Raw genomic sequence first — 56084 nt, 5'->3', positions numbered from 1 at the left:
GAAAATTCTTAAACCCTAAAATTTGACAAAATTGGAAAGATTGAAATGTAAAGTATTGTCTTTCCATAAGACCTGCCTTATAAAAAGCCTCAAATATCATGGCAGTGCAGTGCAACATTTAATTTTAATGTTTATTTGCAAATTTTTGTTTTCCAAAAGAGAGGCGAAAAATACCAGAGGGAAATTCAAACTCATAAATCTGGGGTTCATTGAAATGCTGAATCTAAACCTGTATGTATTTTCAATATTAAAGTCATAAGAAACCTCAAATTAAAAAAAAATCATGCATATGTTTATATAACTAAATGGATAGTTTTCATTATACAACTTATGTACATATACTTTTTTCTGAGGAAAATTCTTTAATTTATCCACATTTAGAAGAAGTTTATTTGTTTTTAATTGCTGGCTTCCAGGAAGCAATTCGCCGACATATTTTCCGTATGCAATAGTGACCTGAGCGTAACCCTCCTCGTAAAAATCCGGCGATCGCAATACGCATGGATCTGTCATTAAAATAAACAATTATCTGATTGTACATGTTAAACACGTGCTCAATACTACAATACCCATGCTTTTTGTTATTTATTTACTATAAGGTGACAATCGGTAAACTTCGGCTTTAAAACACGGCATTTAATGAGCAGCCATATTTGATAAATCATAAAAGACAGAGAGAAAAAAAATTGACGATTATACGATATATTTGCGTAACAAATGACAAAATCGTGCACAAAGTTCTAAGTTTATGATATATACATGCATTGGTTCAAGAATTGGATAAACATTATTTTTCACCACTCACTGGTTTCATATGACTTCAAATTAGATCTATAATGCCAAATTGAGGTCCAAAGGGTCCTAAATTAAACTTTTGTTTAATTTCATCAAAAATTGAATTCTTGGGTTCTTTGATATGCTAATTCTGTGAACAATGTTTGAGTGTTAAATCATATCTAATTTTAGAGAACTTAGAAATAAAGAAAATGAGAATATTTTTATTACTTTTTATTAAAAAAAAAAGATATTTTGGGAATGTACTTGTTTATTAACATAAAACGCATCAGAAATATTACAGAAATTTTAGTTAAATACAATTATTTCCAACTAAACAAGGATATTAAAGATTTATTAAATTCCATATTATTTTAAATGTTATGTAGTTAAAATGAACTTTATGAAGATTTCATTTAAACAAATAATTAAACTTTAAAAATCTTCAGAAACAATTAAGTAAATTTGAAAACTTCTCAGCTGGAAACTCTACACAGTCCGGAATGCGGTTCGATAAAATTGCTCCCCTTGTTTATTTCGCTCTCCTGTCAAATCATGTAATTTCGCTACCTCCAATGGTAGACGCTACAACGATGGGTGTCGTCAAGAAAGGTACGATTAAAGGAATCAGCTAGGAATTAGACGATCACCATTGGTATAGGTGAGTTGTTTAATAGTTGTTGCTTTGTGATAAATGCATGTTTTGGATTAATTGATAATCAGGAATAGCTGGAAAGGAAAGAAACGTGTTGCTACGTGAACCCGGAAAGGCCGGGACGAATTTTAAAAAAAAATCTAGAGACGATCGTTCTGAGTGTGCCACCTACACATTTAAACGTGTACACAAGCACAATATTCCCTATCTATGTAATGTGTTTTCATAATTATGTGATATAGAGCAAAAAAAGGTAGCAGTTTTTTGTGTCTTGTTGTTAAGCATTTCCAGGGGAGATAATGTTATTTTTCACGGTGTGTTTGATAGGTTTGTTACATTGTAACATTATTTAATACACACTCAGAAAGTGGATTAAAATAGCCTCCCACACTAAATTAACTGAATTTTAATTATTATATTTACCGTAATGCTATTATATAAACTTCGGAGGTTCATATCACTTATATTCAACGTTTGTATATCGGATTTTTTTTACTATTGATGTTGAACGGTTCATAGTAAAAAAAAAATCCGATAAAACCGTTGAATGTAAATGATATGAACCTCAGAAGTGTTATATATTGTCCTTTAATATAAGACCGGAGGTTCATATCATTAACATTCAACATTTTTTATCGAATGTTTGTTATTAACTATCAATGTTCAACGGTTCAACGGTTCAACATTGGTAGTTAAAAAAATCCGATAAAAATGAACGGTTCAACATTGATAGTAAAAAACAATCCGATAAACATGTTGGATCTTAAAGATATGAAACTCTGAAGCCTTACATTATAGGACTATCGTTTATTAGTTCTTTATCCTAACTAAATGTTTTTTTTTTTGTGGTGTATATTAAAAAAAGGGGGAGGGGCTTTTAAAACACCAAAATACCTTACAAATTTCAGGATTCGACACTAACGCACAGAATGAGAATTGAATTCCGATCCGTTTGTACGGGGAACATGTGGTTGCAACCCCCTCTTTAATTGCCTGTTCGATTTTTTTTTTTTGCAGTGTCGAAAAGGGAGATAGACAGCAGTTTGTTTTATCAAGAAGTTATGTACGTTCTGCTATACATTTGACAGTCAGTAATTATTCTGAAGTACACATGTCGACCAGAGGCATGGAACAGAGAGTAGAGGTTTTAAAGTACCAGATGCTTATCTGAGATTCCAATTTGAACTAAAGAAAGCAATATATAAAGATATGTAGGAGAAATAATCTATATGAATAAAGTTATGTCACAAAAGGAACTTGTTTTTTTTTTTTTTATACAGAATTTGTCAAACGTCTCCATAACAGAAGAGATGTGAATGCATCCTTCATAGTCTTGTAATACTAATGATAATAATTTATATAATTTCTGAGATGATATAGCAGTGCTATTGGTTTCCCCTTTCTCCTTCTTCAAAGAACTTGATCATCTTAACTCTTTCTTTTTTTTTTAAATTGGAGCCCTGTTCAAGAACAGTTAAAAGAGCATATGCTTAATTTTCATTATCTTTTAGAATCATTTTTTTAAAAAAATAAAACAGGTTGTACATTCTACATAAAATATGCCAGTCAACCGCAAATGTTAACACCCAAAAAAGGTCTTTAGTATATTCATTTTTCAACTTACAAAATATGCCAAAGGTTTAAGCATGCCAAACATTACTCTTGTACAAAACTGTTACAGATTATCAAAGACTATCTAGTAAGTACAATTTTCTTTCGTCGGGGAAATATGTTTGATTAAACATAGGGAATCACTGCAGCAATACTGGAGCGAGCTCCCCTTAGCTCAGTCTTAATTCCTTGTTGATGGATTGTTTCCTGGCTTGCTTTGGTAGAGTATTGTCTGCATGTTTCACACTCGAGTAATATATATACGCATGTGCAGTACATGAAATATGAAGACACCGGTGTACTACTATAGTACTTGACTTGTTATAGTGAGCAAGTATGAGAAAAATAGAGTGAGCCACCGTATACGGTAAAAATTAATATAAGGGAACTTTGATATTCTTGAAAACTAGGGAGAGGTGTTTGAGAAAATTGAGTCTAATGTAAAACGGTTAAATAAGTAAAGACTCTTAATGTCTTGCAAATTTTCGACTGTAGGTAAACTAATAAGAAAAGAAACAGATATAGATAGTAAATTCAAATCGTATGAATAATATTGGCGAACAAAAAAAGTATCACATTATGTCGCCGGACAATTGTAAGATGCTATAAAATAGACTAAAAATGTATCGAAAATATAGCACAGAAGAAATCATGAAATAACTCGGTGCAATCCCAATTGAAGATGCAAACACATCAAAAGAAAAACAAAATCACATTATATCTCCACATGACACAAAAACAAAAACCAACTGCAATCAACAATCAAAGAATAAAAAAAAATCCATTCGCGGGCAACTACCGACTTATTATACTGTATGATCGAACACAAACATAGATCCCGCTAACATGTTTAACCCCACCACATTATTTATGTATGTGCCTGTCCCAAGTCAGGAGCCTGTAATTCAGTGGTTGTTGTTTGTTTATGTGTTACATATTTGTTTTTCGTTCATTTTTTTTTTTTTATATAAATAAGGCCGTTAGTTTTCTCGTTTGAATTGTTTTACTTTGTTATATCTGAGCCTTTTATAGCTGACTATGCGGTATGGGCTTTGCTCATTGTTGAAGGCCGTACGGTGAATATGACACCAACAAAATAAGACGCAAACTAAATTACAAGAAATTGCAAGATAAATAAATGACGTATAAAAAATAATTCCGAACGACAATTGGTTAACACAAACAAAAGGAGTACAACGATATAAATTTATGCTACCCCAAAAACTCAACTTCACAATGGTCAACCAATCCGGGTTACTGTATAACTAAGGTGTAACAAAATGTGTAACAAAACTTTTTTAAATAATACAGAAATTATGACTGTCGGTGTAATTGTAATTGTTAAAGAAAAAAACATGTCAAACATGCAAATATTATTTAAAAAAATTAGTTTTAATCACTTAAAAGTCATGTGATGTTACATATATAGGACGGGTGTGTTCGATTCAAAAAATAATTAACAAAACCCCATCATATAACATCCAACTTTGAAATTGCGTCCAAATGTCAAATTTAGGTGTGCCACTTTGGGAATGGTCTTAAACGATTGGCAATTCATTTCTCAATTTTTGTAATTTTTCCCAGATTTTTTCTATGTCCAGCAAAAAAAAGTAGCAGTTTATAAGGAGACACCCTAAATGACGTAACAGCTTGACTTATGGTCGTTTTGAAAACGATTGTTTGCAAGTTGCATTGTCAACAATTGTACAATATGAAAATTAAACAACGTGAATGCAAATATTTATAATGACTTTACGGAAAGTAACTTTTGTGACATCTTGACAACCGTATACAAAGTTCATTTTACTTTTCTACCTTCTAAACACAAGAGGTCGAATTCTTTTGTTCTATTTAAACCGCATATCGGACTGTACACAGTTTCAAGAAAATAACAAGAATTCTGGTGAGTTGCAAACATAATAAGCACCTACATTATATATTCTATGAATGAATTTCAATAAAATAAAAAAAGGGTGTAGTATTATTACCAAGAATATTAACATGGAAAAAAAACATGTGATACAAAGCTTCAGGAAACTCCATTCAGTAATACGGGAGGATGTTTCAGCACAGACAACTATAGAAATATTGAAAAAAAAATAATGGTCTAATCTAAAAAAAAAAAAAAAAAAGAGGAACGAGAAACACGTATATGAACAGCCAAATCAACAAATGACAACTACTGAACATCTGGTTCCTGACTTAAGACAGGTGCAAACAAATGCAGCGGGTTTAAACGTTTAAATAGGTACAAACCTTAACCCTTACCCGAATCAATAGTGTAACGTCACAACATAGAAAGACACACTATAAGATAGCAAATGTTGTAAATATGTTTTTGTTGCTATATAGATATAGGAAGATGTGGTATGAGTGCCAATGAGACAACTCTCCATCCAATTAAAGTCATATGAAACCAGTGAGTGGTGAAAAAATAATGTTTATCCAATTCTTGAACCAATGCATGTACATATCATAAACTTAGTCCTCTGTGCACGATTTTATCATTTTCTACGCAAATATATCGAATAATCGTCATTTTTTTCTCTCTCTGTCTGTTATGATTTAACAAATATGGCTGCTCATTAAATGCCGTGTTTTGAAGCCGAAGTTTACCGATTGTCAACTTATAGTAAACAAATAACAAAAAGCATGGGTATTGAGCACGTGTTTAACATGTACAATCAGATTTTTGTTTATTGTAATGACAGATTCATGCGTATTGCGATCATCGGATTTTTACCAGGAGGGTTACGCTCAGGTCACTATGCATACGGAAAATATGTCGGCGAATTGCTTCCTGGAAGCCAGCAATTAAAAATAAGTAAACTCTTCTCAATGTGGACAAATTAAAGAACTTTCCTCAGAAAAAAATATATGTACATAAGTTGTAAAATGAAAACTATCCATTTAGTTATAAAAAAAATATGCATATATTATTTTTTTTATTTGAGGTTTTTTATAACTTTAACAATTTATAAAAGTAAACCATTATAGGTCAATGTACGGCCTTCAACACGGAGCCTATAGCATATATGCTTTTTGCTATAAATTATTCATTCATTCATTCAATTGAAATGGCATGAATTAAATTTAGCTACCTGTAAAATACCTATGTGTTTAAGGTTCATCATAACAAACAGACAAATATGGCTATATTTACATGCCAAACACTACTCTGAGTACAGACTTACCTGTGAAGTTGGAAAAGTTTAAAGGCCTAGCATCCACTAGATATATTAAAGTTAAATGCATTTTGTTTTTCAGAAAGATAAAATCTGGATTTTAATGGGCATTTTTTTTTCCTTCATGCATAAGGTGTGAAAATTAACTAAGTTGTGGTACAATTTTGAGATGCTCCCTCAGGTAAGAAACCTGTTTGTATTATTTTGATTGTCCTTAATTGACAAGGACAAGAGGTATCTTTACAACTACAGGTGAGTTAAAGAGTTTATCTGGATCAGTGATCGAGTGGACAGTATCAAAGTAATTCGGGTGTTTGTTTATTTTTACACCTTCTGCAGAAAGGAAAACAAGTTGCTTTCTTTCAAAAAGCAATACCTGAACCAGCTTTTTCTGCCATCAGGCAATGATGTTTGTTATAGACATAAAGACGGAAGCACAAGTCATTGTTTTCCCTTAAGAGATTATTGAGTGCTTTCCACATCATTTAAAATCCATGTAGTCATTAATCAGGAAGTTTAAGTTCAACTTTCTCCCTTTAAAGGTATTTTATTCTGAATAGTATGTAATTTATATGTATGAAGTGTCATGTTTTGTAAGAGTTGCTCTTACAAGGTCACGGTATTAGTCCAATTATCTCTCTTTGCAGCCATACCATCATTATATTTTTTTTTGTACATATCTATACAATGCTTTCCTTTGTGTAAAATATCATTGAAATGAATCCAAACATTTGATCTTAATTGAAAAAAAAAACACTGCCAAAAGGCGTATTTGTAAGTAGTAAAGCATGATGCAATAAGGGCAATGTGCAATGCAGTAAATCCCCTTAACATATGCACATTAAGACAGTCTAAAAACTTGGAAGTCCAATTGTGACCTTGAATATCAATAAGTGTCCAATTCTCTTCATTTATTTTCTATGTACCTAGTAAGGACAAATTCAATATACATGTAAGCATATTGACTATTAGTGTTTTCACAAGAACGTACAACCTCTCAAATTGCCTAAGTGCTAATGTGACTTTGACCTTTGCCTTGAAAATCGATAGTTGTCCAGATCTTGATATTTATTTGCAATGTATCAAGTTTGGTCTAAATTTAAAGGATATTGACTGCAGAGTGTTCACAGGAATGTACAACCTCTAACCCCTACACTGTCCAAGTCCTATTGACACAATGAAATTTAACCTTTGACCTTTGCCTGATATTGACTCTAGGGTGTTGACAAGAATAGTTACGAAGGGATGGAAGCGCATTGGCAAGGGGTTAAAAAAGTCAGTATGATTTTGGCTAGCGATTGAATAGGGTATAAGCTGCAAGAGGATGATAAAAATAAGACAGGAATACTGTAAAATTTTATTTTAAAAATCAAAAAGAAATCTATACATCAAGTCAATGTTGTAATTGAATTAAAGATGCCAATATAAAAAACGAAATTATTCTCACTTTTTTTGTAAAATATAATGTTTGCAAATGGTTATAAATCAAAAGGTTAAAAAAAAGGTTAAAATTCCAAATTTTATGATACGACTTGATTAAATTAAAGCTTTCTTATTTTACAAAAGAACTATTTTCAACTAAAGATGCCAATAAAAACCAATGAAATTAGTCTCTTACTTTTTTCAAATATAGTTATAAATCAAAAGGTTAAAATTCCCAACTAAATTTCAAGACTTGGTTAAAATAAAGCTTTCTAATTCTACAAAAGAACTATTTTCTAAACTATTGATCTGCTATTTTTGTGACTCTTGTCTTGTGTCAACTTGTGTCGGCAACGGGTACCGGTCCGCAACTGATCCTGATGATCCGAACTGGAAGGTAATTCCAAAATTCTGGCACGAGGCGCCGAAAGGTAATAATATCGAATAAAGAAATAAATCAACGCATCCGTAATCATAATTAACAGACAACAACTAAATCAAAAATGACTTTTTGATTTTGACTTTTTGATTTTCTCATTATATCATCAAACAACATACTAGCGTTTCAACAAAATTATAAATATCCGACATTTATTTAATTCTATATTTAACCCATATAGTGCCTCATGTTTACACAAACTTTAAACAAAGTGACGCACCTAGTTAAAATTACTTGATGCAAGCTATTTATATCTACACGCTAGCTCTGTATCTGTATTTAATAAATGCAGACGACAAAATCAAATATATTAGCGACCGAGATTACCATAACATGTGTTTAATCTCAGATAGCCAGATATAAACAATCTCAATGTAAAAATTTACAACAAATATACGAACCGCATACAAACTAATAAAGAGCAAAATACGCTCATAGATATTTATAAACATAATGTTATTAGGATCTTTATTTCAAAACTATTTATTTTAAAATTATGTAAATGCAAATATGTTTTTTCCTCCAAGACATGCGCATTGTTTCTTTTTCACATGGCATAATGTATTTTATGGAGTGGAGTGTTGGAGTGGAGTATTGGAGTGGAGTGTTGGAGTGAGATTTTGGAGTGAAATTTTTGGAATGAGATTTTGGAGTGATTTTTTTTTGGTGAAATTTTAGAGTATATAATATATTATTCTAGAAGTAGTAGAATGTCAGGGGGTTAAATGTTTTGTTTAATTTTGAACAAGTATTCATTAAAAATAAATAAAGAAAAATTACAGTGCTAAATTGACTCAACACCTTACCTAAAGATATATTTAACTTTATTAAACAAACAAATGCACAATTATACCCCAATGACTTACAAATTAACAATTACTAAAACAGTACATCATAAAAAACAAAGAAGAACAAATTAATAAGACATTATATACATATGTACATATCATGCAGCTGTCGAGTCCACCCTCCTCAGTGACCATGACTTTTTAACAAATGGAGCAGCATACTGCATAATTAACGGACACGAAAGACATAAAATCAATTTATTAAAATTCTCCATATTATCTATATAAGAATAAGTATTTTTAACTTTCTGTAAAAATTCAAGTCTCAATTTTTCATTTTTTATACGCCCGTCAAAATTTTGACGGGACGTATTATGGTATACAAATGTCCGGTGTCCGTCCGTCCGTCCGTCTGTCTGTCCGTCTGTCTGTCCGGCGTAAACATGTCGCACCGTAACTTGAGAACGACTTATCTAAATTTCATGAAACTTAATATAGTTGTTTTTTATGATGGTCAAATGATCTGTATACTTTTTGGTGAAAATAAGATTTAAACTTTTTGAGTTACGGCACTTTGTAACTAAAACAGAGGTGTGTTTTTTTTTTTTTTTTTCACATGTCGCACCGTATCTCAAAAACGATTCTTCATTATTGCTTAAAACTTTACACACTTCTTAGTTATATTAATCTAATTATTTCTAGATTAATTTTATGAACTTTTGGAAGAAGGTACATGTGTCCGTGTTTTGATTCATTATTATTCCTCAAGAAATTATAAGTTTGTGAATCTATTTCTTTTTTCCTATATAGATTTTCAACAATATCTTTTATAGATTTGACAACAACGTTAGTAGTTGGTTCATTTATTTTCAACTTTTATTAAATGCGGTTCCTTCAACCAACATACGTAATGAATCTCAAGACATATATATTTTATTGAGACCATAATTATTATATGCCTTATAACTACAACTAAATAGTATCCACATATTGGAGATTTATCATATATATATATGATATTATATTACTATTGATGTATCTATACCAGTGCCTGTATTAAAAATTACCATATTACCTATGTTTTATATTTATATTTATAGCTCAGCCTGCTACGAAGGTTTAACCACACACCCCAGGTGTAACAATATTTTCTCAATGTAAATCCAGGAAATAACACTGTAATTGCAGTTCATCTTTTATTATTGTGTTCTATTGATACCGAAATGATAGCTAGGTAATACCAATTAATAACTTATTTTTTCATAAATCCAAATTTCATCTAAATTAAATTCAGAAAATGAAAATGCTTTCATCATTGTTGAAAACATTTAAACATTCTTTTTTATTTAAACAGAAGCTCAAGTCAATTAATTTGTAAATCATTTAAAAAACTAAAAACAACAGTGCAAAAACAATAAATATGATACTTTTAAACAAGATAATGTGAAGATTTTTTGTTCATTTTACAAAATAATATAATATAATAAAGAATGGAAATGGGGACTAAACCTAATACACGAGCATGTAAAATTTTCCTAAAGGATGCTGCCAGATTCTTAAGAGATTGGGAAATCACAATGCTAAATAATTATATAACTCTTAGTTGTGCATCAGTAGATCAGGAGAATTTGAAATTGTTTATAAAGGACTGTTGATATGAGGTCGTTCACATTATTATTCGAAACATTATTATTCGAATACTTCACTGCATGCATTTTTTTTATTTCTATTTCAGTATAGTTTGTTTTTAAATTATTCACTACAAAATTTTTCATCAAATTTCACTCCAAAATCTCACTCCAAAAATTTCACTCCAAAATCTCACTCCAAAAGTTCACTCCAACACTCCACTCCAATACTCCACTCCAACACTCCACTCCATATAATACATTATGCCTTTTCACATAGCATGCGGATATTAAATTTCGAATCTCGCCAATATTCTGAAGCCTGAACCATTCCTGAACCTAATGGTCTAGGCAAAAAATGCCCATCAAAAACCAAGTTAGATTTTATCTTTCCTTAAACACAAAATGCATTTAACTTTTATATATCTAGTGGATGCTAGGCCTTAAAACTTTTCAAACAGCACAGGTAAGTCTGTACACAGATTATTTTTTGAGGTTGAAAATACGGCCATATTTGTCTATTTGTTGTTTCCTTTATTTTGTATATAATGTTGTTTTTTTTTTTTTATAATATGCATTTTTTATATTTTTGAGGATGAGCGAGTCAGGTGAGTGGGTGTGTTCGTATGCTTTATTACATTGTACTTACAGTTTTGGGGAAGGTTAACTTTCTGGTAGTAAGACCCGTCACAGCCAGGCTGGGAAACTGGATAGGCAAATGCTCACATTAAATCTGTATCGATACAGTGTGTTAAATGTCTTCCTTTTTACACCATAACCCATGGTGGTGCTCCTACTAAAGGAGGGAGATACGGAACATACATACATAAGATAAGATAATTTTATTAACCAATCATGGTGCCCAAAATTTGAGCTATACAATCAAATGAATTACAAAATAAAGCACAGAAAATGATTAGAATGATTAAAGTACATTTAAACAACAAAACCACATGACTACACATTTACACTAATTAACCTGATATAAATCAAGTTATTGACAAAACATAGTTATGGGTGCCACTGTGACCTGGAGAAATTACATAAATCTTTATAGTTCTAGGTCTATGGGAGACAACTCCTGATCAATTTTATTTCCTATATATGTATATATCTATAAATATTTTTTTCTTCTATTTTTTTTTTCTTTTTCAAACAACAATATTTTCTATAATTTTCTTTCGTTCTTCAAAAAGGGAGTGCAATAACTTAGATAAGTTTGAAGTAACAAACAAATCTTCAGATGAAAGAATCCAAACAAATTTCATTTCATCAGATAATCTTGAAAAATTTTTGAATTTTGAATTTAAATTAGATAGATGTTGAGATCGAGTACCTTTTAGAACAGGACATTTTAAAAGAAAATGTAGTTCGTCTTCAACTGCGTTCTTACATAGCTTACACTTTCTGTCTTCAGCTTTAATTCCAATATACCTCCCTCTTTCGATTTCAAGATCATGACAGCTAGTTCTAAATCTTGTGATTATTTGCCTGTCTTTTTTTGAATTCATTTTTAAATATGGTTCAAACATAAAAATATTTTTAAATTTTCTGTAAGTTCTTAATTTATTACCAGATTGTAAATTAGTACACTTCCCAGAATTGCTTTCTAAACTAGCTAACCAGCTTTCTTTAAATTTAATAGTTAAAGATGTTTTTACTTTTTTTAGAATATGGTTTTGTTTAAAGTTTGACTGGTTAACAAATAGATATTCTAAGTCTAGAAATTTAAATATATGTTTAATGCTTCCTATCCAAGATTCCTGGTTATGTTTGTCCATAGAATGAGATAGATTTATGGCTTCCCTTAGAATAATATTTGAAGGTTCAATATCTTTCATAAGATGGATCCAATATTTTACCATATTCATTATTACATAATACAGTGTAGGGAGTGAACCTAATTCTCCTCTACATGCCATATTTGATGTTTTTATATTAACTCCAAGTGAAAATTTACAAAGCTTAGTATGAATTTTCTCTAGTACAAGATAATCAGTTTCTTTTGATATAAAGTTATCCAAATGTATTTGTTTCTTATGTGGTATATAACCCCAAATTTCAGATCCATACAACAAGATTGGTCGGATTGTATGGTTATAGATGTGTAATAAAGTACTAGGTTTTGGGCTTTCCACTGAAAAGGTCTTCCTTAATTTGAAATATGCATATGATGAACCCTAATTAGTATGATTGTTTTGATAAGCATGCACTTTTGTTGTGATAACTACTTGCACCTATTCCTCGAACGCCAGGTAAATTGTCGGTAGATCAAATGATGTTGGCATTCAAGGAATAAACCGCCGAGAGGTAAATATTGTCAACAGTTGTCAATGTTTTCGGGGGGGGGGGGGGGGGGGGGGGGGGGGATCTGTCCTATCACCCTCTCATTTATAGGGGTAAATTCAGTAAATAAATATACGTCATCAGGGACCGCCCATTTAGGGGAGAGCTTTCTGTATAACACTGAAGTCATATGCTCTTCTGATTGGTAGATAATGTTTGTAATAAATATTTTTTGGCAGATGGATCAAAACTAGAGTTGAAAAAAAATAAAAAATAAATGCTGAATGTACTAATTTTTTTACTACAGGTTTGAAAAGTAATGGGGGTCAGTATAGGAATTCAGTGCGAATCTTCATTGTTTGTAAACAAGGCCATGTGAATGCCCAAAAATGCCGCATGACCCTATGTTTTTATTAGTGCAAAAGATAGGGCTACATTTGTACTTTCATGAATGTAATATGAAAGTTTCCAATTTCTAAAGGTAAATCAGGTATAAATTTAATTCCATACATAGATTAGCATTAAAGTCAATGGGAGATTTTTTACTGAATTTACCCCTATATAATGTATAGCAAAAAAGATAGATAAATGGACGTAGTCACCTTTCATATTGGCAAACTAGATAAACAATATTAAGTATATATAGTAAGTAGACCAAGTACAAAAAGATAAAAAGATAACTGATTATTTACAATAATTGAATCCTGGGATACAGCTCAGGTTAGTAAATTTTTTCGGTGGTGGTCCTTGGATACAGAGACCCACAGCATCAAAAGGATGTTGAAAGAAATATGACGCAAAATGACGCATATATATATTTAAAGGAAACGCAGCGAAGTGTGCCAAATTGACCAAGGCAGTCATAAAGCGGATAGAGCTGCGTAGCAGCTGTGTGCCAAAATAAACAGATAAAGAAACGAGATATGGGTCATTTTCAAAAAATGTCGAATTTTCAGTACACCCATGCTAATTTTTTTTATTTCTAATGGAAATTTCAGTTGTAATGGTTTAAATGAAAGCTTGTCGGATTTGTGATTCAGAACATTAATAATAAACACACCTTACATCTATTTTGATAAGATTAAACTGCATTTAAGTCCGATTTTGGGGGTATTTGTGTGCGTACATTGTCAGAAAAACACATTTCAAATGATTTTTTTCCGATTTTCTGATCGCCTTGATATCTGCAAAAGGGACTTTTTAAGAACGTTAATTATAATTCTAACGAAAAAAGGTAGCTTCTTTATCATTGTATGTAACAGATTATCTACAAACTAAATTCAATCAGCGCACAGGAGGTTCATGTCTATCCTGTTACCGCTACTTAAATCAGTCGTTAAATTATTCTCCCTATAAATATTGAATCAGTCAGTGTTGATTTCAAAAATGCAAAGTAATCTTTATATTTAAAACGCCTCGTTTCTTGAACGACAGTGTAGAGAAAAGAAATTTCAAGACATTTAGTTAAAAAAATAGAGAGTACTTTTTTTCATGTCTATGCTGTTACCAACCATTTTGATTATTTACACTATGGTTGTAAAAAGTGCAATAACGTGTTGGAAACCAAATTCACAATAGAAAACCATAATCACTTCACCAAAGGGAGTAGTTATTTCACAACAGCAATCAAAAACGAAGAAATTTGTCTATCCTGTTATGTCTATCCTGTTACTATGGTTGCTATGGTTACAGTAACAGGATAGACAATTACAGACAAAAACGTCGTTAATTTTTTTTATCAACATGTAGGTGGAAAACGAATGAAATATTTCCTTGTTTGAACTCATCTTAAGGTTATAACGTCTTAATCTTCCCAATTAAGCATTTGCAGGTGCAATACTGATATCGGTAACAGGATAGACAAAAAGGTAACAGGATAGACTTTTATATAGTGACATATCAGAAACGTACGTTCCTGTTACCAACGAAATAAAGAGAAAAGTAAATTAACTTATGAGGGATTTACTTGATGTTGGGTTTATTTGAAAGGGTGAAAAAAGGCCGAACAATATAAATTGCTATCTTAGACTTGCATTACTGGTGGTAATTTTTACAATCTTTGAAAACCAATTTTTAGAGCCATTTTTCAGTACAACCTAGAAAATTGGCAAATAATCTATTAATTTACAGAATGAATATATATAGAAATTTATTCTCTTGAAAACCATCTAATTGGTAACGTAAAACAAGCTGAACATTTTATCTAAACCTTTTCTTAATAACCCAAAATTTCTTTTGAAAATGGTAACAGGATAGACAAAATATTGTACCACCGAACAAATAATGTTTCAAGACATTCTTGTATGACATCATTAAGATTGCATCTTTTAATATGTTAACATGTTTGTTTTGATTTGCTTATGTAGAGGGTTGATTGAATAAGTAACTTTTAAGAAATTTTTCAATTTCAAAATTCGACATTTTTTGAAATTGACCCATATAAAGGACTTGTATATTTAAAACCTAACGATGATCTGAATTAAAATGAATATAAAAACAATTTCTTAAAACTCAGTCAGTCAATTGGAAAAGTATGTGGTGTGTAGACAATAAAGGCCTCTACAGCGCCTTAAATTGTGATTAGCAAAAAATTTACCAATATCAGTCAAATCATGTACACCATCTTGGCATATACATATGGAATTAAGAGATACATATGCTTATCGTATGTATTGATTTGAATACCCGCTTATCGAATGGTAAAACTAGCAGGCGAGGTGATTAATACCCTCCATCATCTGGCTCTAATGCTGCATGGCCTCTGTGTCTGCAGAATAACATCATGTTTTTTCTTAATTTGGCAAACTTAAGACCATTCCAATATGATATTCAGTTAAAGTCCAGAAAATTTATTCACAATATTTTTTAGTTTTATATATACGTAATATTCCATATGTTAATTAAAAAGGAGAAACCAACAATCCAAATGGTAACTGACGAACCTGCTATTCAGTTAGTCCTAATACTTTAAAAGTTCTGAACATAAAATCATAAGTTACAGACTTTGTTGTATTCGAATATATGAACGAAATGACTCAGACTTCCATCTACACATTGCCTGAGTTTTAGAATCAGATTGTAGTAAGTTGTTTATTGCAGGGCTGTAGCAGCGTCTTTCCTGAAGAAATGATAACTATATCCATCGACTTAATACTTAATCCCAAAATATTCAGTGACTTTTTTAGGACTCCAAAAATTGATATCTAGGGAAAGGAGTTCCATCAAAATAACATTTTCCGAGTTTTTTTTATCTTCAAAACATGTAAAGTGCTTAACGATGTTGACATCACCTATAAACATCTTAATTACACCCTTTTAATGGCGCTATATCGTAAGTACCGAACACACAGCAAATTACCGATGATAAGAAACTTCATTTAGCTTAGTTCGATGACATGTTAAAACTCCTTTTGAAGAAGGAAATTGTGACGTCCCTTGTGTCTTTTAGATGTAAAAGATGAATCTATTTCCCTATAAAATGTACAAAACTAAACACAATTAGAGAACAATTATTTTCTAAAATTAGTGAAATAGTTCCCTCTTTTTTAAATATGACTTATATGAAGCAAGATTTAAATTTTTGTATACATGTGGTGAGACTGATATAATTAGAATTATTGTAAAATTCATAAGTGACATGTACAATTCTAGAAATGCTTTATTGAGTAATAAATGACTTTGTGGTACCACCTCCTCAGCAGAGATTAGAAACATATATTATTGTAACAATATTTTCTTTTAATAATGGCAGGGATATACAAACTTTTTTATACAATGTTTATAAATGTGGACAGATTTTAAGTATATATATATATATATATATATATATATATATATATATATATATATAGTCAAATGCGTTTTGTTAAAATATACTTTTGCACTTTTTTGGTCTTATAGAAAATGTTGTTTGTGTTGTATCTATAGACCCCTCTACCAAGAAATTTGTTTTGCATGCACACGTATAAAAATTGCGGTTTTTATCCAACGCAATCATAGGTTTGAACGTTGTATATAATAACAAGTCTAAATTGAAAACAACGTTTAAACCTATGATTGCGTTGAATAAAAACCGCAATTTTTATACGTGTGCATGTAACAAATTTCGTTGTAGAGGGGTTTAAATACAGCACAAACAACATTTTCCAAAAGACCAAAAGAGTGAAAAAAAATATTAATTTTATTTGTCTATCATTGTAGGGTTGTTTATATTTATATCAGCTGAATATAAAAGTGGTTAAAATCTGGTTAATCTTTAAAAACATGCCTAACTGCTTAATAGTCAACGCTGATGATTTTGGTTATGGAATTGAAAGGAATGACGGCATCATAAACTGTTTCAAATCAGGAGCTATATCAAGTACTACAATGCTTGTGAATGGCGTTGCTGCCGAGGACGCTGCAACGAAGGCAAAATTAGCAGGCCTTCCCACAGGTAAACAGTACAACATGATTGGAGAAGACAAATCTAAACATTACACAAAAAACTAAGGATAGATCGACATTATCCCACCAAATTTGTCCATAGAGGAAGCGTAACAAAATTTTTATTTCAAATATAATAGATGATAGTTACTTCGAAGGCTTCTTAAATATGTTGGCAAACCCTAAAATGTATCGATCGGGTTTTTGTTTTGCAAGGACAATAATGAAAGTAGTAACTAAGTAGGCTACAGAACAATTTAGCTCTCTCTTTTTAGTTTAAATTCCAAAGAATCATAAAACAAACCTAGTTTATTTGTGTGAATGTATGTTTTAAATTTTCATTGTTTTTTTTTTTTACAATTCTATTAAAGGTAGTTTCTCTATTTGACTATATTGTGCTTTAACAGTGTTTATCATCTCACGTATAGGACTCCATCTTAATATATCGGAGGGAAAACCAGTTTGTGCAAGTGCAAAGACCCTGACTGATTCTGATGGTAACTTATACGAACTATTTACAATACGGGAACGTGTTGCTGAAGGACGAATCAACCTGAACGAGGCAAGTTTTCACAATAGATGTTTTACACTTTGTACAAATCAACGTACGTACAATTTTTCCATTCATGTCCAGTGAAGGATGTTTATTCAATATTGTCGACATCGCGATATCTACAATGTTAACACGATATAGTGTCAACATTGTTTACATTGTTTGAACCCTTATATAATGTATACATCGTTGACATCGCGATGTATACAATGTTAAAACGATGTTGTATTAACATCGTTTACATTGTTTGAACCCTTATATATTGTTTACATCGTTGACATGGTTAACATTGCGATGTATACAATGTAAACACGATGTCGTGTCAACATTGTTGACATTGTTTGAACTTTTATATATTGTTTACATCGTTGACATCGTTAACATCGTGATGTTTACAAGGTTAAAACGATGTCGTGTGAACATCGTTGACATTGTTTAAACTCTTATATATTGTTTACATCGTTGACATCGTTAACATCGCGATGTACACAATATTAAACCGATCTCTAGTCAACTTTGGTAACATTGTTTGAACTCTTATATATTGTTTACATCGTTGACATCGTTAACATAGCGATGTATACATATAAGAAGATGCGGTATAAGTTCAAATGAGACAACTTTTTATTTAAGTTACATCTTTTATAAGTATACCCCTATAGGTTTGACATTAATACGGAGTTTTGGTTTTTATCGAGTAGCAAGCTATGAAAGGCACAAAAAACACTAGTGTAAAACTATTTGAACAGGAAAACTAAAGGTCTAATGTAAAAAAAACATGAAACCAGAAACACGTATGAACAATTCAACAAACGACAACTACTGAACGACAGATTCCTGACTAAGGACAGGTGCAAACAAATGCAGTTAGTTTAACGTTTATATACGTACCATAGACTCAATATAAAATATAAACACGATTTTGACACAATATTGTTAGCATTGTTATGTGAACAATTTAAACAGAAAGGTATTTATAAAAAAAAGAAGTGGTATGATTGCAAATAAGTAAAATTTCCAGTACATACATACTAACTGGCACATCTATAGATAACCGTATGGCCTTTAACATTGAGCAAAGTTTATATGGCATAGTTAACAATAAAAGACGCCGACATGAAAAATGGAAAACAATATAACTAACTGCTTAACCATGTTAACTTATTTGAAAAAAAAAAACCGAAAAAAAATGTATATACAACAACAACAAGATGTTGACACTATATTGTTAACATTACGATGTATACGATGTGAACGATGTAAACAGAAAGGTGTAGACACTATATATACAATATAAACACGATGTTGACACAATATTGTCAACATCGCGATGTATACGATGAGAACGATGTAAACAGAAAGGTATAGACTTTATATATATAAATACAATATAAACACGATGTTGACACGATATTGTCAACATCGCGATGTATACGATGTGAACGATGTAAACAGAAAGGTATAGACTCTATATATACAATATAAACACGATGTTGACACAATATTGTCAACATCGCGATGTATACGATGTGAACGATGTAAACAGAAAGGTATAGACTTTATATATATAAATACAATATAAACACGATGTTGACACGATATTGTCAACATCGCGATGTATACGATGTGAATGATGTAAACAGAAAGGTATAGACTCTATATATACACGATGTTGACACAATATTGTCAACATCGCGATGTATACGATGTGAACGATGTAAACAGAAAGGTATAGACTTTATATATATATATATATATATATACAATATAAACACGATGTTGATACAATATTGTCAACATCGCGATGTATACGATGTGAACGATGTAAACAGAAAGGTATAGACTTTATATATACAATATAAATACGATGTTGACACAATATTGTCAACATCGCGATGTATACGATGTGAACGATGTAAACAGAAAGGTATAGACTCTATATATACAATATAAATACGATGTTGATACAATATTGTCAACATCGCGATGTATACGATGTGAACGATGTAAACAGAAAGGTATATACTCTATATATACACGATGTTGACACGCTATTGTCAACTTCGCGATGCATACGATGTGAACGATGTATATGGAAAGCCTCAGCTGTCATATATTAGAGATTTACATAACGTTATGCTGAAGCTTCCATTGTAAAGTTAATACAGCACGATGATGAATTAAATCATCAAAATGAAAACTTTAAATAATAAAATGCTAAGTTGAATCTGCGTTGTGTTGACTTGCAACTTCAAGTGTTGATGTTGTGAAATCATCGTGGTAAGCCACGGCGTTATGATGATATGCTTATAACACGTAACATTGAGTCGAAACTACATATTGTTAAGTTGACATTGCACGATGTAAACTTGATACTCGATAAAGCTTAGACGTACTCTTAGATTGCTAGGATAACAAATAAAACGAAAAGTTGAACTTTATGATGTTGACTTATTATTGATGAATGTAAAGTTTAGATATCACTACGTTATATCATTATAATGTCACGATAGGCTTATCATAATGTATGTAGACTTTAAACTACATGATGTAAAGCTAAACTAGCATACTGTTATATTACTTTAATGTCACGATAAGCTAACCATACAATATGCTCACTAGAAATTACACGACGTAAAGTTGAAAGTACGTGTTGTTGAGCTAGGATTGCACAATGTTAAATCAATATTATGTCACGATAAGCTAACCATACAATATGCTCACAAGAAATTACACGACGTACAGTTGAAAGTACGTGTTGTTGAACTAGGATTGCACAATGTTAAATCAATATTATGTCACGATAAGCTAATCATACAATATTCACTAGAAATTACACGACGTACAGTTGAAAGTACGTGTTGTTGAGCTAGGATTGCACAATGTTAAATCAATACTATGTCACGATAAGCTAACCATACAATATGCTCACTAGAAATTACACGACGTACAGTTGAAAGTACGTGTTGTTGAGCTAGGATTGCACAATGTTATATCATTATTATGTCACGATAGTCTAATCAAACATTATTTTGACATGAAACGACACGAAGGTGGAAAAACGGTCCACTGATGTTGGAACCGAGGTATATTGCAAATAGTGCCGCATATGCGTAGTAGTTATATGATATAAAAAGAGAATATATTCAAAATTCATTATTCTACTTTCTTTTTACACTGTAACAGTACGGTCCATGTTATATTATCATTTCAAAATTTGAAAAAGTTTTGAAATTTTGAAATTTTCACCAAATTATTAAAATTCTAAATATCGTTTTTAGATTTGATAGTTTAGATATTTGATCAACTTTTAAAGTACTCTTAACGTGCAGTTTTTGATTATTACGCTTTTGGAAAGTTTGATTTTTGAAAGTTTTTGATGAAGATATCAAAATTAGAAAATGGGCGAAAAGAGGGGTACCTGTAAACTGCAAAACGGAATAAAAGCGGAACGAAACGAAACAAAATGAAATGAAGAGCTACGGTTACTTCAAAGTTAATGTATAAAATAAGTCAAAAGGAAGGCAATTGTAAGCGGTGAAAAATTTGGTAACAAAATAGATGTTTCTTAAAAGCGGATAATTCGTGTTAAAACAAGAAGCACAGCTTTGATTATGATCATTCTTAATTAGGAATAAAACGCACAAAATAATTTTCAATTGCAAAATAAACAATTTAAAGAAGAAGTGTTTTTTTTAAAACAAATTGAACATTAACATGAGATAATAGTATCCATTTCGATGTGTTAAGATTTTGCAAATATGGATTTTATTTATTTAAACCGATTCTCTTTTTAAAAAAATCTCTTATATAAGCTGAGCGTTTAAAATAATAGTTCAGAACTATTTTGTTTCCACAGCGCCCAACATTTAGGAGTAACAGTGAAAACTCGCTGTAGGTTAAACAGATTTATACAAGGTTGATCATTATGTTTATATTTTCTTCTGCACTTTTGACATTTCAATAAAATTCCCTCAAATTTGATTTTTTTTTTGGCTCTATGACTTCTTCAACTGTGGTCGCTTTACCGGATAGCACGAAGAGGCGACTAACGGATGAAAAAAGTTTTACGTTAACAAAACTGTTATCCGTTGGGAGTCCGTTCCGATGATGTACAGTACTGACAAAATAAAACGGACGCGTAACGAAGGCACAACGGACACACACAGAATATGCAACGTACGAGAAACGGAAACGTACAAGACAGATTGGATGTCAAAAATACATCCAATGGACTAGTACCGCATACAACGTACACCAAACGGAAGCATATCGGATAAAATGGAAGAACACATGTAATATGCGAAAAAAAAAAAAAAAATGAAAGGCGGCAATAATAATACTTGTAAATCGCATAAATATTCAAAAAGTTTTCGTTTAAGCTGGTCTTGGTTTGTTTTTCAAAATGCCGCCAAAGGGTAATGTCTTGTCTGAATAAGAGATGTTTGATAGAGACGTGCTCTTACTCTTAAGATCATTTATGATTAATAAGCATTCATGACACACAAGAAATCTGACACACCAATAATTGCCATTTCTGACGCGAAATATGCAATGTCATTTATCCGTTCATCATCCGTTTTTTCATGCGTTTATCGTAAAAACGGGGAGGGGTGTAATTTGTTTCGTATCTTTTTTTCTTAAAATTTTCTATTTTTCTATTGATTCATATTTCGTATTTGTATATTAAAGCAAACCAGATGCTCTGCAGGGCGCAGCTTTATACGACCGCAGAGGTCGAACCCTGAACAGTTGGGGCAAGTATGGAGTCCGACACAACATTTAAGCTTGATCGATACAGCTCTGAATTTGGATTGTGATTAAATAGTTGACACAACATAGGTTTCTGACACAGAATGAATGTGGTCTAAGAACTTAAACTTAAAAACTTAAACATTTTAAATTAGACATTTACCTATTATGTTCCAATGTCCAAAATCTGAATACATGGTTATATTCAGCATATATCACAGAACCCCAAGAATTCAATTTTTGATGAAATCAAATAAAAAAATGTTCAATTTTAGACCCTTAAGATCTCAATGTGGACCAATTTGATAACTGGGCCCAAATATTAAAAATCTAAATACATGGTTAGATTCAGCATATTGAAGAACCCCATATATTCAATTTTTGTTGAAATCAAACAAAGTTTAATTTTTGACCCTTTGGACCTTAATGTAGACCAATTTGAAAACGGGACAATACTGTGCAATTGAATATTTCTTGCATTGCACAAAACTGTGCAATTGAAAATTTCTTGCTATTGCGCAATATTGTGCAATCAGATATTTCTTGATATTGCGCAATACTGCGCAATTGAAGATTTCTTGCTATTGCACAATGCTGTGCAATTGAAGATTTCTTGCTATTTCGCAATACTGTGCAATTGAAAATTTCTTGATATTGCACACTACTGTGCAATTGAAGATTTTTTGCTATTGCGGAATACTGTGCAGTTGAAAATTTCTTGCTATTGCGCAATACTTAATATAATAATTTTAGACCCCGATTTGGACCAACTTGAAAACTTGGCCCATAATAAAAAGTCTAAGTACATGACTTTTTTGTTTAGATTCAGCATATCAAAGAACCACAAGAATTCAATTTTTGTTTAAATCAAGCTAAGTTTAATTTTGGACCCTTTGGACCTTAATATAGACCAATTTGAAAACAGGACCTAAAATTAAGAATCTGAATACGCGGTTAGATTTGGCATATCAATATCTGTATTATACCACAATTGTATTTATGTTCATGTATATCCATACTCTCCTTAAGCATGTTAAGGAGGATAATAAATATATATAAATATATACATGTATATATTATTCATTTTTTGATGAAATCAAACAAAGTATAATTTTGGACATTTTTGGCCCCTAATTCGTTGGTATCAAAACTCCCAAAATCAATCCAAACCTTCCTTTTGTGGTCATAAACCTTGTGCTAAAATTTCATAGATTTCTATTTACTTATACTGAAGTTATTGTGCAAAAACCAAGAAAAATGCTTATTTGGGACCTGTTTTTGGCCTCTAATTCCTAAACTGTTGGGACTAAAACTTCCAAAATCAATCCCAAGCTTTCTTTTATGGTCATAGACCTTATGTCAAAATTTCATAGATTTCTGTTTACGTATACTAAAGTTATTGTGCGAAAACAAAAACAATGCTTATTTGGGCCCTTTTTGGCCTCTAATTCCTTAACTGTTGGGACCAAAACACACAAAATCAATCCTAACTTTCCTTTTATTTCCATAAACCTTGTGTTTAAATTTCATAGATTTCTTTTTACCTTTACTAAAGTTAGAGTGCGAAAACCAAATGTCGTCGGACGACGACGACGACGACGACGACGCCAACGTGATACCAATATACGACCAAAAAATTTTCAATTTTTGCGGTCGTATGAAAATTCTGATACGACGACGACGACGACGCCAACGTGATACCAATATACGACCAAAAAATTTTCAATTTTTGCGGTCGTATGAAAATTCTGATATATCAGGAGATACACACCGGATATAATGTGTAAAGTATTAAATAAAGTATTGTGCAATGGCAGGAAATATTCAATTGCATATTATTGCGCTATAGCATAGTATTGCGCTACATCATAGTATTGCACATTAGCAAGAAATCTTCAATTGCACCGAATTGCGCAATAGCATTTACAGGGGCGGATCCAGCCGGTTCTAAACCCACAACAAAAGGGGGGGGGGGTCCAACTATATGTCCACTTTAAATGCATTGATCGTCCAAAAAAAGGTGGGTTCCAACCCCCGGAACCCTCCCCCTTGATCTACCACATCCAAGACATCTTCATTTTCAATCTATTGTGCATTAGCTCAATATTGGACCAGGAAGAAATCTTGGATTGCACATTATTGCGCAATAGCAAAAGAAAAAATCGATTGGAATTGAATACAAATATTTAAACCCATTTCAAATTTTAAAGATCTTTCACCACATTTATTATGTGTCAGAAACCTATATTATGTCAAAAGTTTGATCACAATCCAATTTCAGACTGTATCGAGCTTAAATAATGTGTCGAAACTTGCACCAACTGTTCAGGGTTCGACCACTGTGGTCGAATCAGGCTGAGCTCAGCGAAGCATTTTATTTAGTTATTGTAGCACAATCAACCTTGAGCAAAGTACAAATACGCATCTATGTCCAGTCAGAATGGGGCGCGTAAAGAGAGTCAGTGCCACGATCTCTGCACAATGCATTTTGCCATTTTGGCCACACACCAATTGTGCTCTCGAAAAACCAGGACAATGTAAAACGCTGAATTTTTAAGTAAAGCATTTACCTACGGAAGGCTCAAAATATTCGAATATATGAAAGCCAAGTAAATATAAGAACCAAAATAATTTAAGAGGTGTTTGACCAAATGGAAAGTTGAAATATCAAATTCCAACTAAGTAGATATAAGAAGTTGTGGTATGAGTGTCAATGTGAAAACTCTCCATCACAATCACAATTTGTAAATGTAAACCATTATAGGTCAAAGTACGGTCGACAAAGTTAACGCGGAGCCTTTTCTCAGACAGAATAGGACCACTTTGTCCAAGGGAGTTGAAACCCTTTTTTTTTTTAGTAAAACGACCTATTCTAAATTATTGATTGATGGTTGCCAGTGGCAAATATTACATGTATGTTCAAGATTATAACAAATTAACATGATATACAACAGGTAGAATAGGTAAGAGTCGTATATGCCACTGGAAAAATGATGATATATTGAATAGGGACAGAAATCTTTCCTTGCAACGAGTCACTGCAGGGGTTCTTAACGTGAGGAGTACTTGGTCTGAAATTTGATTGTTGTGCGATAACTTAAAAATGGACAAATTACAAACACGGAACTAGCAAAAAACATCTGGTTCCCTTTATTGGCTTAACAGTGACAGTCCGTCGGATGGGGACCATAAATTGCTGACCAGTGTTAAGAGAGAGCAAAATCTCTTGCACGTAAAGGACACACTTTTAGATCTCGGAAAAGAGCATGGCAATGCCGCTACAAGGCAGCCGACTCAGCATCCGCAAAGTGGAAAGGGGTTAAATATAAACTTGTTTAAAATTTCAATTTTCAAAATGCCGACACCAACAAATAAATAGATGGGAGCTTAATGTACAGCGGCAACTATTACCGTGATAAATTTGCAAGCTGAAAAATATTTATGGTAAACGTTTATATGATATGAATGTATTGAGCTTTAAAATAAAACCAGGACGATTAGTTGAATGGTAACGTTTACTTTATTTGGCCTTTTAGATTATATTTGATTTGGTCTTTTTAATTTTATTTGTTTCGAGCGTGACTGGTTAGTTTTTTTTGTAGACGAAACGCGAGGCTGCTGCAAATACAAAATTTCCAACCTGGCGTCTATCTATGATAAGTTTATTTACATATATTAAAACAGTTTCCTAGCACCAAGCTACTAATATTTGATCTTTTAGTTACTCTAAGCGGCTAACACTGTAAAACAGATATCAACAACCTCCAACCTTCACGGCTAGCACTACGTTCATAGCGACACCATAGATTAAAAATTTCTTCCGTATTGAACTGAAATCAATGATACAAGGCAATATATTATCAATATGCAATCGATAAAAAAATTGATAACAAAATGTTAAAAATTGCTTGAGACCGAAGCGCTTTTTCTTGATTTACCCTTTCGGGAACGTCCAAAGCCGAATATTTGAAAGCGAAGGTAATCGTTCAAAATCATGTACTTGAATTTCGATAATTTCATTTGCCGACATGATCATGATGATTGCATATATAGTAAAAAGTCATAAAGCAAAAAAAAAATCGAAATCAAGTATAAAGCAATTTTATTGGTTACAGTTCAATTGAAAATATATATACATGCTCAACCCTACCATACTACTCGGCCTATTGAGAGTTGTCCAGTTTTTCCTGTTTTTCCTAAATGAGGAGATAATAGTTCCGAGTTATATATCTGAAACCCTAAGCTTATATAGAGACATTTTCAAACGCAAATTAACTTTTTCGATGCAGGTTTACTAAGCTTACAACTGCCTGCCTCTGGTCTCATTCTATACATAAACTTTTAAGTAACTGTTCCATTTCATTTTGTTTCGTTTTGTTCCGTAGCTAACAGGTGCCCCGCTTTTGCGGCCCCTTTTTAAATTTGAAACTTTAGAAAATCAAACTTTAATAAAGGCGAAATAATAAAAACTTTACGTTAAGTTTAGTACTTTTAAAGATTAATCAAAAATCTAAACTATAAAATCTAAAAACGATATTAATAATTTTAAAATTTCAAGTATTTGTTGAAAATTTAACTTGAAAAATTCAAAACTTTTTAAATTCCAAAATTCTACAATTGGAAAACTTTTCACTATTTTAAAATGATATACGGACCGTACTGTAACAGTGTAAATAGAAACTAGAATAATGTATTTTTTAATTCATTCTCTTTTTATATCATATATTATATATAACTACTACGCATATGCGGCACTATTTGCAAGATACCTCAGGTCCTACATCAGTGGTCCTTTTTTCCACCTTCGTGTCGTTTCGTGTCAAAATAATATTTAATAAGCCTATCGTGACATAATTATGATATAACATTGTGCAATCCTAGCTCAACAACACGTACTTTCAACTGTACGTCGTGTAATATCTAGTGATAATATTGTATGGTTAGCTTATCGTTACATAATACTGATTCAACATTGTGCAATCATAGCTCAACAACACGTACTTTCAACTGTACGTCGTGTAATTTCTAGTGAGCATATAGTATGGTTAGCTTGTCGTGACATAGTATTGATTTGACATTGTGCAATCCCAGCTCAACAACACGTACTTTCAACTGTACGTCGTGTAATATCTAGTGAGAATATTGTATGGTTAGCTTATCATGACATAATACTGATTTAACATTGTGCAATCCTAGCTCAACAACACGTACTTTCAACTGTACGTCGTGTAATATCGAGTGAAAATATTGTATGGTTAGCTTATCGTGACATTAAAGTATGCTAGTTTAGCTTTACATAGTGTAGTTTAAAGTCTACATACATTATGATAAACCTATCGTGACATTATAATGATATAACGTAGTGATATCTAAGCTTTACATTTATTAATAATAAGTCAACATCATGAAGTTCAACTTTTCGTTTCATTTGTTATCCTAGCAACCGAAGAGTACGTCTTAACATTATCCAGTATCAAGTTAACATCGTGAAATGTCAACTGAACAACATGTAGTTTCAACTCATCGTTACGTGTTATAAGCATATCATCATAACGCCGTGGCTCACCATGATGCTTTCACAACATCAACACTTGAAGTTGCAAGTCAACACAACGCAGATTCAACTCTGCATTTTATTATTTAAAGTTTTCATTTTGATGATTTAATTCATCATCACGCTGTATTAACCTTACATTGTAAGCTTCAGTATAACGTTATGCAAATCTCTAATATATGACAGCTGAGGCTTTCCATAGATGTACACAGAAAGCTATAGACTCTATATATATACAATATAAACACGATGTCGACACGATATTGTCAACATCCCGATGTATACGATGTGAACGATGTAAACAGAAAGGTATAGAACATATGGATAGGATACAATGTAAACACAATAACTACACTATAAAGTTGACATTACGATGTTGACAATATCGACAAAACATCGTGCACTGGACATAGTTCAATTTTTCTTGATGAGGCGAAATGTTCAATTGTAACTTAAGTGATCAAATATAAACGTGGCCCACCGTCCGACGGTGCGTTACGTTTGCGCGAATTTGTCCTACATTTGCACGAAAAAGTATCCACGTTTGCGCGACAAAACGCAATACGTTTGCGCAACATTTATCTGTGAAAAAGTTACTTCGTTTGCGCAGATTTATAAAATTTTCTGTAAAATAAAAAATTGAAAATCGTAGAATTTTTACATTTTAAGATTTCTCGAATAACAAATTCAACAACTACTTATTTGAAATTACGACACCATGCACGTTGCGTTAAACCAGCTGTTTCAAATGAAAACAATCTAACAATAAACCCAAAACGTTTCAACAATGTTTTTGAGCATTTTCACAGCCACCTTAACAAAATGTTTTATTCATTTCATCCTACCATCTATACACTTGCATTGATTTGTGTTCAGTGGCAAATATTTTATGCATATTTAAGACGATAGACAATCAAACCATTAATGCAACAGGTAAGTAAGTCTTGTAATTGTTTCAAATTTAGATATGTTGTTTCCTTTGACTAAATGAAGGTCAAGTTCAATTTTCACGACTTTAGCTTTTCTCGATTTTAAGAAGTGGACCATTTCAGTAGCAAAAAATGATACTTATTATGTGATTGAGTTAATTCCCTTTGAACAGAAATTAATACGTTTATGTATAGATAGTCTATCAATGATTGTATCTGTTAAATTGATTAGTCAGTCATGTGGTATTTTACTTTTGTTGTGTGTGTTAATGTTAAATTTTTACTTGATCCTGTTTGGGGGTCCAGATTTGCAAATATCATTTTCATTAGATAATAATCTATTTTTATTAAGAGAGCTGGCTTCTCAGTTTCAAAGTAATTAACTTTTCAAAACACAAGCATATATTGATAGGGGATTAATATATATATATCATTTTATTCTGGTATCACTTAAGTTGTATACAGAAAAACACATTAGTTTACATTACATTGCATATATGTACATTAGTTGAGGAAGCATTAAATATGAGTTTTTTACAACGGTATGATCAGTATAGCCGACAGGTTAACATCAGAGAGAATCCAGTTTGTCATTTATAATTCTAATAAATTGGCACAATTTTCGAAGTTTAGATTTCTGTTTTTGGTTCATAATAGCATTAAATTTTAAAACATTAAAGTTCGTTAGGTATTTCTTGTCAATAAGTAGTGTTCTATCTGTCAAGAGACTGCTGCATTCCATTACATAGTGGTATTCGTCACCTATAGCAACTCTGCACAACGGACACTTTCTCTGTTCTCGGGGAATGTTTTGCCATCTACCATTTTCAATCGGCAGTTTATGGTTCATTGTCCTAAACCGCGACATTGTTATTACATCTTTATCATCAAGTACGTTAAGGTAGTGTTCGAAATTGTGTGATGTCTTGTATAGGCGATAATTCAGGGCTTTCGGCGAATCGTTTACCTTTCCTGACCATGACTGTGTAAACTGATCTTCTAGTCTTTGTTTAATTATCGATTTAATGTTAAGTGATGTGTTTTGGAATGACCATAAGTAAGAGAATCCATAATTGTCTAGAATACTTTTCATCTTGTCTAACGATCGCGATCGAAATGTTGTTTCTTGTGCTAACTTGAAAAGGTATCTAAACATTACAGGAGCGAGCTTACTTTCTTTACCGGTAATTAACTTTGTCCAATAAGATATAATTCTAGTTTTTATATCTATTTCTAGGGGATACAGACCCAGTTCTCCATAAATGAAGTCGTTTTTAGCTCACCTGGCCCGAAGGGCCAAGTGAGCTTTTCTCACCACTTGGCGTCCGTCGTCCGTCGTCGTCGTCCGGCGTCGTCCGTCGTCGTCGTCGTTAACAATTTACATTTTGAACTTCTTCTAGAGAACCACTGAATGGAATGGAACCAAACATGGCATGAATGTTCCTTATGAGGTGCTGACCAAGTGTTGTTACTTTGTAGCCGATCCATCATCCAAAATGGCCGCCAGCGGGGGACTTAGTTTAACATAGGACGCTATGGGAAATGCATACAAATGACTTCTTTTAGAGAACCATTGAATGGAATGAAACCAAACATGGCATGAATGTTCCTTATGAGGTGCTGACCAAGTGTTGTTACTTTGTTGCCGATCCATCATCCAAGATGGCCGCCAGCCGGGGACTTAGTTTAACATAGGACACTATGGGAAATGCATACAAATGACTTCTTTTAGAGAACCACTGAATGGAATAAAACCAAACATAGCATGAATTATCCTTATGGGGTGCTGACCAAGTGTTGTTACTTTGTAGCCGATCCATCCTCCAAGATGGCCGCCAGCGGGGGACTTAGTTTAACATAGGACCCTATTGGAAATGCATACAAATGACTTCTTCTAGAGAACCACTAAATGGAATGAAACCAAACATAGCATGAATGTTCCTTATGGAGTGCTGACCAAGTGTTGTTACTTTGTAGCCGATCCATTAAACAAGATGGCCACCAGCGGGGACTTAGTTTAACATAGGACCCTATTGAAAATGCATACAAATGACTTCTTCTAGTGAACCACTGAATGGAATGAAACCAAACATGGCATGAATGTTCCTTATGTGGTGCTGACCAAGTGTTGTTACTTTGTAGCCGATCCATCATCAAAGATGGCCGCCAGCAGGGGACTTAGTTTAACATAGGACCCTATGGGAAATGCATACAAATGACTTCTTTTAGAGAACCACTGAATGGAATAAAACCAAACATAGCATGAATGTTCCTTATGGGGTGCTGACCAAGTGTTGTTACTTTGTAGCCGATCCATCATCCAAGATGGCCGCCAGCGGGGGACTTAGTTTAACATAGGACCCTATGGGAAATGCATACAAATGACTTCTTTTAGAGAACCACTGAATGGAATGAAACCAAACATGGCATGAATGTTCCTTATGAGGTGCTGACCAAGTGTTGTTACTTTGTTGCTGATCCATCATCCAAGATGGCTGCCAGCCGGGGACTTAGTTTAACATAGGACCCTATGGGAAATGCATACAAATGACTTCTTTTAGAGAACCACTGAATGGAATAAAACCAAACATAGCATGAATGTTCCTTATGGGATGCTGACCAAGTGTTGTTACTTTGTAGCCGATCCATCATCCAAGATGGCCGCCAGCGGGGGACTTAGTTTAACATAGGACCCTATGGGAAATGCATACAAATGACTTCTTCTAGAGAACCACTAAATGGAATGAAACCAAACATAGCATGAATGTTCCTTATGGAGTGCTGACCAAATGTTGTTACTTTGTAGCTGATCCATTATCCAAGAAGGCCGCCAGCGGGGGACTTAGTTTAACATAGGACCCTATTGGTAATGCATACAAATGACTTCTTCTAGTGAACCACTGAATGGAATGAAACCAAACATGGCATGAATGTTCCTTATGTGGTGCTGACCAAGTGTTGTTACTTTGTAGCTGATCCATCATCCAAGATGGCCGCCAGCGTGGGACTTAGTTTAACATAGGACCCTATGGGAAATGCATACAAATGGCTTCTTTTAGAGAACCACTGAATGGAATGAAATCAAACATGGCATGAATGTTCCTAATGTGGTGCTGACCAAGTGTTGTTACTTTGTAGCCGATCCATTATCCAAGATTGCCGCCAGCGGGGGACTTAGTTTAACATACGACCCTATGGGAAATGCATACAAATGACTTCTTTTAGAGAACCACTAAATGGAATGAAACCAAACATTGCATGAATGTTCCTTATGAGGTGCTGACCAAGTGTTGTTACTTTGTAGCCGATCCATCATCCAAGATGGCCGCCAGCAGGGGACTTAGTTTAACATAGGACCCTATGGGAAATGCATACAAATGACTTCTTTTAGAGAACCACTGAATGGAATAAAACCAAACATGGCATGAATGTTCCTTATGAGGTGCTGACCAAGTGTTGTTACTTTGTAGCCGATCCGTCATCCAAGATGGCCACCAGTGTGGGGGACTTTTGAATGAAATTAAACATGTTCCTTTCCTTATAAATGAGGTTGTGTTGTCACTTTTAGCCAAATTTTATATTTTTTATATGATTTCAAAAACCCAAGTAGAATCAGGTGAGCGATACAGGCTCTTGAGAGCCTCTAGTTAGTAGATGGCTTAAGATGTAAAAGTAGCTTAAAAAATTTAGTTTGAACTCTTTCTAGTATATCTAAGTTTTCGTAACCCCATATTTCGCATCCATATAGCAGAATAGGTTTTACCAGTAAGTCAAACAAATCTACATGGCATTTAATTGATAAATTGTGAATTCTTCCCTTCCTTAAAACTTCGTACATTGCACTTGTTGCTTTGTCCTTTAGATGTTGTTTGCATTGTTTAAAGCTGCCTGTTTTGCTGAAAATAATTCCTAAGTAGTTAAAGTGTTTTACAGTTTCAATATGATGATTGTTGAATCGGAAAAGTGGAGGGTTTGTAGTTTTGAAAAAATTAAGATTTTAGTTTTAGCAACATTAATAAAGGAATCAAAAGAGCAAAAAAACTATATAGGTCACCGTGCTTGTTTTCGAGATATTAGCCATTGAAATTTTGGCGGGAAAATGTTCTCTCTTGACTTTTCATAGCTTTATCATTGACAAGTTTAAGTCTTCAAAAACTATTTAAAAGTAATTAAAATGTTATAAGACTTTAACAGACAGCTGATCATTATACATGTAAAAGAATTATAAAAAGAAAAATGTCGAAATTTCAAATAAGTAGTTGTTGAATTTGTTATTCGAGAAATCTTAAATTTATGTAAAAATTCTACGATTTTCAATTTCTTATATAGAAAATTTTATAAATCCGCGCAAACGAAGTAACTTTTTCACAGATGGATGTTGCGCTGTATTTATTAATAAAAATTTATTCGAGGTTTAAAAAAAGATATTTTGACAGGTTAGAGATGAACTACAAAAGCAGATAGACAGATTTGAAGAATTAATGGGATATAAACCACAACATGTTGATGGCCATCAGCATGTGCATGTGCTTCCAGGTACCTCAGTCTTTATAACGTCACGTCTGTCAATCAAAGATGTATTGTGATAAACAATTTTGATCGTACTTGGAATTACACATACGATTACGTATTCTACACATGTACATGTAATTAAGCGACCATGTAAATATCAGTGGAATATGCCCTCTTTTTAAGACGCTATATTACTACACCAAATAAGAAGGAATAAAAGGAAAACTGAAATCATTGCGTTTATCATATAATTTGTTTTATGCTAATTTAGAGTAAAGAAAAAGATAAGAAAAACATAAATTATTCAGACCATCTAGAGGTATATGAAAAAACATGATAAACGCCAAAAATACTCTAGTCTGTTGAGACCAACAAACTCCTGATTTTAAGAATATTTAAAAATATTTTTAAAAGTATTTTCCTTATTTATGATAATGTAGAACATTTAGAACTACCCGATCTTTTCAATTATACACGTATTTTTTTTTATAATTGAAACGTTGGTCCATTAAGTTGCTTGTCTGACAATCTATAATCCGTCATTTATTAGGCTATTTTTCATTCTAGGTATATGTGACATATTTGCACATGTTCTTTCACAGAATGGAATCAGAAGTACAAGATGTCCTTATGAAGATCTTAATCCTGACACTAATTATGCTTGGTTCGAAGGAGATACCAAAAAAATGGCGACTTTTATGGATGAAGTTGTGCAGCAGTCTCAACAGGCAAAACCTATTTTCCGCAGAAACGGATTATGGTAATTAAAAACGACAAATTATAATCTTCACCAGGCACAAAAAAGGGAATTTAGACAGAGAAATCATGCATCTAATCTATTAATGCATGTATAATTCATTTTTTTAAATTTTCAGTTGGATAGTAATGATGTCAGCATATGCGCATTTACCATTCAAGAATGCGTTTTTACACCAATATAGACATAAGAAGATGTAGTATGATTGCCAATAAGACATTTCTCAACCATATCATATGATTAACAGCAACAAGCGATAACCACTCTATCACAGACTTGGGACTAGCCTATTTGATATGTGACGGGATTAAACATGTTTAATCAGTACATATCCAACATCCAACGGATTTAGTGTAAAGACGTCATTTACAGTCAGATAAGCATGATATTGTGCAATGCCAAATGGATGTTCATACTAGTATAGCAATAATATTTAGTTGGTTTTTAATTTACATCTTTAAGTTTACCCGGATAGTATCTGAATTTTCGTGATCGATAGTATTTAATCGATGGACTCGATAGTATTTAAATTTACGGGCTCAATAAACAACATCACCGTAAAAATTATGGCGTACTATCCCGAGTGACCAAAGGAACATCACCGTCCAAAATAAATGAAAATTAACAATAGGGAACGAAAATCGTCACTTGTGTTACAAGCAGCACAAGTCTTTCTATATTTTTTCTAAGTAAAAAGTGTTGCAATTCAACGATTCGTACCTCAGCGCTTTGACCAGGACCCATCATTCAGTTTCCAGCTTCTATAAGTTATATTTATTAATTTTCTATTCTTTTAAGAATTTCTTTGATATTACCAGGCAGAAGCTAGCGAACAATAGCTAGCGAACAATAAGCCAGCGAACAATAAGGCGATATATCGAGAAACCAAAAAACAGAATAAGACAACAACGGCCGTTAAATAAAAAAATATTCAAAAAGGCAGAAAATCAGTTAAAATATAGCAATTTTAACTCAATTTTGAAAAGGTTTTTATCCAATCCATTGATTTAACAAGTCGCATAACTTTTTAGGCTAATATTCAGTACCACAATAACTCTGCATCTATCAACGGATTATTTGTAGGTGTAGGGCCACCAATGCACCCACATCAATTTAGAACGTATGTAAAAGTAGTCCTACCCTGTAAAATATAGCACCTTTTATGTCATTGTTTAATCTAGAGCTCAAAATTTGAAAAAAATGTCAAAAAATTAGGGGGGTCGGCCTATTCCAGGGCTTCTAGAGAAAAATAATGAGGGGTGTCACGGGGAATGACTATATAGGTCTTGTAGAGGAGAAACAGGCGCTTCTTTTGCGCTAGGTATCGAAGGGCGCTATGTTCAAAAATCTGAAACTAGAGCTCAAAGTTTGAAAAAAATGTACAAAAATTAGGGGGGTCGGCCTATTCTAGGACTTCTAGAGAAAAATAATGAGGGGTGTCACGGGGTATGATTATATAGGATTTGAAGAGGAGAAACAGGCGCTTCTTTTGCGTTAGGTATCGAAGGGCGCTATGTTCAAAAATTTGAAACTAGAGCTCAAAATTCGAAAAAAATGTCCAAAAAATGGGGGAAGGGTCGGCCTATTCCAGGACTTCTAGAGAAAAATAATGGGGGGTGTCACGGGATATGACTATATAGGTCTTGTAGAAGAGAAACAGGCGCTTCTTTTGCGCCAGGTATCGAAGGGCGCTATGTTCAAAAATCTGAAACTAGAGCTCAAAATTTGAAAAAAATGTCAAAAAATTAGGGGGGGCGGCCTATTCCAGGGCTTCTAGAGTAAAATAATGAGGGGTGTCACGGGGAATGACTATATAGGTCTTGTAGAGGAGAAACAGACGCTTCTTTTGCGTTAGGTATCGAAGGGCGCTATGTTCAAAAATCTGGAACTAGAGCTCAAAGTTTGAAAAAAATGTACAAAAATTAGGGGGGTCGGCCTATTCTAGGACTTCTAGAGAAAAATAATGAGGAGTGTCACGGGGTATGACTATATAAGATTTGAAGAGGAGAAACAGGCGCTTCTTTTTCGTTAGGTATCGAAGGGCGCTATGTTCAAAAATTTGAAACTAGAGCTCAAAATTCGAAAAAAATGTCAAAAAAATGGGGGAAGGGTCGGCCTATTCCAGGACTTCTAGAGAAAAATAATGGGAGGTGTCACGGGATATGACTATATAGGTCTTGTAGAGGAGAAACAGGCGCTTCTTTTTCGTTAGGTATCGAAGGGTGCTATGTTCAAAAATCTGAAACTAGAGCTCAAAATTTGAAAAAAATGTCAAAAAATTAGGGGGGTCGGCCTATTCCAGGGCTTCTAGAGAAAAATAATGGGGGGTGTCACGGGATATGACTATATAGGTTTTGTAGAGGAGAAACAGGCGCTTCTTTTGCGCTAGGTATCGAAGGGCGCTATGTTCAAAAATCTGAAACTAGAGCTCAAAATTTGAAAAAAATGTCAAAAAATTAGGGGGGTCGGCCTATTCCAGGGCGTCTAGAGAAAAATAATGAGGGGTGTCACGGGAAATGACTATATAGGTCTTGTAGAGGAGAAACAGGCGCTTCTTTTGCGTTAGGTATCGAAGGGCGCTATGTTCAAAAATCTGAAACAAGAGCTCAAAATTCGAAAAAAATGTCAAAATAATTGGGGTAGGGTCGGCCTATTCCAGGAGTTCTAGAGAAAAATAATGGGGGGTGTCACGGGATATGACTATATAGGTCTTGTAGAGGAGAAACAGGCGCTTCTTTTGCGCTAGGTATCGAAGGGCGCTATGTTCAAAAATCTGAAACTAGAGCTCAAAATTCGAAAAAAAATTCCAAAAAATGGGGGAAGGGTCGGCCTATTCCAGGACTTCTAGAGAAAAATAATGGGAGGTGTCACGGGATATGACTATATAGGTCTTGTAGAGGAGAAACAGGCGCTTCTTTTGCGCTAGGTATCGAAGGGCGCTATGTTCAAAAATCTGAAACTAGAGCTCAAAATTTGAAAAAAATGTCAAAAAATTAGGGGGGTCGGCCTATTCCAGGGCTTCTAGAGAAAAATAATGGGGGGTGTCACGGGATATGACTATATAGGTTTTGTAGAGGAGAAACAGGCGCTTCTTTTGCGCTAGGTATCGAAGGGCGCTATGTTCAAAAATCTGAAACTAGAGCTCAAAATTTGAAAAAAATGTCAAAAAATTAGGGGGGTCGGCCTATTCCAGGGCGTCTAGAGAAAAATAATGAGGGGTGTCACGGGAAATGACTATATAGGTCTTGTAGAGGAGAAACAGGCGCTTCTTTTGCGTTAGGTATCGAAGGGCGCTATGTTCAAAAATCTGAAACAAGAGCTCAAAATTCGAAAAAAATGTCAAAATAATTGGGGTAGGGTCGGCCTATTCCAGGAGTTCTAGAGAAAAATAATGGGGGGTGTCACGGGATATGACTATATAGGTCTTGTAGAGGAGAAACAGGCGCTTCTTTTGCGCTAGGTATTGAAGGGCGCTATGTTCAAAAATCTGAAACTAGAGCTCAAAATTCGAAAAAAAATTCCAAAAAATGGGGGAAGGGTCGGCCTATTCCAGGACTTCTAGAGAAAAATAATGGGAGGTGTCACGGGATATGACTATATAGGTCTTGTAGAGGAGAAACAGGCGCTTCTTTTGCGCTAGGTATCGAAGGGCGCTATGTTCAAAAATCTGAAACTAGAGCTCAAAATTTGAAAAAAATGTCAAAAAATTAGGGGGGTCGGCCTATTCCAGGGCTTCTAGAGAAAAATAATGAGGGGTGTCACGGGAAATGACTATATAGGTCTTGTAGAGGAGAAACAGGCGCTTCTTTTGCTCTAGGTATCGAAGGGCGCTATGTTCAAAAATATGAAACTAGAGCTCAAAGTTTGAAAAAAATGTACAAAAATTAGGGGGATCGGCCTATTCTTGGACTTCTAGAGAAAAATAATGGGGGGTGTCACGGGGTATGACTATATAGGATTTGAAGAGGAGAAACAGGCGCTTCTTTTGCGTTAGGTATCGAAGGGCGCTATGTTCAAAAATCTGAAACAAGAGCTCAAAATTCGAAAAAAATGTCAAAATAATTGGGGTAGGGTCGGCCTATTCCAGGAGTTCTAGAGAAAAATAATGGGGGGTGTCACGGGATATGACTATAAAGGTCTTGTAGAGGAGAAACAGGCGCTTCTTTTGTGTTAGGTATCGAAGGGCGCTATGTTCAAAAATCTGAAACAAGAGCTCAAAATTCGAAAAAAATGTCAAAATAATTGGGGTACGGTCGGTCTATTCCAGGAGTTCTAGAGAAAAATAATGGGGGGTGTCACGGGATATGACTATATAGGTCTTGTAGAGGAGAAACAGGCGCTTCTTTTGCGCTAGGTATCGAAGGGCGCTGTGTTCAAAAATCTGAAACTAGAGCTCAAAATTTGAATAAAATGTCAAAAAATTAGGGGGGTCGGCCTATTCCAGGGCTTCTAGAGAAAAATAATGAGGGGTGTCACGGGGAATGACTATATAGGTCTTGTAGAGGAGAAACAGGCGCTGCTTTTGCTCTAGGTATCGAAGGGCGCTATGTTCAAAAATCTGAAACTAGAGCTCAAAGTTTGAAAAAAATGTACAAAAATTAGGGGGGTCGGCCTATTCTAGGACTTCTAGAGAAAAATAATGAGGGGTGTCACGGGGTATAACTATATAGGATTTGAAGAGGAGAAACAGGCGCTTCTTTTGCGTTAGGTATCGAAGGGCGCTATGTTCAAAAATCTGAAACTAGAGCTCAAAATTCGAAAAAAATGTCCAAAAAATGGGGGAAGGGTCGGCCTATTCCAGGACTTCTAGAGAAAAATAATGGGAGGTGTCACGGGATGTGACTATATAGGTCTTGTAGAGGAGAAACAGGCGCTTCTTTTGCGTTAGGTATCGAAGGGTGCTATGTTCAAAAATCTGAAACTAGAGCTCAAAATTTGAAAAAAATGTCAAAAAATTAGGGGGGGTCGGCCTATTCCAGGGCTTCTAGAGAAAAATAATGGGGGGTGTCACGGGATATGACTATATAGGTTTTGTAGAGGAGAAACAGGCGCTTCTTTTGCGCTAGGTATCGAAGGGCGCTATGTTCAAAAATCTGAAACTAGAGCTCAAAGTTTCAAAAAAATGTACAAAAATTAGGGGGGGTCGGCCTATTCCAGGACTTCTAGAGAAAAATAATGGGGGGTGTCACGGGGTATGATTATATAGGATTTAAATAGGAGAAACAGGCGCTTCTTTTGCGTTAGGTATCGAAGGGCGCTATGTTCAAAAATCTGAAACAAGAGCTCAAAATTCGAAAAAAATGTCAAAATAATTGGGGTAGGGTCGGCCTATTCCAGGAGTTCTAGAGAAACATAATGGGGGGTGTCACGGGATATGACTATAAAGGTCTTGTAGAGGAGAAACAGGCGCTTCTTTTGCGCTAGGTATCGAAGGGCGCTGTGTTCAAAAATCTGAAACTAGAGCTCAAAATTTGAATAAAAAGTCAAAAAAATTAGGGGGGTCGGCCTATTCCAGGGCTTCTAGAGAAAAATAATGAGGGGTGTCACGGGAAATGACTATATAGGTCTTGTAGAGGAGAAACAGGCGCTTCTTTTGCGCTAGGTATCGAAGGGTACTATGTTCAAAAATCTGAAACTAGACATCAAAATTTGAAAAAAATGTCAAAAAATTAGGGGGGTCAGCCAGCAGCGGCATAACAAAAAAAAAAACTCATCATAAATACCAGACGCGCGTTTCGTCTACAAAAGACTCATTAGTGACGCTCGAATCAAAACAATGGTTGAAAGGCCAAAATAAAGGACGAAGTTGAAGATCATTGAGAACCAAACATTCCTAGCAGTTTTGCCAAATACAGTTAAGACAGTTTATTCCTGGTGTAGAAAAACCTTAGTTTTTTTCAAATATTGAAAGCGGTGTTAATTTATAAGATTATATTAATGATAAGCCAAGTCAACACAAGTGCCGACTACTGGGATGGTGATTCCCTCGGGGAAATAAATCTCTACCAGCAGTGGCATCGACTCAGTGGTTGCATTTTAAGTTTTAACTCATCATAGATACCAGTATTTTAATTTTATATTTACGTCAGACGCGCGTTTCGTCTACAAGATATCAGTGAATGTCCTGTGAAGGGAAAACAGGCGCATCGTTTGCGTAAGACTTCAAAAGGTACTATGTTCAATTTTGTCGAAAGGAACTAAAAAAAATTAATGAAAAACTCAACTGTCAGACAATAACGCGAAAACAACCAAAAAAAAAAACATATCAGTCAGTAAAAACTAATTTTCAAAATCTTGTCATATAAAGTCATAATTTGCCCATCCGAATACCATGATAAAAGAGTTTGTAAAATGTGTTATGTAAATACTGATAAAAAGAATGCTGATTACTGGCTGATTTTCTTTTTCAAGGGTATGTCGAAAAGAAAAAGACGAATATGAAAGAACTTTAGTGCGAATGCCAGCTGGTATATAACCTAAAGTTCTATATACACTTACAGACTTAATAGACAGTCTACTTTTTATTCTTTCAACAGTTTTTTCATATCACAGGTTTTGTACCAGATAACCAAAATCAGCAAAGAGTGCTGCATTGTTAAAAAAGTATGATAGTAAAACTACATACAGACCAGTTAACTTTATCAATGACAATACAAGCGCCACAACCTTAAAGACGGTATAAGTACCCTCGTCCACGTGCGGGTGTTGTCTGATAAAAATAAATGTATACACATGGAAAAAAGTATTTTGTAAAATGTGTTATGTAAATACTGATAAAAAAAATGCTGATTACTGGCTGATTTTCTTTTTCAAGGGTATATCGAAAAGAAAACGACGAAGATGAAAGAACTTTAGTTCGAATGCCAACTGGTATATAACCAAATTGGAATTGAAATTAAAAAAAAAAACACTCTTTATTTTTTTCTGATATAATTTGTTAAAATAGAACTAGTTAAACACTATTTAAATATCACCTGCGTTTGATCAAAAATTATCGACTCGATAAGTTCTTATCTGCACATGCAGCTACTGTACCCGTACACAGCAAAACATGTGTTTTTATCCTCATTGTTTTCAACACTTTAAATAACCAAGTTCATAAAGTTATGTGATTGACACCTTGAAATAGGTCCTCAACAACTCTTAACCGCAGGAAGATGGCAGATTATCAGCATGAGAGAGGCAGGAATGTCGCTGTGACAACTGTACGTATTGTCGGTCATCACTTTTCCACTATTAGTCGTTTAGAGAATAAAAATCAGGCAATAAACGATATAAAAGACTATCCGAGATCAAAAAGACCCCCTATGCCACCTGCTAGGGAAAATCAAGCATGATGAAGCTTAGTCAGAAAGAAAACCCATTGCATACAATACAATCCTAAAAAGAGAGGGATGGGCATACAGGAGACTTTTAACAATAATTGTTCGAGATTGAATCATCCCTTCTGGTTATTGTGCGATAAGACCATTTCAGGGACGTTTGCTTACGAACAGACACACAGTTATCCGTATCCAATGTAGTGTAGAGCTCGCCAAAATTGGAAATTAGCATCGTGGAGGAAGATTCAATGTTTAAATGGAATTCGGTTCATCTTCCTTGGCCAGATCGTAGCCCGGATTTGAACCATATCGAGCATATTTGGGACACTATTGGGCGGAAAGTGCACAAAAGGACACATCAATTCAAACACATCATGAAATAAACAACGCCCTTCATCAGAATTGGTTGCTGCTACCTTAACAAAATATTAGCCGTTTATGGCAGGAATCAGAAGACGTTGAGATGCGGTAGTCCGTTTGATTGGAGGCTGCGCACAAAGTACTTATTCTTTGGCGTATAACGACCAACCATGATGCGAACAGTCATCTGAAGATTAATTTTGAAATACCTGACATTGTAAAGTTCGACTACAGTTAAAGTTGAAAAATGCATTTTTTGTACAAAATACACTACATTTTGTTATTAAAATTGTGGTTGCCACTGTTATCATAAACTATGTTTCAATAATATCATACACATATTTTATTATATTTCATCCAAAAAAGAGGCTGATTTTTCAAGTTTTAAAAAATCAAGGTGTTGCAATACTTTTTTCTATGTGTATATATAATACAGCCGTGCGTAAGATGGGTCCATTAGGGTTGTTAACTAAGCGTCTTTTTGAAATAAGTCACTCGCCTATTGCAAATAAGCAGTCGATGCTCAACATAAGAATACAACGACTCGCAACTATATGAGTTAAAGAACATGGGTTGTTAACTATGCACTTAGTCTATATAACCGACTTCATCTAGTCAGTCGTTTAACAAACCTCCTCTTCACAAAAGTACAAATCGGTCTAGGTGTCTCTATAGAAAAGTTTGTTAAACGGATAAAATATTTCGACGTAAGTTCGAGAAACGATTCTTGATCGTTGTTCGTTTGAGTGAAACTTGGATTACAGTTCTGTTTCAACAGAATAAAGAATTCACGTTTATTCTTCGCATCATTTATGTTTTACTTGCCAATATGACTAAGTGCCGCCCAAGACCAAGAAGTTGTGATGATCCAGGTTGCTTTTCATACCATATTCAAGTCAAGCATTTTCATAAAACTATGGACGGAAAAGATTACCGAATTCAACAACAAAGAGATCAAAGTACTATGTATAAAACACTGCGTTGATGTCTTCTCTATCGATCCCGCAAGATTTGAGGAAACTCGAGTTTTTCTCGACCACTGAGATCATACCATGATGGGGAAGATGAACAAATACTTTAAAGCCAAATATATTCGCACTTGCGTGATTGGTACTTTAGATGATCTCATTAACCAACAAAATTTAAACACCACCAAACAGAGATCGACTTAGGACATGTGGCCGCAACTTATAAGAAATATGAAAGATAATAAGGTGAAGTGTAACTTGTATGCAGACATACTAACTATACAGCAGGGTCAGTTCCGCGTGATTACCAATTCCAGAATTTTAACAATGAGGAAAAACAGGGTTCCCGGACTTCTGAATACCTCGTATCGCATCTATAATCGTATAATTGGGGTGATGTAAATGATCTCTTGGAGGAATGGAAAGCTATTCTCAGTCATTTATTTGTTGGTTCAAACAATAAGACATGGAGTCACAACCTCTATTTTCAAACACAAAGGTTCGTGGTTCCATCTCCGTTTCTGGGAGACAATTTCAGGGACCAAATTTTCGGCTCTTCATTCACACCATTTGCGAGTATTGTCTTCTGGAACAACGATAGTCTGTCGGAAGGATACGCGACTGATCACGAGTTAAAAGAGAGCCATACCACTTGCACGTAAAAGACAACTTGTTAGCTTCCAAAAAAGAGCAGGCTAATGGCGCTACAAGGCAGCACTCGCACAATAAAAGTAGAAAGGGGTATGATTAATTTAACTCATAATAACTTGTTACCAAATACACTTAAAATAACTATGCTTAAACTAACATCTCTAGAAGGTCTATATTCTTGATGATTCTCCAAGACTGTGAAGGTTATGAGAAAGTAAAGGTTACTACTAGTAACCAATGATTCAGCGGTTTTCCCTGATAAATCAGAGTAACTACTATGAATATATGCTGCATTCTATTAAACAAGAGATGTCGACGTGCATCAATTTAATTGGCGTGCCGGTGCTATTGAGAGAGTGACTTGCGGGTACACATTGTCTGAAGGTGAAATTATGATATGTATTGGTGTATTAGAGGCAGTAAAATGGCTACCTTAAAAACGATAGTATTGACGGTAAGTTATAGCTAGATGATTGTGAGGATTGAATAAACAAAAATCTAATTTGACGGATTTCTTAATCTTCACGAACATTTACTGATTTGTTTGCTAAATCTCTTCCACCACCTTTTTATACGAGCAATCTTCTGCAATTTTATCATGATGACCTATATAAATATCACTTTTTTGTGAGAATGAATTTAAAATTTCTCAATTTTTATATCGAAACTATCCAGTTATGTATCAAAAATTCTTCTAAAGTCTTGTAAGTGCTCGTTCATTTCCGGAACAAATGGCTTTAAGCTTTGTATTACTTTTCCTTTCTTAAAATAGAAATAAAGGACTTCTTAACTATGTGAGAGATGTATTAATCATAGAAAGATGTCAAAGTGACGTGACATTACATTGAGTGCGGCACATAGTAAACGCCATGTGTGTGGTATTTACGAGAGGTACGAGTATAATGCAACGTATTACCCTCAATTTTTAAGGTTTTGATATCTACTCTAGTTTGTCTCAACACATCTCACTCAGTGAATCTATTCAATTTCTCTTTCTTGTTCTTCTTGTTTTGCTTACCAAACATTTATCACCTGGATCTCAGCTGCCGTGTTATTTTCGTGAATTTAACAAATCAATGGTTCTGCATGTTTGAATTTGTGGTCATACTTGTCAAGCTTGTTCATTATTTTTTCTCACGTTCTTTTATTGTTGCATCATATTCTATTTGCATCCATTTTATATCCGTTTCATACGTGCTTTTGAATGAACAAACATTTCATTACAGCATCCGAAATGGCCCTCAGAGCTTTCAGGATGGTGATATTGTGGTCATTCATGTTCCAGTATCTGAAGAAACTACACTTGATCGTCCCTTTTTATCAATGACCCTTTCTGTTGTTATTTTCCCTGAAAAGTGTTATTGAAGTTGAATGACCGTTTCCGATGGATTTGGGCCCTTTTTGGTGAGTCGTCCAAGTTCGTCCCAAGGATGTCCCATTGGCGATAATCTGAAGACATTACTGGCCACGGCAACACTCGAATGCGATTATTCTCCAAAACCTCATTAAAATGTGTTTACAACGGGCGTTTTCTGTTAAAAATGTAGTTTAACGATGACTTTTTTTGCATTTAGGTTTCCTTCACTAATTGTCAGATCGGGGCGTTCCTGGTAGGTTATTCATCCCATACCATTAATTCGCCACCCTAAAGTCAATTTGTTTCCTGTACGCACGCATCAAAAAGCATGCCTTGCACCTGCGGCAGACCATGTCTCTGCCGTCGATAAATGTCAAGTTGAATTTCGATTCAGCGGTAAAAAGGATTTGTCTCCATGTTAGTCTATGTCATCGAATCCGTATCCTCTCCATTTAACTCGCGACATCCTTCGATTCTGCGTAAGGATAGGTCACTTCAACGAACGACGAGCTCTTAGGCTGCCTAGATGAAGACGGTTACAAACTGTTTGCGCATATAGCCTATTTTTGTTTCTTCCATGAGTTTCTCCAAATCGATTACGGAGATGAATAATGCGGATTTGTCAATCTTCACATAATTTCGTTTCACGTGAGTTGCAACCTCGGGGACGTTAAAATGTTGTACCAGTATCTCTAAGACGAGTCTTTATTGCCTTTCAAAGTCATTCTAGAGACATTGAATAGTGATCGATACATTTAATGATCAAAAAGACAACTCAGTTCCATCTCTATAAAGGTAAATGGTTAAAAAAAAATGCGTATTTGTTTGAAATCGGAAAATGGCGTAAAGTTATCTTCGAATTTAAAAAAAAATACTAAATGATCATGAATAAATTATTCAGGTCATTAGTTTTAATCGTGAAAATATTACAAACTAATGTATTAAATATATTTTACTTAAAAAGCAAAGTAATGGTTCTTTTTTTATATATACACATGGAAAAAAGTATTGCAAAATATTGATTTTTTAAAACTTGAATAATCAGCCTTTTATTTTGGATGGAATATGATAAAATATTTGTAAAATTATATTGAAACATAGTTTATGAAAACATTGGCAATTTAACGAACAAAAAATGTTTGAAAATCATTTTAGTTATCTAACTACAATTCTAAAAACAAAATGAGGTGTTTTTGTGTACAAAATAATGCATTTAACAACTTTTACTGTAGTCGAACTTTACAATGTCAGACATTTCAAAATTAATCTGAAGATGATTGTTCACATCATGGTTAATCGTTATACGCCAAAGAAATAGTACTTTGTGCGCAGTCTCCATTTAAACGGTCAACCGCCACTTAACGTCTTATGATTTCTGCCATAAATCGACTAATTTGTTGCTTAGGTAGCAGCAACCATTTCTGATGAAGGGCATTGTTTATTTCATCACGTGTTTGGACTGGGGTGTCCTTTTGTGCAAATTACGCCCAATAGTGTCCCATACATCCTTGATATGGTTCAAATCCGGGCTATGATTGGACCAAGGAAGATAAACAGAATTCCATTTGAACAATGGATCTTCCTCCACGATGGTTATTTCCAATTTTGGCGAGCTCTGCACTACATTGGATATGGATAACTATGTGTCTGTTCGTAAGCAAACGTCCCTGAAATGGTCTCATCGCACAATAACCAGAAGGGATGATTCAATCTCGAACAATTATTGTTAAAAGTCTCCTGTATGCCCACCCCTCTCTTTTTAGGATTGTATTGTATGCAATGGGTTTTCTTTCTGACTAAGCTTCATCATGCTTGATTTTCCCTAGCAGGTGGCATAGGGGGTCTTTTTGATCTCGGAAAGTCTTTTATATCGTTTATAGACTGATTTTTATTCTCTAAACGACTAATAGTGGAAAAGGGATGACCGACAATACGTACAGTTGTCACAGCGACATTCCTGCCTCTCTCATGCTGATAATCTGCCATCTTCCTGCGGTTAAGAGTTGTGGAGGACCTATTTCAAGGTGTCAATTACATAACTTTATGAACTTTGTTATTTAAAGTGTTGAAAACAATGAGGATAAAAACACATGTTTTGCTGTGTACGGGTACAGTAGCTGCATGTGCAGATAAGAACTTATCGAGTCGATAATTATTGATCAAACGCAGGTGATATTTAAATAGTGTTTAACTAGTTTTATTTTAACAAATTATATCAGAAAAAAATAAAGAGTGTTTTTTTTAATTTCAATTCCAATTTGGTTATATACCAGCTGGCATTCGCACTAAAGTTCTTTCATCTTCGTCGTTTTCTTTTCGACATACCCTTGAAAAAGAAAATCAGCCAGTAATCAGCATTTTTTTTATCAGTATTTACATAACACATTTTACAAAATACTTTTTTCCATGTGTATACATCTATTTTTATCAGACAACACCCGCACGTGGACGAGGGTACTTATACCGTCTTTAAGGTTGTGGCGCTTGTATTGTCATTGTTAAAGTTAACTGGTCTGTATGTAGTTTAACTATCACACTTTTTTAACAATGCAGCACTCTTTGCTGATTTTGGTTATCTGGTACAAAACCTCTGATATGAAAAAACTGTTGAAAGAATAAAAAGTAGACTGTCTTTTAAGTTTGTAAGTGTATATAGAACTTTAGGTTATATACCAGCTGGCATTCGCACTAAAGTTCTTTCATATTCGTCTTTTTCTTTTCGACATACCCTTGAAAAAGAAAATCAGCCAGTAATCAGCATTCTTTTTATCAGTATTTACATAACACATTTTACAAACTCTTTTATCATGTTATTCGGATGGGGAAATTATGACTTTATATGACAAGATTTTGAAAATTAGTTTTTACTGACTCTGATATGTTGGGTTTTTTTTTGTTTTCGCGTTCTTGTCTGACAGTTGAGTTTTTCATTAATTTTTTTTAGTTCCTTTCGACAAAATTGAATATAGCACCTTTTGAAGTCTTACGCAAACGATGCGCCTGTTTTCCCTTCACAGGACATTCACTGATATCTTGTAGACGAAACGCGCGTCTGACGTAAATATAAAATTAAAATACTGGTATCTATGATGTATCCCAGTAGTCGGCACTTGTGTTGACTTGGCTTATCATTAATATAATCTTATAAATTAACACCGCTTTCAATATTTGAAAAAAAAACTAAGGTTTTTCTACACCAGGAATAAACTGTCTTACCTGTATTTGGCAAAACTGCTAGGAAAGTTTGGTTCTCAATGATCTTCAACTTCGTCCTTTATTTTGGCCTTTCAACCATTATTTTGATTCGAGCGTCACTAATGAGTCTTTTGTAGACGAAACGCGCGTCTGGTATTTATGATGAGGTTTTTTTTTGTTATGCCGCTGCTGGCTGACCCCCCTAATTTTTTGACATTTTTTTCAAATTTTGATGTCTAGTTTCAGATTTTTGAACATAGTACCCTTCGATACCTAGCGCAAAAGAAGCGCCTGTTTCTCCTCTTGAAGACCTATATAGTCATATCCCGTGACACCCCACATTATTTTTCTCTAGAACTCCTGGAATAGGCCGACCCTACCCTAATTTTTTTGACATTTTTTTCGAATTTTGAGCTCTTGTTTCAGATTTTTGAACATAGCGCCCTTCGATACCTAGCGCAAAAGAAGCGCCTGTTTCTCCTCTACAAGACCTATATAGTCATTCCCCGTGACACCCCTCATTATTTTTCTCTAGAAGCCCTGGAATAGGCCGACCCTACCCCAATTATTTTGACATTTTTTTCGAATTTTGACCTCTAGTTTCAGATTTTTGAACATAGCGCCCTTCGATACCTAGCACAAAAGAAGCACCTGTTTCTCCTCTACAATACCTATATAGTCATTCCCCGTGACACCCCTCATTATTTTTCTCTAGAAGCCCTGGAATAGGCCGACCCCCCTAATTTTTTGACATTTTTTTCAAATTTTGAGCTCTAGTTTCAGATTTTTGAACATATCGCCCTTCGATACCTAACGCAAAAGAAGCGCCTGTTTCTCCTCTACAAGACCTATATAGTCATATCCCGTGACACCCCCATTATTTTTCTCTAGAAGTCCTGGAATAGGCCGACCCTACCCCAATTATTTTGACATTTTTTTCGAATTTTGAGCTCTTGTTTCAGATTTTTGAACATAGCGCCCTTCGATACCTAGCGCAAAAGAAGCGCCCGTTTCTCCTCTACAAGACCTATATAGTCATATCCCGTGACACCCCCCATTATTTTTCTCTAGAAGTCCTGGAATAGGCCGACCCTTCCCCCATTTTTTGGACATTTTTTTCGAATTTTGAGCTCTTGTTTCAGATTTTTGAACATAGCGCCCTTCGATACCTAACGCAAAAGAAGCGCCTGTTTCTCCTCTTCAAATCCTATATAGTCATACCCCGTGACAACCCTCATTATTTTTCTCTAGAAGTCCTAGAATAGGCCGACCCCCCTAATTTTTGTACATTTTTTTCAAACTTTGAGCTCTAGTTTCAGATTTTTGAACATAGCGCCCTTCGATACCTAGCGCAAAAGAAGCGCCTGTTTCTCCTCTACAAGACCTATATAGTCATTCCCCGTGACACCCCTCATTATTTTTCTCTAGAAGCCCTGGAATAGGCAGACCCCCCTAATTTTTTGACATTTTTTTCAAATTTTGAGCTCTAGTTTCAGATTTTTGAACATAGCGCCCTTCGATACCTAACGCAAAAGAAGCGCCTGTTTCTCTTCTACAAGACCTATATAGTCATATCCCGTGACCCCCCCCCCCCCCCCCATTATTTTTCTCTAGAACTCCTGGAATAGGCCGACCCTACCCCAATTATTTTGACATTTTTTTCGAATTTTGAGCTCTAGTTTCAGATTTTTGAACATAGCGCCCTTCGATACCTAGCGCAAAAGAAGCACCTGTTTCTCCTCTACAATACCTATATAGTCATTCCCCGTGACACCCCTCATTATTTTTCTCTAGAAGCCCTGGAATAGGCCGACCCCCCTAATTTTTTGACATTTTTATCAAATTTTGAGCTCTAGTTTCAGATTTTTGAACATATCGCCCTTCGATACCTAACGCAAAAGAAGCGCCTGTTTCTCCTCTACAAGACCTATATAGTCATATCCCGTGACACCCCCATTATTTTTCTCTAGAAGTCCTGGAATAGGCCGACCCTACCCCAATTATTTTGACATTTTTTTCGAATTTTGAGCTCTTGTTTCAGATTTTTGAACATAGCGCCCTTCGATACCTAGCGCAAAAGAAGCGCCCGTTTCTCCTCTACAAGACCTATATAGTCATATCCCGTGACACCCCCCATTATTTTTCTCTAGAAGTCCTGGAATAGGCCGACCCTTCCCCCATTTTTTGGACATTTTTTTCGAATTTTGAGCTCTTGTTTCAGATTTTTGAACATAGCGCCCTTCGATACCTAACGCAAAAGAAGCGCCTGTTTCTCCTCTTCAAATCCTATATAGTCATACCCCGTGACAACCCTCATTATTTTTCTCTAGAAGTCCTAGAATAGGCCGACCCCCCTAATTTTTGTACATTTTTTTCAAACTTTGAGCTCTAGTTTCAGATTTTTGAACATAGCGCCCTTCGATACCTAGCGCAAAAGAAGCGCCTGTTTCTCCTCTACAAGACATATATAGTCATTCCCCGTGACACCCCTCATTATTTTTCTCTAGAAGCCCTGGAATAGGCAGACCCCCCTAATTTTTTGACATTTTTTTCAAATTTTGAGCTCTAGTTTCAGATTTTTGAACATAGCGCCCTTCGATACCTAACGCAAAAGAAGCGCCTGTTTCTCTTCTACAAGACCTATATAGTCATATCCCGTGACCCCCCCCCCATTATTTTTCTCTAGAACTCCTGGAATAGGCCGACCCTACCCCAATTATTTTGACATTTTTTTCGAATTTTGAGCTCTAGTTTCAGATTTTTGAACATAGCGCCCTTCGATACCTAGCGCAAAAGAAGCACCTGTTTCTCCTCTACAATACCTATATAGTCATTCCCCGTGACACCCCTCATTATTTTTCTCTAGAAGCCCTGGAATAGGCCGACCCCCCTAATTTTTTGACATTTTTTTCAAATTTTGAGCTCTAGTTTCAGATTTTTGAACATATCGCCCTTCGATACCTAACGCAAAAGAAGCGCCTGTTTCTCCTCTACAAAACCTATATAGTCATATCCCGTGACACCCCCATTATTTTTCTCTAGAACTCCTGGAATAGGCCGACCCTACCCCAATTATTTTGACATTTTTTTCGAATTTTGAGCTCTTGTTTCAGATTTTTGAACATAGCGCCCTTCGATACCTAACGCAAAAGAAGTGCCCGTTTCTCCTCTACAAGACCTATATAGTCATATCCCGTGACACCCCCATTATTTTTCTCTAGAAGTCCTGGAATAGGCCGACCCTTCCCTCGTTTTTTGGACATTTTTTTCGAATTTTGAGCTCTTGTTTCAGATTTTTGAACATAGCGCCCTTCGATACCTAACGCAAAAGAAGCGCCTGTTTCTCCTCTTCAAATCCTATATAGTCATACCCCGTGACAACCCTCATTATTTTTCTCTAGAAGTCCTAGAATAGGCCGACCCCCCTAATTTTTGTACATTTTTTTCAAACTTTGAGCTCTAGTTTCAGATTTTTGAACATAGCGCCCTTCGATACCTAGCGCAAAAGAAGCGCCTGTTTCTCCTCTACAAGACCTATATAGTCATTCCCCGTGACACCCCTCATTATTTTTCTCTAGAAACCCTGGAATAGGCAGACCCCCCTAATTTTTTGACATTTTTTTCAAATTTTGAGCTCTAGTTTCAGATTTTTGAACATAGCGCCCTTCGATACCTAACGCAAAAGAAGCGCCTGTTTCTCTTCTACAAGACCTATATAGTCATATCCCGTGACCCCCCCCCCCCCCCATTATTTTTCTCTAGAACTCCTGGAATAGGCCGACCCTACCCCAATTATTTTGACATTTTTTTCGAATTTTGAGCTCTAGTTTCAGATTTTTGAACATAGCGCCCTTCGATACCTAGCGCAAAAGAAGCACCTGTTTCTCCTCTACAATACCTATATAGTCATTCCCCGTGACACCCCTCATTATTTTTCTCTAGAAGCCCTGGAATAGGCCGACCCCCCTAATTTTTTGACATTTTTTTCAAATTTTGAGCTCTAGTTTCAGATTTTTGAACATATCGCCCTTCGATACCTAACGCAAAAGAAGCGCCTGTTTCTCCTCTACAAGACCTATATAGTCATATCCCGTGACACCCCCATTATTTTTCTCTAGAACTCCTGGAATAGGCCGACCCTACCCCAATTATTTTGACATTTTTTTCGAATTTTGAGCTCTTGTTTCAGATTTTTGAACATAGCGCCCTTCGATACCTAACGCAAAAGAAGTGCCCGTTTCTCCTCTACAAGACCTATATAGTCATATCCCGTGACACCCCCATTATTTTTCTCTAGAAGTCCTGGAATAGGCCGACCCTTCCCTCGTTTTTTGGACATTTTTTTCGAATTTTGAGCTCTTGTTTCAGATTTTTGAACATAGCGCCCTTCGATACCTAACGCAAAAGAAGCGCCTGTTTCTCCTCTTCAAATCCTATATAGTCATACCCCGTGACAACCCTCATTATTTTTCTCTAGAAGTCTTAGAATAGGCCGACCCCCCTAATTTTTGTACATTTTTTTCAAACTTTGAGCTCTAGTTTCAGATTTTTGAACATAGCGCCCTTCGATACCTAGCGCAAAAGAAGCGCCTGTTTCTCCTCTACAAGACCTATATAGTCATTCCCCGTGACACCCCTCATTATTTTTCTCTAGAAGCCCTGGAATAGGCAGACCCCCCTAATTTTTTGACATTTTTTTCAAATTTTGAGCTCTAGTTTCAGATTTTTGAACATAGCGCCCTTCGATACCTAACGCAAAAGAAGCGCCCGTTTCTCCTCTACAAGACCTATATAGTCATATCCCGTGACACCCGCCATTATTTTTCTCTAGAAGTCCTGGAATAGGCCGACCCTTCCCCCATTTTTTGGACATGTTTTTCGAATTTTAGGCTCTAGTTTCAGATTTTTGAACATAGCGCCCTTCGATACCTAACGCAAAAGAAGCGCCTGTTTCTCCTCTACAAGACCTATATAGTCATTCCCCGTGACACCCCTCATTATTTTTCTCTAGAAGCCCTGGAATAGGCCGACCCCCCTAATTTTTTGACATTTTTTTCAAATTTTGAGCTCTAGTTTCAGATTTTTGAACATAGCGCCCTTCGATACCTAGCGCAAAAGAAGCGCCTGTTTCTCCTCTACAAGACCTATATAGTCATTCTCCGTGACACCCCTAATTATTATTCTCTAGAAGCCCTGGAATAGGCCGACCCCCTAATTTTTTGACATTTTTTTCAAATTTTGAGCTCTAGTTTCAGATTTTTGAACATAGCGCCCTTCGATACCTAGCGCAAAAGAAACGCCTGTTTCTCCTCTACAAGACCTATATAGTCATTCCCCGTGACACCCCTCATTATTTTTCTCTAGAAGCCCTGGAATAGGCCGACCCATTTTTCTCTAGAAGCCCAGGAATAGGCCGACCCCCCTAATTTTTTGACATTTTTTTCAAATTTTGAGCTCTAGTTTCAGATTTTTGAACATAGCGCCCTTCGATACCTAGCGCAAAAGAAGCGCCTGTTTCTCCTCTACAAGACCTATATAGTCATTCCTTGTGACACCCCTCATTATTTTTCTCTAGAAGCCCTGGAATAGGCCGACCCCCCTAATTTTTTGACATTTTTTTCAAATTTTGAGCTTTAGATTAAACAATGACATAAAAGGTGCTATATTTTACAGGGTAGGACTACTTTTACTATATTTTAACTGATTTTCTGCCTTTTTGAATATTTTTTTATTTAACGGCCGTTGTTGTCTTATTCTGTTTTTTGGTTTCTCGATACATCGCCTTATTGTTCGCTGGCTTATTGTTCGCTAGCTATTGTTCGCTAGCTTCTGCCTGGTGATTATATTTTCCCCAATGTATGGATGTTTTGTGCATTGTTTGGTTTCTCGATACATCGCCTTATTGTTCGCTGGCTTATTGTTCGCTAGCTTCTGCCTGGTGATTATATTTTCCCCAATGTATGGATGTTTTGTGCATTGTCCGTCCAAAGTATGGGTTCAGACGTTTTATAAGATGAAGCTTTAATAGTTGCTTCAGACATTTAAAACCAGCAGCAAATTTGGCACACATGACTCTGACATAAAGGAGCATGAAAACATGACCGTTTTGAGATGTCATTTGGAACTTGTTATGATATTCCGTATCAACTTTATACTAAGGATCAGGATGATCATTCAAAGTTGTGAAGGAGGAATTGAATCATTCATAGGCGGATCCAGGGGGGGGGGGGGCTGGGGGGCCCGGGACCCCCTTTCGTTGGAAAAATTTGGTTGATTATATAGGGAATCACTGAAGCATGACTGGAGTGCGCCCCCCCCCCCCCCCTTTAGGTCAGTCAGCGAGAACCCCCCTTATGAAAAGTTCTGGATCCGCCACTGTCATTTTCCTTCGAGGAACTACAAATCGGGTATTATTTAAAAGAAACGGTCCGATGAATATATATTCATTTTTGAAAAGTTTACTAGAATAATAAATAATTTTTCAATCGTTTGTTATTTGAGGTACGTTGGGAAGACGAAATATATTAACAAGTGCGTTTGTTAAAATGTATAATCGCCAATACTGTTGGATTTGTAGGTTACCGTCAGAATTTTGTGGACTTCAAACCATGGGACTTGACATGACAAAGGAGTCATTGAAAACTACACTGAAACAAACATTTCGAAATGATAACAAAGATGATATTGTTTCCTGTGAATTAATGGTACATCCTGGTTACAGGACAAAGGAAGAAGGAGGGTGTGGGACTGGGCCCGACGAATTCTCTCAATCAGATCAACGAGAGTTAGAAATGGATATTTTGTGCGATAGCGATATGATCGATTTTTATAGGGAAATGGAAATAGAGTTAGTTTCTTTTCCAAAATGTGTTCAACTTACTAATTTTTAAAACATTTGCAAATTTCTGTCTAGTTCAGCTAATGCTGATGCCTTACTCGATTGCAACAAAAATGATATTATAAAAAGCCTTCAGAAATGTGAACAAAGTCAAAGATAATAGCAAATAAATTGATTACTAAATGAAAAACACTAAGCAGTTTTAAATAAATTAAAGACTTCATGCATATGTATTACGTGTCTATTAAATAAGCATTTCCAACAGCTTTTGGGAAGAAACGGTTTTTGTATTTGACTTTGCAGATTGGTGTGTTTAAAGAATAATTTAACTTTTATTGAGAGTGAATATTTGCCTGCAATTCCATATCAGCAGTATCAGCAGGTTTGTATATTTAAAGTACTGGTCAAATTGTAAAAGTAAACTAATACTAGCGGGTTGCATTCTTTCATGTTTGTTTTTCGTTGTCAGTTTTGATGTGAGACTTGGGTTTTCTGTTGAATTGTTCTGCATTTTGTCATGTTGGGGCCTTTTATAGCTTAGTAAACGATATGGGTTTTGTTAATAGTTAAAGGCCATACCAGTGGCGGATCCAGAAATTTTCCTAAAGGGGGAAGGGGGGGGGGGCACTAACTGCCTAAGAGGGGGCCGCTCCAGTCATGCTTCAGTGATTCCCGTAATAATCAACCAAATTTTTCCCACAAAAAAGGGGGCATCCTGACCCCTTCTAACTTGATACGCCTCTTCATACGGTGTCAGACCACCAACTACAGGGAGATAACTCTGTAAAGTCAGCTAAACGTTTTAATTACGTTGTGTCATAAAAGGAATATACAGCTTCTCAATGATCAAAATTGGTTTTTGTCAAAGTGCTATATAACCAGTGTAATTTTTCTGACAGAACCGTTGGTTCAAAATTTTTGAAATTTTTATATTTTTGTTTAAGGGTCAAAGTAAATACTTTGACAAAATTTTATGAAAATTAAACGAGCCAAATAAATTTTAGTGAAAGTGTTGGGTACCACCTTAACTATAACTTCATAGAAACCAGGTAAATCCTGAATTGCACATGTATCACCTTTCTACATGCCAATTTTCAACCCATGTTTAAAGTCTTCTAAGAAA

General features: G+C 34.7%; 1 protein-coding gene and 1 long non-coding RNA gene across 5 annotated transcripts; both read left to right on the top strand.

Moving 5' to 3' along the window:
* Positions 1–1270: 1270 nt before the first annotated feature.
* On the top strand, positions 1271–2681 carry LOC143079757 (uncharacterized). Its single transcript, XR_012979475.1, has 2 exons — positions 1271–1435; positions 2447–2681. It is a non-coding gene; the product is annotated as an uncharacterized LOC143079757 (long non-coding RNA).
* Positions 2682–6379: 3698 nt separating this feature from the next.
* Positions 6380–55194, top strand: LOC143079756 (carbohydrate deacetylase-like). 4 transcript variants are annotated; one of them, XM_076255329.1, is made up of 6 exons: positions 6380–6406; positions 16989–17223; positions 17642–17775; positions 33438–33537; positions 34081–34273; positions 54701–55194. In XM_076255329.1, the coding sequence occupies exons 1-6, from the start codon at positions 6395–6397 to the stop codon at positions 55011–55013; spliced, it is 987 nt and encodes a 328-aa protein (XP_076111444.1). In that variant the 5' UTR covers positions 6380–6394; the 3' UTR covers positions 55014–55194. The 4 variants fall into 4 exon arrangements, with proteins under 4 accessions (XP_076111444.1, XP_076111443.1, XP_076111445.1 ...); XM_076255328.1 differs by lacking the exon at positions 6380–6406 and adding an exon at positions 10833–10968; XM_076255330.1 differs by lacking the exon at positions 6380–6406 and adding an exon at positions 12676–12812.
* The last annotated feature ends 890 nt before the right edge of the window (positions 55195–56084 follow it).

Source organism: Mytilus galloprovincialis, chromosome 6 (assembly GCF_965363235.1).
Source record: "Mytilus galloprovincialis chromosome 6, xbMytGall1.hap1.1, whole genome shotgun sequence".
Lineage (NCBI taxonomy): Eukaryota > Metazoa > Mollusca > Bivalvia > Mytilida > Mytilidae > Mytilus > Mytilus galloprovincialis.
This window is presented reverse-complemented; position numbering and strand designations above follow the sequence as displayed.

Coding starts and splice junctions, on each gene's coding strand:
- LOC143079756 (XM_076255328.1), top strand. CDS start 10,936: ATGCTAGGCCTTAAAACTTTTCAAACAGCACAG. Junction 17,776..33,437: donor GACGAATCAACCTGAACGAG/GCAAGTTTTCAC, acceptor ATATTTTGACAG/GTTAGAGATGAACTACAAAA. Junction 34,274..54,700: donor TTCCGCAGAAACGGATTATG/GTAATTAAAAAC, acceptor TTGGATTTGTAG/GTTACCGTCAGAATTTTGTG.